Raw genomic sequence first — 72,089 nt, forward strand, 5'->3', positions numbered from 1 at the left:
CCAACATCACGCCACTGCACTCCGGCCTGGTGACAGAGCAAGACCCTGTCTCAAAAAAAAGAAAAAGAAAAAAAAGAAAATCATTGGCCAGGCATGGTGGCTCACGCCTGTAATCCCAACACTTTGGGACACCGAGGTGGGCGGATTACTTGAGGTCAGGAGTTTGAGACCAGCCTGGCCAACATGGTGAAACCTCGTCTCTACCAAAAATATAAAAAATTAGCTGGGTGTGGTGGCATGCACCTGTAATCCCAGCTACTCAGGAGGCTGAGGCAGGAGAATTGCTTGAACCCGGGAGGCAGAGGTTGCAGTGAGCCAAAATCATGCCACTGCACTCCAGCCTGGGTGACAGAGAGAGACTCTGTCTCAAAAAAAAAAAAAAAAAAAAAGAAAGAAAGAAAGAAAGAAAATCATCAGGAAGAGAAAATATATTTACTATTCATTAAGTGGAAGTAAATCATAACGGTCTCCATCTTCGTAATCTTCCCCTTGAGCAATCTGAGGAGGAGTAAAAGGAGGGGTTAGACTTCTTGTCTCAAGGGTGGCAGAGGTGCAAGAAAACCCATGTATAAGTGGACTCATAAATTTCCACCTGTGTTCTTCAAGGGTCAACTGTAGTAAAAATCAAGAGGTAGAGTCAGGCATTGGGCTAAAATATAATTGCGGGTAATTCCTCATCTTTTGTAGCAGGAAGTCAATAGATATCACTTAAAATTGAAACATAGCTGTTTTTAAAAAAGCAAATTTAATCTCCTAATGTTTCGCATTGTCTTTTTTCTAGATCAATCTCTTAAGAATTATTATATCTTGTGATAAAGCAGCAGCCAATTTAGTAATTTTTTTTTTTTTTTGAGATGGAGTTTTGCTCTTCTTGCCCAGGCTGGAGTGCAATGGCGCCATCTCGGCTCACTGCAACCTCCGCCTCCCAGGTTCAAGCAGTTCTCCTGCCTCAGCCCCCCGTAGCTAGGATTACAGGTGCCCGCCACTACACCCAGCTAATTTTTGTATTTTTAGTAGAGATGATGTTTCACCATGTTGGCAAGGCTGGTCTTGAACTCCTGACCTCAGGTGATCCGCCCGCCTCGGCCTCCCAAAGTGCTGAGATTATAGGCGTGAGCCGCAGCACCTGGCCAGTTTAGTAATTTTTAAGTTTTGCTGGCTGGACACAGTGGCTCATGCCTGTAATTCCAGGCAGGAGGATTGCTTGAGCCCTGGAGTTCCAGACCAGCCTGGGCAACATAGCCAGGGCTCATTTCTACAAATAATAAAACAAAATAAAGGCTGGGTGCAGTGGCTCACACCTATAATCCCAGCACTTTGGGAGGCTGAGGCAGGCGGATCACCCGAGGTCAGGAGTTCGAGACCGGCCTGACCAACATGGAGAAACCCTGTCTTCATTAAAAATACAAAATTAGCTGGGCATGGTGGCGCATGCCTGTAATCTCAGCTACTTGGGAGGCTGAGGCAGGAGAACTGCTTCAACCTGGGAGGCAGAGGTTGCAGTGAGCTGAGATCACACTATTGCACTCCAGCCTGGGCAACAAGAACGAAACTCCGTCTCAAAAAAAAAAAAAAAATTAGCCAGGCATGGTGGTGAGCACCTAGAGTCCCAGGTACTCCAGAGGTTGGGAGGTGGAGGCTACAGTGAGCTGTGATCACACCACTATACTCCAGCCTGGGTGCCAGAGCAACCTCATCTCGAAAAAAAAAAAAAAAAAAAAAAAAAGTTTTGCTTCAGTTTTTGTACTGCTAAATTTAAGTTAAATGATATTAAACTTTTTACATCTAAAATAGTATGCAGAGAATGATTTTATTTTTATAAAATCATTTCTGTTGTTCTGTCTACTCACCTACCTATAGATTCCTGAATCATATTTTTTACAAATTTTGGGGGATGATTATCTTGGAGCAATGGGATTTATAGTGTGTGTGTATATTTTTTTTTTAAACTTTCTTCATTATGCTTTTCTATATTACTTAAATTTTTATAATAAATATGTGTTATTTGAACAAAAACAATAAAATCATTGTTTCCTTTTCTATTTTTTTTCCTAAAAGAGTTCTCTGTAGGCATTGAGAGTGCTAGGAGCCTGTTGGGCACAGTGGGTCACACCTGTAATCCCAGCACTTTGGGAGGCCAAGGAGGGCAGATAACTTGATCCCAGGAGTTTGAGATCAGCCTGGACAACATGGTGAGACCCCATCTTTACAAAAAATACAAAAATTAGCAAGACGTGGTATAGTCCCAGCTACTCAGGATGCTGAGGCTGAGGTGGGAGGATTCCTTGAGCCTGGAGGTGGAAGTTGCAGTGAGCCATGATCACGCCACTGCACTCCAGCCTGGGTGACAGAGACCCTGTCTCAAGGGAAAAAAAATGAGAGACAGTGCTAGGAGCCAATAGGTTGCTTCAACATTAGGTGCCAGCAGGAGATCTGTCCAGGAGGCAGAGGGTAGGATCTGAGGGTGTTGTGACGGCCAACACAACACAGAGGCCCTTCCCAAACTGGGGGTTGGGGGTGAGAGGGGACTGTTTCACAGCTGCTGTGATGAAAAACTCCTTCAATCGCAGATGCTACCACAAGTATTAAGAACTTTCCACGGTCAGACCCAAACCTCAAAGAAATCAGATGGCCTCCAAGGTCAGCAAAATGAATTGGACCTGCCTCTATATATAAATATATATATTTTTTCTTTTTTTTGGAGACAGAATTGTATTCTTATTCCCCAGGCTGGAGTGCAGTGGCACGATCTCGGCTCACTGCAACCTCCGCCTCCTTGGTTCAAGCGAGTCTCCTGCCTCAGCCTCCTGAGTAGCTGGTATTACAGGTGCCCATTACCATGCCCAGCTAATTTTCTGTATTTTTAGTAGAGATGGGGTTTCATCATGTTGGCCAGGCCAGTCTCAAACTCCTGACCTCAGGTGATCCACCCGCCTCAGCCTCTCAAGGTGCTGGGATTACAGGCATGAGCCCCTGTGCCCGGCCACCTGCCTTCTAACTTCTGAGAAAGTCCAACGTTTGCTTTATTGTGACATCAAAGAAGCCAATGCTCCTGGGAACCAACCAGAGGTATGGCTGTGTTCTTCTCAATCCCCAGTCAAGAGAGCTGCCTTATATGACTGTCCTGAGGTCAGCCATGTGACCAAGTCTTCCACATTGAAAGTGAGTGAAAAATGGCTTCCCTCTGCCCTTCTAGGCTCCTTGCCTGGACTACAAATTAAACTGACATAAGACAGATTAACAGGAGAAAAGCCATCTTTAGTTACATACATTGGCACAGGAGTCCTTCAAAATATAAGACTCAAAGGAGGGCCAGATGATTGAAGGCTTACACAGATTGAGTATCTCTCATCCAAAATGCTTGGGACCAGAAGTGTTTCAGATTGGGAATCTTCTCCAATTTTGAAATATTTACATATATATAATGAGAGTTCTTAGGGCTAGGACTCAAGTATGAACACAAAATTCATTTATGTTACATATACACCTTATACACACAACCTGAAGGTAATTTTATATAATATTTTTAATGATTTTGAGCATGAAACAAAGTTTTTAATGTGTTTTGACTGTGACACATCACATGAGTTCAGGTGTGGAATTTTCCACTCATGACATGAAGGCTCATGTCAACACTCAAAAAATTTTTGGATTTTAGAGTATTTCGAGTTTTTGGATTAGGGATACGCAACCTGTGTAGCATTTTGAGCTACAGAAAGGAATGGGGACTTGAGGCTTCTGGGAGGTGGTGGCCACACAAGTTATGGGAGGGTGAGGGGAGGAAATGTATGGTGAATAAAGGTCTTCTCGTTAGGCAGATAAAAGTCTCCCAGGTAATAAAAGTTGTCTGGAGCAACCCTCAGGAGAATATCTGCCTGGGCATGGTGTATTAGTCTGTTCTCATGCTGCTAATAAAGACATTCCCAAAACTGAGTAATTTATAAAGGAAAGAGGTTTAACTGACTCACAGTTCCACATGGCTGGGGAAGCCTCACAATCGTGGCAGAAGGCAAATGAGGAGCAAAGGCACATCTTACATGGCAGTAGGCAAGAGAGCTTATGCAGGCGAACTCCCCTTTATGAAACCATCAGATCAGGCCATGTGCAGTGGCTCACGTCTGTAATCCTAGCACTTTGGGAGGCTAAGGTGGGTGGATCATGAGGTCAAGAGATTGAGACCATCCTGGCCAACATGGCGAAACCCCGTCTCTACTAAAAATATAAAAATTAGCTGGGCATGGTGGCATGCGCCTGTAGTCCCAGCTACTCGGGAAGCTGAGAATCGCTTGAATCTGGGAGACAGAGGTTGCAGTGAGCCAAGATCTGAACTCCAGCCTGGCAACAGAGCAAGACTCAGTCTCAAAATAATAATAATAATAATAATAATTAATAAATAAAACTATCAGATCTCACGAGACTTATTCACTATCAAGAGGACAGCACAGGAAAGTCCTGCCCCCATGATTCAATTACCTCCCACCAGGTCCCTCCCATGACACATGGGGATTATGGGAGCTACAATTCAAGATGAGATCTGGTGAGGGATACAGTTAACCATATCACGTGGTCTCCACCTCCGGGCTTTCTCCTATGATCTCAGTTAATCTTCCCTGGTGGATGAGATTCCCGTGAAGGGGATTCAGGACAGTTGAGTTCCATTTGGAGGATTGTCTTTAGGCAGCTAAGGGGAGCTCAGAAAAAGCCTCTGTCTGAATCTCCTGTTCCCAAAGTGCCCTTAGTTCAATGTAATCAGCACACCAAAGTGTCATATTTTGAAATGTCCTTTCCTGAACTCCTTCCGTTCCATGCTCTCCATGCTACAAATGCCCTTTGAGGCCAGCCTGGAGAGGCCTCTCCTCTCTCTCTTCCCCAGCCTGTGAGGTTGCCTGAGAGAGCTGTTGAAAACCCACAACAGGGGATGAGCCAAAAAGCTGGGCTGTAGGGAACCAGCTCCATGGGATGCCGGTCAGCAAACATTTTAATCTAAAATTATAATTAGTCAGAGAATTGGTTTTTCAGTATTTTTTTTTTAAGTATCCTCCATGCTGGATTACAGAAGCCTAATAGATACTTTCCTTCTTCTTGAAGGGTTAATAGAATATCTTTCTCTTCCAGTAAACAGTTGGATAAATATGATAAAGTGTTCCTTCAGGAATTACCATGGCACAGATCATTTCTTCCCTCAGAGAAGTGCCTGGCTTTTGTTTGTTTTTTGTTTTTTTGATGGAGTCTTACTCTGTTGCCCATGCTGGAGTGCAATGGTGCGATCTCAGCTCACTGCAACCTCTGCCTCTCCGGTTCAAGCGATTCTCCTGTCTCAGCCTCCCAAAAGCTGGGATTACAGGCATCCACCACCACACCAGGCTAATTTTTGGATTTTTTAGTAGAGATGGGGTTTCACCACATTGGCTAGGCTGGTCTCAAACTCCTGACCTCGTGATCCGCCTGCCTTGGCCTCCCAAGGGGCTGGGATTATAGGTGTGAGCCACTGCACCCAGTGGCTTTTTGCTTTTTCTTTAAGTCTGTTCCTTTATCTGTGAACTCTTGATTTCATAAATCCTCTTCTTTTCCCTTTTATTTTTTCTGGTATGGTCCTGAAATGTCTTCTGTGGTCTTCCTTCAAATTTCAGCTTCCCTTTCCAATTAAATCTTCATTCATGTTCCTATGCCTGAATCTTAACCTTCAAAATTACACTCAAGGCAAGGACTTCCCCTGTTTCTCAACAAAGAGATGAGTATCAATGGATTTCCAAAGCATCCCTCTGTTCTACACATATGTATCTTTTTTCCCCAACTAAAATGTAGAATTATTGAGAACAGGGTCTGTTTTTAATTTCTTTTTTATCTCCCTGCCCTACAGCACCTGCTCTACAAAGTAATTCTCAATAAATAATCACTTCTGACCACATGTAGAAGATTAACAATTCATAAATGTATAATTCTATTGAATGGAAATGGAAATCCTTAGATTGGGGGTGGGCTCACCATTGTTACTGCTAACATTTTTTAGCAGCTATTAATCCAGCATTTCATGTAATCCTCATACTGAAACCACCTTTGGGAAATTATGACAGTAAGAGAAATCTACATGGCTGACTCCATCTTGCTTCTAGCCTCACAAGTTGGCTCTCTTTGCTTATGCCTTGGTGTGGGTCAAGCTAACTTCGGGAGAAATTTAGTTTATAGTTTAAATGATAATAGCCCTTCCCAAAAATGAAATTGTTCCTGTAAAACTAATAAACGGCCACCTAGTTAGGAGGATGAGAGGGGCTTGAATTCTAAATAATTACCAGCCATTATTCCAGAAGTTATAAGATTTGCAACTTCCCCAGTTACTCTTGCAGATATTATCACTATTGTAGAACCTAAGATTGGCCTTTTGAGATGTCTTTTCCGGATTTTGCCGTTCTGACAACCACATGACACCATCTGGACCTGCCAACCAGTCCTGTTGCCCCAATCCAGGAACTGACTCAGCACAAGAGGACAGCTTTGATTCCCTAAGATTTCATCTCTGACCCAACCAATCAGTATGCTCCCTGCCCACCAAATTATCTTTGAAAAACCCCTAACCTCATGCCTTCAGGGAGATTGATTTGAGTAATAACCCCGTTTGCTATGGGGAGTGACCAGCCTCATGACAATTAAACACTTTTGTTACTACAATGCCACGGTCTTGGTGAGTTGATTTGGTTTGTGCAGCAGGCAGGAAGAACCCACTGGGCTGGCCAGGCACAGTGGCTCACGCCTGTAAACCCAGAACTTTGGGAGGCTGAAGTGGGCAGATCACGAGGTCAGGAGTTCGAGACCAGCCTGGCCAACATGGTGAAACTCTACCTCTACTAAAAATACAAAAATTAGCTGGGCGTAGTAGTGTACGCCTGTAATCCCAGCTACTTGGGAGGCTGAAGTAGGAGAATCACTTGAACCCATAGGTGGAGTTTGCAGCGAGCCAAGATTGTACCATTGTACTCCAGCCAGGGTAACAGAGTGAGACTCTGTCTCAAAAAAAAAAAAGAAAAAAAAAAAAAAAGAGTGGGCTGTAGGCTGGGTGCAGTGACTCACACTTGTAATCCTAGCACTTTGGAAGGCTGAGGCAGGTGGATCACCTGGGCCCAGGAGTTCAAGACCAGCCTGAGCAACATAGCAAAACTCCATCTCTACAAAAAATACAAAAATTATATATCCATGTAGTATGGGAAATAAAATTTAAAATATAAAAATATAAAAATTAGCCAGGCATGTGGCATGTGCCTGTGGTCTCAGCTACTCAGGAGGCTGAGGTAGGAGGATCACTTGAGCCCAGGAGGTTGAGCCTGCAGTGAGCCATGATTGTGCCACTGCACTCTGGCCTAGGTGACAGAGTAAGACCTTGTCTCTTAAAAAAAAAAAAAAAAAAAGTGGACTGTCTTGTTTATAGAATAGCATGTGACAGAACTGACAATGTATGACTTCTGAGACTGAGTTACAAAAGGCATTGTGATTTTCTCCTTGCTCTCTCCCAGTCACTCACTCTGGGGGAAGCCAGGTGCCATGTTGTGAGAACACTCAAGCAGCTCAATGGCGAGGTCCATGTGGTAAGGAACTGAAGCCACCTGCCAATGGCCAACAGGAAACCAGCGCCTTATGTCAACAGCCATGTGAGTGAACCATCTTGAAAACAGATTCTTTAGCCCCATTCTTCAGATGACGGCAACCCTAGCTCACTTTTTACTGCAACATCATAAGACACCCTGAGCAGTCATCCAACTAAACCACTCTTGAATGTCTGACCCGTACAAACTGTGAGATAACAAATAGTTGTGTTACATCGCTAAATTTTGAGGTAATTGGTTACACAGCAATAAATAATTCAACTAGGTTATCCTCTAAATGAGTAGTTCTTACATTTTGCGGGGGACAGGGACTTCTTTGAGAATCTGATAAAAAATTATAGACCCTCATTTGAGAAAAATTCACAGAAACAAAAACATGTAGCTCACAGTTTCTGGAGAATCATATATCCCAGTAAAGCCCATTCATGGATCTCAGGTTAAAAATTCCTTCTCCAAACACTAGAAGAGTCCACAGGTAAATTCTTTCCTTAAAAAAAATCCCTTTCCCATGGAGGACTAATTAAAGCAATTTTTATTCTTTGCTTCAGTTTGTTTTTCCTTGAGATGGAAGAACCAGTTCGATTAAAGAGGCATTTCCCCCACCCCCAATCCCCCCAGGCTGTTTCCACCAGCACATTTCAGAGGGCAAAGGGGTCAAACTAACTTTTCTCATGGTTCTATTTTTATGACTCAATTCTTATGGAAAAGGGAGTCAAGGAAACTGGTGGGATTTCCAGAAAAGTCAGAAACAGTAGTTACTAGAAATACAGGAAGGAAATGTGTTCTTGAAAGATTAAAGCTCCAAGGTTTAGAGCTAAATGTGTTGGCTTCGTTTGTATTCTCTGGACACAGTAGAGCATTTGGGAGAATCCTACTTAGTTCATTCTTCATCCCCTTGAGCCCCCTCCAACTTTGTTTTTACACATATGCATCTCTAGGCTGACATTATGTGCAAAGGAGAAGCACAGTGATTCCTCTCCATTTTCTACCAGCGGAGATAAAGACCTCTAAGGGGACACAAACATAGGAGAGAGAGCCATCAAACTTCCTTTTGAAGTTAATATCTGCCAAATCCTCAAGGCCATATTTTCTGATCCAACCAAGGAAAGTATAATAATTGCAATTCTCAGAGTCAGCTTCCCCTTTGGGAACCCAAGAATGGATCTGTGTTCCTGAGCGCTGTTGCCTGGGCTGCAGAAGACATGTCAGGAAATATAGTCTAGGAAAAGAAGCAGAACTTGGGGGCATAATGGTGTATGCAATTTGGGGGAAATTCAGTTTGGAGAACTTTTAAGAAAATTTAGTTTGGAGAATTTTTAAGACATCCCCTAGGGGTTAGGTATATGGTACATGAATTCAGAAAGAGGTCTGCATTCAGAGGCATTTTGGGAGGTAAAACATGAGGATAAAAGTGCTTGCTCGCTGAGGATGGACCTTTGCAAACTTACAAATAGGGGAGGAAGAGAAGCCCCTTAAGGAGTGAAGGAAAATGATAGGAGAGATTGTGAGATGAGCTGGGAAAGATGTGAGAGAAATCCACGGACAAGGGATTAAAATTTTTTTTTTTTTTTTGAGATGGAGTTTTACTCTTGTCACTCAGGCTGGAGTGCAATAGCATGATCACAGCTCACTGCAACCTCTGCCTCTTGGGTTCAAGCAATTCTCCTGCCTCAGCCTCCTGAGTAGCTGCGATTACAGGCATGAGCCACTACACCCAGCTGATTTTTGTATTTTTAGTAGAGACAGGGTTTCACCATGTTGGCCAGACTAGTCTCAAACTCCTGACCTCAGGTGATCTGCATGCCTCAGCCTCCCAAAGTGCTGGGATTACAGGCATGAGCCACTGTGCCTGGCCAAGATTAAATTTTTAAAATACAAATATAAATATAAATAAAAAGGGAGTGTTAATTTCACATGCAAGTATAAGCAGAAGCATTAAGTAAATGACAGGTGGACCATGTCAATTCTTTTTAGCATGACAGGGCTTCACGGGTAGTTGTGGAAAGAGCATACCAGTGCAGCAGATGGGGCAGAAGCTTGATTAGGACAGGCTGAGGAGAGAGTCAGCAGAAATGGCTCACATAAAAATGGCCACACACAGTCACCCAAGATTCAAGACTGAATAAGGCAGAGGCTCCTCTCAGCCCCTCTGGTGAGCTAAGAGGCAGCTGGAAGAGATTGGTGAAATACATATTCATTTTGCTATTTGTTCATAATCGACTTTCACTGAAGGAATAAAATTCCATTGTTAATAAACAGAAGTAGCTCCCTAGAGATACAAACTTTGGTGTGGAAAAGTTGGCATATATAAGAAAAGCAATAGCCATCTGCCTAAATTAGAACTAGCAGAGAAGAAATGGCCTTGCCAGGCACAGTGAAACACAAGAAGCAGATCACAAATCAAAGAACTGAAAGTGTTATGAGGGTAGGCACGAGTTCCTACCCTCACAACATAATCCACAGGTTAGGGCAGTGGGTGAGAGGATAGTCTCTGCTGCCTTTTCCAAATGGACAGAACCTCTTAGACACCCACCCTCCCTGAATATTTAAATTAGCACCAGCCTTAAGTGTAACTGGAGAGCAAAAATGAGACAGGTGAACAGCAACAGACAATTCCAGGATTTAGATTTCAAATATGCAGAACCTATGGCTTGTAGTAGTATTTTATTTGAAATAATTGATTTCCTGTATATTTTCATGAGTAATTTTCTTTGTGTTTCATATTAATCTTTCTGGTAAAAAATAAATAAATAAATAAACATTTTCCAAGAAGGTCCCCCAGGCTGCTGGCACAGGCTGCGCTGATGGGCTCCTGCTGTGTTTCCCTGTGGCTTCACTGAAGGCCCACCCCCCGCCTCTACCACTATGTTATGATGACAACCTGTTTAGTAGGTCTGTGCCTTGGAGACACTGGTGACCTTGATCCCCATTCAATTGGCAGAGCCCTGTGTGCAAGTCCTACAGGCTACACTCCTGCAGGCCTGCATTTAGGTTTAGATAACTCCCCTAGGGCTCAAACCCCAAAGGAAGGGCTTGCCCAGGCCACAGTCCTGTTCTTGCTTCAGACTTTTCTGCCACTGCCCCATACTTGTATCTGTACCTACGGCAGCTGAGCTGGTATCTCCTCCTGGGACACCTGATGTGTTTCATAGGCTAGAAACATCAAATGCGGGCACTAGCACCAACTTTCAGGAAATAAAGCCAAAAGCCCATGACCCTTTTGTTATGTGCTCAATGCCACAAAACCCAGCTGCCTGTGTGCTGTGTTGTCAGAAAACACCACTGTTTCCAGTTAAAATACAGGAAGAGAAGTAATAAAAAATAAATTTCCTGCCAACCATTGGGGACAACTAGATAGAAGAGGAACAATGAAATATGAATACAATGACAACCAGTATGTAGACACCCAGATGACTTTCCTGTTGAAAAGTCTGGCTTGGAGGATGAAATTGAAGGAGTCCAAGAAATGCCACCCCAAAATATCAAACTTTGGTGCGCTGATTGCTTTGAACCGAGGGCACACGGGGAACAGTGTGGATGCAGACAGAGGCTTTTTCTGAGCTCCCCTTAGCTGCCTAAAGACCTTCCTCCAAATGGAACTCAATTGTCCTGAATCTGCTTCGCAGGAATCTCATCCACCAGGGGAGATTAACTGGGATCACAGGAGAGAGCCTGGAGGTGGACACTAGGCCTAGACAGAAACCACCTATTCTCCTAAGGGCTGCTCCCGACTTTGTTACCTGGGAGACTTTTATCTGCATAACAAGAAGACCTTTATTCACCACACATTTCCTCCCCTCACCCTTCCATAACTTGTGTGGCCACCACCTCCCAGAAGCCCCAAGCCCCCATTCCTTTCTGTATCTCCGGATGCTCTATAAGCTTCAGTCATCTGCCCCTTCTTCAAGTCTCATATTCTGTAAGACTCCCATGCATGCATAGGTAATTAAATATGGCTTTTCTCCTGTTCATTAGTCTTACATTAATTTAATTCATAGTCCAGCCAAGGAGCCTAGAAGGCTATAGGAAAGCCATTTTTTACTCCCCTACAGAAGCAGAGTTAGTCATGTATTCCTGGGGCCTTCAGGAATCAGTTCTCATCTCTGAGGCTGGCTCCTCCATGTTCTATTTTCTTTCTTTCAAAAAACTTTTTATTTTTAATTATTATGGGCACATAATAGTTGTACAGGCTAGGCATGGTGGCTCACACCTGTAATACCAGCACTTTGATAAGCTAAGGCGGGAGGATTACTTGAAGCCAAGAGTTTGAGATCAGCTTGTACAGCATGGTGAAACTCCATCTCTACAAAAAATATATAAAACATTAGCCAGGTGTTGTGGCATGCACCTGTGGTCCCAGCTACTTGGGAGGCTGACGTGGGAAGATCACTTGATGTGGGAGGCTGACATGGGTTGGGGGTCAGGGCTGCAGTGAGCTGTGATCATGCCACTGCACTCCAGCCTGGGTGACACAGTGAGACCCTGTCTCAAAAAAATAGTTGTACATATTATGGTGTTGTATTAATCTGTTCTCACACTGCTATAAGGAAATACCTGAGACTGGGCAATTTATAAAGGAAAGAGGCTTAATTGACTGACAGTTCTGCATGGTGGGGAGGCCTCAGGAAACTTACAATCATGGCGAAGGAGAAGCCGGCACCTTCTTCACAAGGCAGCAGGAGAGAGAGAGAAGTAAGCAAAGTGGGGAAGAGCCCCTTATAAAACTATCACATCTCATGAGAACAAACTCACTATCATGAGAACAGCATGGGGAAAACTGCCCCCATGATCCAATCACCTCCCTCCCTACCTAATCACATGGGGATTACAATTTGATGTGAGATTTGGATGGGGACACAGAGCCAAACCATATCAGGGGTGCATCTGATATTTTGATAGAAGCATGCAATGTGTAATGATCAAACCTGGATAACTGGGATATCCACCTCCACAAACATTTATCATTTGTGTTGGGAACATTCTAAATCTACTCTTCTAGCTATTTTGAAATATACAATAGATTATTAATAGCTATAGTTGCCCTATTGTGCTACCAAACACCAGATCTTATTAATTCTATCTAACTGTATTTTTTTTAAGATGGAGTCTTGCTCTGTTGCCCAGTCTGGAGTGCAATGGCATGATCTTGGCTCACTGCAACCTCCACCTCCTGGGTTCAAGTAATTTTCCTGCCTCAGCCTCCTGAGTAGCTGGGATTACAGGCATGTGCCTCCATGCTCAGCTCATTTTTGTATTTTTAGTAGAGACGGAGTTTTGCCATCTTGGCCAGGCTGGTCTCGAACTCCTGACCTCAGGTGATCCACCTGGCTTGGCCTCCCAAAGTGCTAGGATTACAAGCGTGAGCCACCGTGCCTGGCCTGATCCATTTTTATTTGATTCTTGTATATGGTGAGAAATAGGGGTCTAGTTTCATTCCTCTGCATATGATTATCATTTTCCTAACATCATTTATTATAAAGGTGTCCTTTCCCTAATGTATGTTCTTGGTGCCTTTGTCAAAAATGAGTTGACTGGGCCAGGCGCAGTGGCTCACAAGGTCAAGAGATTGAGACCATCCTGACCAACATGGTGAAACCCCATCTCTACTAAGAATACAAAAATTAGCTGGGTGTAGTGGCACTCGCCTGTAGTCCCAGCTACTCAGGAGGCTGAGGCAGGAGAATCGCTTGAACCTGGGAGGAGGACGTTGCAGTGAGCCGAGATCACACACTGCACTCAAGCCTGGCATCAGAGTTAGACTCTGTCTCAAAAACAAAAGCAAAACAACAACAACAAAATGACTTGACTGTAAATGTGTGCATTTATTTCTGGGTTCTCTATTCTGTTTCCATTGGTCTGTGGGTCTGATTTTATACCAGTCCCACGTTGTTTTGGTTACTACAACTTTGTAGTATAAAGTCAGGTAATGTGATGCCTCCAGCTTTGTTTTGGCTCCTCCATTTTTTCATTTTTGGGAACTAGCCTGTTACTTTCAGTTTATGGCAGTAGCTCAAGATGTTTTGTAGTGGGTAAGATTCAGCCGCTCATTTCCTACCTTGCTATCAACTTGTAATAAAAGCAAGCCCCAGGCCAAATTCTGCCCCACTCAAAGACATTTATTAAACCAATATTCATGGACTATTAGGCACAGAACATTTTATACAACCCACTCTGTAAGTTTCATGAAGTCCCAGCTTATGTCCTTTTAAATGACATTAATGACTACATGACATGAATGGTCCGCAGTAAGAGAACCAACATTTCAGAGACAGGATTTAATTATCTTTGTGGTCAGCATCAGGCAACCAGAAACTCTTCTAAAGCAATATCTGGATACAGGAGTGGTTCAGGGTCCAGGGTCTTGCACCATCTTTATAGGGGCATGCTAAAGGCCTCAATAGACTCTTACATCCTGTTCAGGCAAATGAGCAGAGCCTCTCAAATATGTTAGCATATTCACGTATCTTGATTCTCTTTAGTCTCATCAGTGAGCCCTTTTCGATCATTGTCTCAAGCTAATTACCAAGCCACTGATTTCACCACAAAATAAAACCAATTTCTGATATTTATGTGCTGATTAGCAAAGTATCTGCTATGAATCAAAATATAGATGACTCAAGCAACTTCTAAGGGGCACCTTGAATAGCCTTTCAGATATAACACTAGCTGACACCCCTGGGGTGTAGCTTGCCCTTGGAATTGAAGCTTAATTTAACTAGCAGGTACACAGCATTCTATTGTCAATGCTGCAGTATTTACAAGTGTGAAATGAAAAATATCTTGGGCTCCCAAAAACACTAAGGAAAACTCAAGCTGGAAACTGCTTAAGGCAAACTTGCCTCCCATTCTATTCAAAGTTATCCCTCTGCTCACTGAGATAGATGCATATCTGATTGCCTCCTTTGGAAAGGCTAATCAGAAACTCAAAAGAATGCAACCCTTTGTGTCTCACCTATCTGTGACCTAGAAGCTCCTTCCCCACTTCCTGCCTTTGCTTCAAGTTGTCCTGCCTTTCCAGACAAAACCAATGTACTTCTTACATATATTGATTGATCCCTCATGTTTCCCTAAAATGTATAAAACCAAGCTGTCCCCCGATCACCTTGGGCACATGTCATCAGGACTTCCTGAGGCTATGTCACAGGCTGTCCACAACCTTGGCAAAATGAACTTTCTAAATAAACTGAGACCTGTCTCAGATTTTCTGGGTTCACACAAGTAAATTACAGCCATTAAGACACTTACTTATACCTAAGAGAAAAAAACAATTATTTTCATTAAGTACTGTGGGAAGCAAGTCAATACCAGAACACCGGTCTCAGGCTTTGTGACTATTTCATTCATCTCAACTTCTGTCTGAGAAGGAGACAATTAATATGAGATACAACTGAAATCTGTGAGGTTGTATTGGGGACTACAAATTCCTAAGCATTCAAGTAAGGAAAGATTCTTGTTATTCAACAGAGGTTATTTCAGTACAAGTAAAAGGAAATATTATTTCATGTGGCTCTTAGGAATTGGTTATCCCAAAGGTAGTTCAGGCTGCAAACAAACAATTTATTCTGGGCTAAATCAAAGGTCATAAAGTGGCACCCCAGAAAAATGTATTATTTGGCCTGAACAACTTTGTAAAATTATTGAATTTGAGCCAGTACTTAAAAATCAGTTGCCATCCCCATAAAAATCTGGATTTCTGGTTTCTCTTGAAAAAAATCAGAAGATCTGACAATATTAGGTCTGCATTCCCTGCTGACATAAGGCAGCTGGAATCAAGGAATCACTCTATCCCATAACAGCCATTTTCTTTTCTTTTTTTTAACAGCCATTTTCAATTGTAGAAAGTGAAGTAGAGGTTCCTCTTCAAAGGGACTTTCCTCCCTGTCTAATTACGAATAAATAGTAACTTCTCTTAGAAACAAAATTTATTCAAAGACCTGGGCTAACATTCTTAGATATCTGCTAGCCGTAATAAACGAATCAATGTACTTTGTGTTCTTAGCTCCTGTATTTTAGCCTAGATATTTGCCCTGGCATGCTTATACTGGTCCAAGCAAGCATTAGGTCACAGCCTGTTCCTCTCCCTTATTTGGAGGTGTTTTTACCTTTCTCAGCATTCCACAAGTTGCTTCCACCTTCCTTTGTTCTCCTCTACCTTTGCCTCTTTTGGAAAGTTCTAAGTTACTAGCCAATCGGGACAAGTACAGAATGTGAGGTCCCATTCCATCCAATGGAAACCAGACACAGCAGTAGGGTGGCCACTTCAGGTTATAAATGACCCTGTCTCCTTTGTTCGGGTGTGCTCTCATGGCAAGACTGCTAGCGAGCGGCACCCTTTCTGCAGAAAGTAAACTAGCCTTGCTGAGAGATCCTTTGTCTCAGTGTTGATTTTTGCGACACCAAGCACCTGTTCCCAACACTCTCCAGCTTGCTACAGTCCACACCATGCCCCATTGCTTCCCAACACAGAGGTCCAGTGCCAGTTACACTTCTTAACTATCCTCACCAGTTGAGCCTTGAAACATAATCCTAGGTGGATCATGGAACTGAATTTCTGCCCAGTTCCTGCCTTGGGATAAGAAGATATTCCTGCCTTAATAGACTATTCATCAAAAGACAACGTATGTTCATGAAAAGACAAACCACACCATGGGAGAAGATATTTGCAACACATATAGCTACAAAGGGGTAGTACCCAAAACGATACAAAGAATTTCTACAAAACGACAAGAAAAAGACCATAATCCAACAGAAAAGTGGGCAAAGAGATGAACAGGCAATTCACAGAAGAAACAGGAATGATCTGTAAACATAGGAAAAGATACTCAACTCCATAGTGATCCAGAAAATAAAAGTTTTTATCACAATAAAATATTATTTTGCATTCATTATATTGGCAAAAATCTAACAATACCAGCATCACCAAGAATTCTATGCATCACCAGTTGAATTTTGATTGGCCCAGTCTCTCTAAAGAATGGTTTGAACTCTCTGGAGAAGCTATTTATCCAAGGTACCAGAAGTTCCACTCTTGGGAATTAACTCTAGAGAAACCCTTGCAGAAATTCACAATGAGACAGGTACAAATATGTTCATGGCCATATGGTTTGTAATAGCCCCAAACCGGTAACAACCTAAATGTTTGTCAGCAGAATAAAGTAGGACATATTCATACGATAGGGTAATATATAGTTGCCATATACATCAACAAGAATGATTCTCAAAACACATTTGACATAAAAATCAAGCTGCATAAGAAAACACACTATGATGCCATGTATATAAAGTTGCATGCAAAGCAATACTACATATTGTTTGGGGATACATTTATTAAAAATATGAGAATAATAAATACCAACTTTAGGATATTGATTACCTCTGTAAGGAAGAAAGGGGAATGAAATCAATGGGGGTCTGCAAGATTCTTTGGCTGTATTAGAAATGCTTTATTTCAGCCAGGCATGGTGACTCGTGCCTGGAATCCTAGCAGTTTGGGAGGCCGAGGTGGGAGGATTGCTTGAGCCCAGGAGTTTGAGACCAGCCTGGGCAACACAGCAAGACCCCATCCCTATTCTTAAAAAAAAAAAATAGATAAAATAAGAAACAGAGGCTTTATTTCTTGAGTTGGGTGGGTAATACTACCTAGTGGTGTGTTGTATTAGTCTTTTTTTTTTTTTTCTTTTTAGGCAGAGTCTCCCTCCATCACCCAGGATGGAGTGCAGTAGCCTGATCATAGCTCACTACAGTCTTGAACTCCTGGGCTCAAGTAATCCTTTTGCCTCAGCTTCCCAGGTAGCTGGGACTAGAGGCATGTACTACCACACCTGGCTAATTTTAAAATTTTTTTGTAGAAACAAGGGCTCCCTATGTTGCCCATGCTGGGCTTGAACTTCTGGCCTCAAGCAATCACCTGTCTCAGCCTCCCAAAATTCTGGGCTTACAGATGTGAGCCACTGTGCCCGGCCTGTTGTATTAATCTTTATACCTTTTTGTATTTATTAAATATTAAAAAACAAATTTTAAAATAAATGCATTTATTAACATCTAGTTTGCAGTTTTCCTCTTTTATTTCAGAGTTAATAAAAACTTTTTCCAGGCTGTATTAGTTTCCTGTTGCTGTGTAACAAATTACCAAAAATTTGGTGGCACATAAATTTATCTTGGAATTCTGGTCCCTTCCTCTGTCTTTAGAACCAGCAGCAGCATCTGGAAATCCCTCTCTGTCCTCTGCTTCTGTCATCACCCTGCCTCTGAATCTGATCCTCCTATCTTCCGCTTAGAAGGACCCTTTTGATTACATTGGGCTTACCCAGATAATCCAGGATAATCTTTCCTCTTCTCAAGATCTTTAACTTAATCACTTCTACCAAATCCCTTTGCCATGTAAGGTAACACATTCACAGGTTTGGGGGATTAGGACATGCACATCTTTGCAGGGGCATTTTTCTGCCTGCCATATATAGGCCTTAAACACTTTTGTAGGCCCTAGTGCTGTGCCTATTGTGTGGAGTGGAAAAACCCCTGCCCTGCTTAGCTCTTAGTAAATATCTGCTTTGGTTTCCCTGCACTGGTAGAAACCCAGATGGCCCCAAAGCAGCCAAAAGCTTAGCCCTGGAGGTGTGGGTGCAGGGATGGGGGAGAGAAAATCACAGAGGCTGGAAATTCCCAAGCTGGAGAATGGATCCACAACTACCAAGAGTGGTTCTGAATTAGAACAATTAGGTCTCAAAATTCCTCAGAGCAGCCACAGGGAATACTCTACAACAGAAATCTGATCAGTCACTCTCCTATGGAAAACCCCTTTATGGCTTCCCCTTGGCTTCAGAATAAGGAACAAAGTCCTTCAAGTGGTCCTAGAAGAGGGTTTCTCAACCTCAGCACTACTGACATTTGGGGGCGGAAAATTCTTTGTTGTCAGAGGCTATCCTCTGCATTGCAGGATGTTTAGCAGCATCCCTGGAGCACCCCCCAACATACTTGTGACAACCTTGCCAAATGTCCCTGGAGGACAAAATTGCCTTCCATTGGGAACCACTGCCCTAGGCGGTCCCACAGGATCTGGCCCTGTCCGTCTCCCGAGGCTCATATGCTCCCCAGGGATCCCCAGCCTGTGCCTTCTTCTTTAACCACCTTAAGGGCGACTCTCAACTGGACACCACATCCCTCCTGCCTCAGGATTTCTGCACACAGTCCTCTTCCTGGGCTGCCCCTCCCTACCTGTTTTCACCTGGCAAACTCCTTAAACTCCTTGTGTCTCAGCACAAAGGTTTCCTGCTCAGGCCCCCTGCCCTACCCCACCTCCAGAGCCCTACACTGTGTCCTGTGGCAACCCCACTTCTCTGCCACATGCTGCTTCCTGCCACCTCCAGGAGAACAGGGACAGTGACTATCTGGTCCTCCCACAGTGCTAGCGAGTAGCAGCTACTTAGTCCTTATTATCTCATGATTAGCAGATACTGTCTCCTACCCCACATCTGTCCCACATTACATGCCCAGATCCAGAATCAGATGTGAAGCCAGGTTAAGTCCCCAAAGAAGAAGAGCTGAGATTACTTGTCTGCTTCTTGTTGCATCTGGACTGTGCTGCTGGCCCTATTAAAGGTTAAACAGTAACTTAGGCTGTGATCTGAAAAAGGCTCTTCCTGAGGGCAGTGAGCCTAGGGTTCCCAAGGCTACACATCAGGAATCCTTTGCCCCAGGGCTCCTGTTAAACTATGTCCTCCCTGGGAGGGGCCAGTACAATGGGCCTGGCACCAGCCGCCAAGTGTCTGGGATAGGAGCCACACAGCAGTCACCCTGCAGACAAGGACAGCCCAATGGGGAGAAGCCAGTGCTCTCAACGAAGAGACATTGCTTGAGGCCAGGAGTTCAAGACCAGCCTGGGTAACTCCTATGGTTTGGATTTGTGTCCCTGCCCAAATCTCATGTCAAGGTATAATTCCCAATCCTTCCCAGTCTGTAGGAGGGGCCTGGTGGGAGGTGGTTGGATCATGGGGGTGGATTTCCCCCTTGCTGTTGCCCTTATCATCTGTGAGTCCTCACGAGATCCAGTTGTTTAAAAGTGTAGCGCTTCCCCCTCTCTCTCTTCCTCCTGCTCAGGCCATGTAAGACATGGCTGCTTCCCCTTCACCTTCTGCCATGATTGAAAGTTTCCTGAGGTCTCCTCAGCCATGCTTCCTGTACAGCCTGCGGAACTGTGAGCCAGTTAAACCTCTTTTCTGTTTTCTTGTTTTTTGTTTTTTGTTTTTTGAGATGGAGTCTCACTTTGTCGCCCAGGCTGGAGTGCGGTGGCGCAATCTCAGCTCACTGCAACCTCCCAGGCTGGAGTGCAGTGGCGCGATCTCGGCTCACTGCAACCTCCGCCTCCCGGGTTCAAGAGATTCTCCTGCCTCAGCTCCCCAAGTAGCTGGGATTACAGGTGCCCACCACCATGCCTGGCTAATTTTTTATTTTTAGTAGAGATGGGGTTTCACCATGTTGGCCAGGCTGGTCTCAAACTCCTGACCTCAGGAGATCCACCAGCCTCGGCCTCCCAAAGTGCTGGGATTACGGGAGTGAGCCAGCGCGCCCGGCCTAAACCTCTTTTCTTTATAAATTACCCAGTCTCATACTGCTATGTCTTTATAGCAGTATGAGGATGGACTAATACGGCAACATAGCAAGACCCCTGACGAAGTTTCCTCTTGTCCACCCCATCCTGGCAAGGTAAATAACACACCACCAAAACTCAGCCTTGACCTCACCAAATGATCAATATGTCCCTGATTAAAAAGTTGTAACTGAGACTCTGAAATGGCATCCTGTGAACAACACTGAAAGGACAGAGCCCAGCTGCTGTTTGGCGGCAGCCACAATGTCCCAGGACACGAAGCACTTCCTAGATCCTTCTGTGCTTGCTTTCAGTTGTCCCCTCCTCTCCCACACAGCCTCCCAAAGCAAGCCCCACATTCTCCCTAAGTTGCTATTTCGTGAGTTGGGTTTCCCAACTTTAGTCAACATGTTGACAAATATATTCCTTGTATTATTATTCACTTAATATGTTCTTTTAAGTGCATATACCTCTTTCCATAATAAAAATACTTTTTTTCTGCTGGGTGTGGTGGCTGACACCTGTAATCCCAGCACTTTTGAAGGCTGAGGCAGGCGGATCACTTGAGGTCAGGAGTTCGAGACCAGCCTGGCCAACATGGCAAAACCCCATCTTTACTAAAAATACAAAGATTAGCCGGTGTGGTGATGCACACCTGTAATCCCAGCTACTCAGGAGGCTAAGGCACAAGAATTACTTGAACTCGGGAGGCGGAGGTTGCAGTGAGCCAAGATCACATCACTGCACTCCAGCCTGAATGAAAGAGTGAGACTGTCTCAAAAAACAAATAATAATAATAATAAATAAATATAGTTCTTTTCTGATTGTGTAACTCAGTGTATACTCATTATAAAAAATGCAAACAACACAAAAAAAATAAGGAAGCCAAAAACCACCTGAAATCTCATCACCCCGGGAAAATCACCATCAACATTTTGATGTCCTCCTTTCCTACATGTCTTTATCCAAATACACACATAAATGTGATTTTACACACATAAGACATATTTTTTTGCTCAAATAAATGTGTTCAAAAGGAAATGCTCTACTGGCATCATTAATAGCAAACTGCCATCACTTTCAAGAATAGAAGGTAACTCCTCCCAAATAAATACAACAAAAACAAAACAATGTGGCCAGGCTCAGTGGCTCACGCCTGCAATCCCAGTACTTTCGGAGGCTGAGGCGGGCAGATCACCTGAGGTCAGGAGTTCAAGACCAGCCTGGCCAACATGGCAAAACCCCGTCTCTACTAAAAAATACAAAAATAAGCCAGGCGTGGTGTCAGGCACCTGTAATCCCAGCTACTCGGGAGGCTGAGGCAAGAGAATTGCTTGAACCTGGCAAGCACAGGTTGCAGTGAGCCGAGATTGCGCCCCTGCACTCCAGCCTGGGCAACACAGTGAGACTCCGTCTCAATAAACAAAACAAAACGATTGACTAGATATCTGGTCAGATACCATAACTCACCAAGGCTCCCAAGCCTGAGGCCCAGTCTCTAGGGGATAACAGGGGAAGATTAGCAAGTGTTGTCAGGGAGGGGGCTTTATAGGTTAGCTTTTCTCCCAGGTGCAATTAGAAGGATTAAAAGAGAATGAAAAGGCCGGGAGCAGTGGCTCACACCTGTAGTCCCAGCACTTCGAGAGGCTGAGATGGGTGGATCACGAGGTCAAGAGTTTGTAGACCAGCCTGGCCAACATAGTGAAACTCTGTCTCTACTAAAAATACAAAAATTAGCCGGACGTGGTGGCACGCACCTGTAGTCCCAACTACTCAGGAGGCTGAGGCAGGAGAATCGCTTGAACCCAGGAGGCGGAGGTTGCAGTGAGCTGAGATCATGCCACTGCATACCAGCCCAGGCGACAGTGTGAGACTCCATCTCAAAAAAAAAAAAAAAAAAAAAGAGAAGAGGAAAATTTTTCTCTACTTCTACCGCTATCTGAGTCCACGTCTGTGCAGTAGGTTAAACTTTCTAGGGTGCTCTGTAAGCATCTTCCACATTCTGTGGAGAAGGCCGGGGGCAGAACCACAAGTACCAGGCATTCCAGGGTTCGTTCCTGACAGCGCAGAGGGGAGAGGCCATGTAAGCACCAGCATCCTGCCCCCAGAAGCCTCAGACAGCACCTCTGGGGCACAAGGTCCCTGACCCTCACCCTGAAAGGTCTCACCATAGCTGCCCTAGTCCCAGGCACCCCTCCTAACACCTCCAGAGCTGATAGGAAATTCCAGAGTTCCTTTTCCTCCTTCTTCACAAAGCCCCTTCTGTATCAGGAACCAACATTCCTAAGAAGGAGACGCAAATTCTTGTGTGTGTCGGGGACTGTCAATGACAAGAGAAGCCCTCTCACCTTGGGCTGGATTCCCAGGTGCAGAGAGCAACAGCCAGGCCAGGCATGCAGGGGGAGGCAAGTGAGGTGCCCAGGGTGCAAAACTTAAGGAGGTGTTCACTCTCTGCTGCCGGTCATGAGCTTGCACAACCCTGAGAACCAGTGCTTTGCTTGTCTCACCCTGGGCAGCAGAGTCGACCTGTGAACCATTCAATACATGGTGCCAGGACAACTGGGTATCCATGTGGAAAAAGATAAAATTGCATCCTTACCTATGCTATACACAAAATAAATTCAACGTGGGTCAAAGACTTAAAGGTAAAAGAAAATTATTAAAACTTTTAGAGGCCGGGCGCAGTGGCTCATGCCTGTAATCCCAGCACTTTGGGAGGCCGAGGCGGGTGGATCACCTGAGGCTGGAGTTCGAGACCAGCCTGGCTAACATGGTGAAACCCTGTTTGTACTAGAAATACAAAATTAGCCTGGCGTGGTGGTGTGTGCCTGTAATCCCAGCTACTTGGGAGGCTGAGGCAGGAGAATTGCTTGAACCCGAGAGGTGGAGGTTGCAGTGAGCCAAATCACGCTGTTGCACTCCAGCTTGGGTAACAAGAGCGAAACTCGGTCTTAAAAAAAAAAAAAAAAAAAAACTTTTAGAAAATATAGAATAGGTTTATGATTTAAGTGTAGAGAATTTCTAAAAAGACACCAAAGAACAAACCATAAGTAAAAATGTTGATGGCTGGGTGTGGTGGCTCACACCTGTAATACCAGTACTTTGAGAGGCTGAGGCAGGAGGATTGCTTGAGTCCAGGAGTTCAAGACCAGCCTGGACAACATAGCAAGACCTAGTCTCTACAAATAATAATAATAATAAATTAGCTAGGCATAGTGGCATATACCTGAGGGCCCCACTACTCCAGAGGCTGAGGTGGGAGGATTGCTTGAGCCTGGGAGGTAGAGGCTACAGTGAACCATGATTGTGCCACTGCACTCCAGCCTGTGTGACAGAGAGAGACCCCATCTCAAAAACATAAATTAATAAAAATTAAACTGTTAGTTATCTATGACTAGTTTTTTAAAGCCACCATAATAACCCAAGTGTAAAGACAAACTAGGAAAGTACATTTGCATTGCAAATAACTGACAAAAGGTGAGTATCAGAATATGTAGGGGAATAAAAAAGATTTAAAAATACATAAAGAAGGCCAGGCGCAGTGGCTCACGCCTATATCACAGCACTTTGGGAGGCTGAGGGTGGCGGATCACCTGAGGTTGGGAGTTTGAGACCAGACTGGCCAACATGGAGAAACCCCGTCTCTACTAAAAATACAAAATTAGCCAGGTGTAGTGGTGCATGCCTATAATCCCAGCTACTTGGGAAGCTGACGCAGGAGAATCACTTGAACCTGGGAGGCAGAGGTTGCGATGAACCGAGATCACACCATTGCACTCCAGCCTGGGCAACAAGAGTGAAACTCCATCTCAAAAAAAAAAAATACATAAAGAAAAATGGGCTGGGTGCAGGGGCTCACTCTTGTAATCCCACCACTTTGGGAGGCCAAGGCAGGAGGATCACCTGAGGTCAGGAGTTCGAGACCAGCCTGGGCAATATAGTGAAATCAACTGCACTACTAACCAAGGAAATGCAATTTCAAATTAGTACGATGACATGCCAATTCCTAACCATCTCATTGGCAAAAATGTAGATGTCTGACAATGCCAAGTGATAGAGAGATTATGAGGAAATAAGGACTCTCTTAGCTTGCTGTTGGGACTGTGAATTAGGGAGGCAGCCTGGTGCTGTCCAGGAAGTGCAAAAGGTGTGTGCACACGTGGTCACTACTTAGCTGGCTTCTTTTCCATCCTCAATTCTTCTGAAACATCGCTTCCCACTTCCTCTTCCTAATGCTCAGCTCTGAACATATTCCTTTCCCTCTTTAGATGCCTTCAATGACTCCCTGTTGCCTATGAAGAAGTGCCAAACTCTTTAAGTGGACACTTTAGCCTTCCATGATGTAACCCCAACCCTTGTTTTGGTGTATATCCCCTCTGCCCTATGTTCTTACAGCAATACCTGTAAAACTAACAGTATAGACTGAAAACTCTCTCTTAAATCCTTACCCGCATGGAATGTTAATGAGAGAGAAGAAGAGGTGGGGGTAATCTACTTTAACACCTTATTATGTTACAGAAGAGAATGCTGAGGCCCAAAGAGACTGAATGTTCTACCCAAAGCCACACAGCAAGATAGGGAACCAGAGACCCCAACTTTTCTGATCCCGGGTAAGGGCTCTTACCATTGCATATCTCTTCCTGGGCTGAAGTATCTCAGGCCCAGCTGTGGAGGTGCAAGCAGATTGTGCCTAATTGACACAGCCCAAGAGTGACAGCCACCGTTTGTCACAAAGCAAAAATATCTCAAGATGCTGGAGCAGGAAAGTACTTCCCGTGCCGGCAGCCCACTGGTCCTGAAGCACCACATCCCCGAAAGAGGATACCCTTGTGTTCACCTTGTCGACAGGGAGCAGCCAGGTCTCTCTTTTGCTGTAATTGGGTTAGTCTTGTGGGTTGGCCCCCCTCTCAGTTGTCAAAAGAGATTATACAGAAATGTACTGCTGCACTGACCATAGCTCAGGCGCAGGCTGAGGCTGAAGCAGGAGGGAATTTTCAAATGCATTCGTTAATCACCCTAAGTACCTGCGTGCTGCCAGCTGCAATCAGTTTTGCTCCAAAAAGAGCTCAGAGGTTTTCCTGTAAACTGCAGCTTCCTCAGGAGGGTCCGGAAGCTGGTAAGGGTCTGTACTCGCCTTGCCTGTATCCCCATGCCTGAAGGGTGCATGACATTAAATCACAAATTAAAAACCACTGTGACATGGGAGACCACAGAAGAAAGGAAAAAAGCTTTCTTCCTGTTTTTTGAATAAGGGGCCCTGCAGTTTCATTTTGCACTGGACCCCACAAATTACAAAAGTGGCCCTGACCCCAGCCCAGCAGTTTCTAACCTCTAATGAGTGAGAAGGGGAACATTCATTTTCTTAGAACCCCAGGGGAGTTGCTCTGGTTGAGTCCTGCACTGACCTAGGGTGGGGACCCAGGAAGCCCAACCGTGAGGCCCCTGCATTGGCACCTGAAGGCATCTGTGGACTCAAGTCTGTGAAGACCTCTGACAGTCCACTGTCAGAACCCAGAGGTTCTCCACTTCAGCAAGCAAAAAAAGTACCTGGAGAGCATGTTAGAAATGCAAACTCTGCCAGGTGTGGTGGCTCACACCTATAATCCCAGCACTTTGGGAGACTGAGATGGGCAGATCACTTAAGGTCAGGAGTTCAAGACCAGCCTGGCCAACATGGCGAAACCCTGTCTCTATTAAGAATACAAAAATTGGCCAGGCACAGTGGCTCATGCCTGTAATCCCAGCACTTTAGGAGACCGAGGCGGGCAGATAACAAGGTCAGGAGATCGAGACCATCCTGGCTAACACGGTGAAACACTGTCTCTACTAAAAATATAAAAAATTAGCCGGGCATGGTGGTGGCACCTGTAGTCCCAGCTACTCAGGAGACTGAGGCAGGAGAATGGCGTGAACCTGGGAGATGGAGCTTGCAGTGAGCCCAGATTATGCCACTGCACTCCAGCCTGGGTGACAGAGCGAGACTCCATCTAGAAAAATAAAAAATAAAAAAATAATAATACAATTAACTAGGCATGATGGCGGGTGCCTGTAGTGCCAACCACTCAGGAGGCTGAGGCAGGAGAATCACTTGAACCTGGGAGGTGGAGGTTGCAGTAAGCTGGGATCACACCACTGCACTCCAGCCTGGACAACAGACTCTGTCTCAAAAAAACAACAAAAAAAAGAGACCAGCCTGGCCAATATGGAGAAACCCTGTCTCTACTAATAATACAAAAATTAGCCAGGCATGGTGCTGCATGCCTGTAGTCCCAGCTACTTGGGAGACTGACGCAGAAGAATCGCTTGAACCCAGGAGGCGGAGGTTGCAGTGAGCTGAGATCACGCCACTGCACTCCAGCCTGGGCAACAGAGCAAGACTCCATCTCACAAAAAAAAAAAAAAAAAAAAGAAAGAAAAGAGAAATGGAAGCTCTCAGATCCTTGTTCCAGAGATTCTGACTTAGTAAGTCTGTGTGAGGGGAGTTGGAGGGGGATGACTGAGATTTGCATTTCTAACTTCCTTCAGGTGCACCAAAAGATGAGGCTATAGTCTGTGGTCTACGCTTAGCGTCACACTGGTAACCCCTTCGTTTCACAGATGAGGCAACAGGGACAAGGGATTGAGGTGCTCACCCAGTGAACTCAGTCCTCCTGGACAGGCATTGTGAAGGCCCACTCTGCACTCAGGCAGCACCTCCCACTGTGTCATGCCAGCTCTTGGGGAGTCTGAGGAAGGATGGCATGAGTTAGAGTCATGGTCTGAAAGTTTCCATAAATGCTTGTAGAGACAATGTGTATCCTAGAACTGAATGCTCCCCTCCTTATGTCACCTTCTGACATATTAGGTAAGGCAAGCAGCACTGGGGAACAGAAAGATCACCCTTCATCTGCTTTGAGCCTCAGTTTCCTTAATAACAGCCAATATTCGTTACACTTATCAGGCATTTCACATGCACTAATCCTCTCCACAAACCTATGGGATAGGTTCTATTATTATCCTCATTTTACAGAGAAGGAAACTGAGACTCAGAGTTTAGGTAATTTGAGTAGAGTCATGTACCAGTGTGCAGAGGCGGGGCTTGAACAGATGCACTATGACTCAATAGCCCCAGCTCCTCTCCACCCTAAAGAAACTATGTTGTTGGAAGCCAGTGACTAGGGTTGTCCTGCTGGAGGCCCTCCCATTGCTGGTGCTTTAGCCCTCCCACATTCCTGGCCCAGCTGCACCCGCAGCTCCCGGTAAAGATTCCTCTCAGGTGTGCTGCAGCGCTGCCCTCTGGCCTTCGCCAGGCAGCCCTCTGGGTCTGGTCCCATCACCTGGCCCTCAGCCAGTGCTCCTTGAGTGCAGCGCTGGCCTCCAGTGCTGAGGGTGAGGGGTTCCTGGCCTCGGCCCTGTGCTCTAGAGGGCCTTGCTCCACCCTTTCCAGTGGGGTGGAGAGTCTGTGGAGGGCCAAGGACCTGAAGCCCCTCCTCTAGAATGCTATGGGTACCTGCGACCCTAGAATTCCCTGCACAAATGTCCCTGGGCTATTCCCAGGGCTTGCTGGGGTTTGTCCCCTGGCCCACCTTCCCAAGAGCAACACTGGGCTCATAGGTAGCACTTACCAAATGCACGCACCCTCTAGGCCTATGTCCAGGAGTGTGGAGTGGGGGGTGGGCAAAACAGACATGAGAGCTGGGGTGTCCACAGAGATGGACATGAGGCCTTTCCAGGTTCAGGATGAAGAGCAGGTAGGAAGAGAAGATGGCTGGGCCACTAACTGGGGGCCACTTTTCCAGCAGTGCCATTATATTAGTTACCTATTGTTGCGTAAAAAATGACCACCAACTTACAGCTTAAAATGGCACATATGTATTATCTCACAGTTTCTGTGAGTTAGGAATCTGTGCAGGGCTTAGCCAGGCTCTCTGTTTCAGAGTCTCCCAGGAGGTGTTGTCTGGGGCTGCAGTCTCATCTCAAGGCTTGATTGGGGAAGGATCTGCTTCCACATCCATGTGGCTGTTAGCAGCATTTCAGTTCCTTGAGGGTTGCTGCACTGAGGGCCTCAGTTCCCTGCTGGCTATTGGCTGGAGGCTGCCCTCATTCACTAGTAATATGGATCCCTGGAACAAGGCAACTTGCTTCATCAAAGCCAGGAAGAGTGGGCATCTGCTAGCAAGAGAGAAGCCACTGTTTTATATAACCTAATCATGGATGGAACATCCCATTACCTTTGCCGTATTCTGTAGGTTAGAAGCAGCTCATGGGTCTTGCCTACACTCAAGAGGAGGGGATTACATAAGGATGTAAATGTCAAAGGTGGGAATCACTGCATGTCATCTTAGAAGCTGCCTGCCACAGCCATATCCAAGCATAGAATGCCAAGAAATCAGAAAGAGTTCTACATTCAAACCTGGCTTTCTTAATTCATTATGAAGTTATATATATAAAGGGGAGAGAATAGATAATATTTCAGTCAACAGTTTTTTTTATTTTAAGTCAACAGTTTCTTAGCTTGAGTTACACCTTTTAAATATTTAAAAGTGTATACACTTAAATATTTAAAAATATTAAGGCCAGGTGCGGTGGCTCACACCCGTAATCCCAGCACTTTGGGAGGCAGAGGCAGGTGAATTGCTTGAGCCCAGGAGTTTGAGAACTGCCTGGGCAACATGATGAAACCCCATCTCTACAAAATATAGAAAAAAAAAATAGTCAGGCATGGTGGCACACACCTATAGTCCCAGCTATTTGAGAGACTAAATTAGGAGGATTGCTTGAGCCCAGGGAGGTTAAGCCTGCAGTGAGCCGAGATTTCGCCACTGCACTCCTGCCTGCGTGACAGAGTGAGACTTTGTCTCAAAAAAATGTAAATGAGGCAGAAAAAGAGGGAAGGTTAAAAAAAAAATTTTAATTAAAAATAAATATTTAAATATGTAATAGCAAGCTTACACTGATACTCCCATGCTGGCTCCATAAATGTTAGGGACAGGCCTGCTTCTGTGCACGTGTCTCGGCCACCACCTCAGACAGGGAAGACCTGTGGGCAGAGTCCTATCTGCTGACTTTTCGCCAACCACCCAAAGCCTAGCACAGTGTTATTGGGGCTCAGAAAATCATACCCCAGCTGGGCGCAGTGGCTCACCCCTGTAATCCCAGCACTTTGGGAGGCTGAGGTGAGCGGATCACGAAGTCATGAGATCGAGACCATCCTGACTAACACGGTGAAACCCTGTCTCTACTAAAAATACAAAAATTAGCCAGGCGTGGTGGCGGGCGCCTGTAGTCCCAGCTACTTGGGAGGCTGAGGCAGGAGAATGGCGTGGATCCAGGAGGCAGAGCTTGCAGTGAGCCAAGATCACACCACTGCACTCCAGCCTGGGCGACAGAGTGAGACTCTGTCTCTTAAAAAAAAAGAAAGAAAATCATAACCCAGCCAGGAGCAGTGGCTCACGCCTGTAATCCCAGCACTTTGGGAGTCTGAGGCAGGCAGATCACCTGACGTCAGGAGTTCGAGACCAGTCTGGCCAACATGTTGAAACCCCATCTCCGCTACAAATACAAAGTTAGCTAGGTGTGGTGGCATGCACCTGTAATCCCAGCTACTTGGGAGGCTGAGGCAGGAGAATCGCTTGAACCTAGGAGGCGGAGGTTGCAGTGAGCCAAGATTGTGCCACTGCACTACAGCCTGGGCAACAAGAGTGAAACTCTGAAAACAAAAAACAAAAAAAAACCCAGAAAAACGAAAAACAGAAAATCATACCCCAAAGTATGGTGCTTTGGCATGCTGAGTGCTTTGAACTAAAGAGGAAGCAAGGCCTCTCTGACCTTCTTCTGCTCTCCTGCCTCTCACCCCTCTTTCTTCCCCGAAGTACAGACAGGGACTTTCTCTGAAGTTCCCTCATCTGTCTAAAGGTATATCCTCCAAAAAGAAATTAAATTGTCATTAGTCACCTCCTGGGGATCTCATCAACCAGGGAAGATTAACAACATCACAGAAGAGACAAGGTTGACACCATGCCCAGACAGACTTTGTCACAGGCTGTCATCCATTCTTCTTCCCCCCAAATCAAAATCATTTACTCTCCAAGTTGCCCACATTACCCCTCACTCTCCCATATGAAGAGAGTATATAAGCTTCCAACCCAGGTGTGATGGTTCACGCCTGTAATCCCAGCATTTTGGGAGGCTGAGGAGGGAGGATCACTTGAGCCCAGGGGTTCAAGACCAGCCTAGGCAACATAGTGAGACCCCCATCACTACAAAAAATTTTAAAAATTATCCAAGTGTGGTGGTGTGTGCCTGTGGTCCCAGCTACTCAGGAGGCTAAGGCGGGAGGATCACTTGAGCCCAGGAGTTCAAGACCAGCCTAGGCAACATAGTGAGACCTCCATCACTACAAAAAATGTTAAAAATTATCCAAGTGTGGTGGCATGTGCCTGTGGTCCCAGCTACACAGGAGTCTGAGGAGGGAGGATTGCTTGAGCCTGGGAGGTCAAGGCTTCAGTAAGCCGTGATTGCACCACTGCACTCCAGCCAGGGCTACAGAGTGAGACCCTGTCCCAAAAATAATAAAATAAATAAATAAATAAGAGATTGAGTCCCTGCAAAAAAAAAAAAAAAAAAAAAAAAAAGAGAGAGAGAGAGAGAGCAAGTAAATAAGCTTCTAGATCTCACTGGGTTTGGGAGGTATTCACTTTTCTTTCATGTGATAACCTGTTCACATGATAAATTTGTATATCTTTTTTCCTGTTAATCTGTCCACTGTCAGCTTACTTCATAGACTCAATTATGGAACATTCAGGGGATAGATGAAAAGTTTTATTCTCCCCTACAGTGTCCCTCGTGTGAGAGACAATCAGTAGAGTTTGCCTGGGCATCCACTGGCAGCTGCCCAGCTCCAATGGTAGCAGCCCCCAAACCCTCTCCCATGAAGCAGCGGGGCTGATGTTGAAGGCTCAGTGGTCGGGCTTCCTTCTGAGCAAGAAGAGAGGATACCAAGTGGCCCAGGAAGGGAGAGGCACAAAGGCCACCACACTAGCAGCACAAAGCCAACTCACTCCAGTAGAGGAAAAGTTTGTCTCTACATAAAAACAGGATTGGCCAGGTGCGGTGGCTCACGCCTGTAATCCCAGCACTTTGGGAGGCCGAGGTGAGCGGATCACGAGGTCAGGAGATCGAGACCATCCTGGCTAACATGGTGAAACTCCGTCTCTACTAAAAATACAAAAAAAATTAGCCGGGCGTGGTGGTGGGTGCCTGTAGTCCCAGCTACACGGGAGGCTGAGGCAGGAGAACGGCGTGAACCCGGGAGGCGAAGCTTGCAGTGAGCCCAGATCACACCACTGCACTCCAGGCTGGGCAACAGAGCGAGACTACATCTCAAGAAAAAAAAAAAAAACAGTATTGTTAGGTTTCTTTTTTTTATTTTATTATGAAAATATTGAATTATAAAATATTTAAAAATTATAAAAATAATGAATATGGTTATATTTTTCAAAAGAAAATAAGCAATAAAAGAGACATAGTTTTACCACCTAAAGTCCCTTTGTTGTGCGTGTGTGTGCATGTTGTATGTTTTAATTTCCTTACCTAAAAAATGTTTTCTATGCAAAGCTCTTTTTTCTTTTTAAAATTTCTGTGGTTTGGTGGGTTTAAAAAAATAGAAGATATTGCCAGGCGCGGTGGCTCATGCCTGTAATCCCAGCACTTTGGGAGGCCGAGGCAGGCAGTTCACCTGAGGTCAGAAGTTCGAGAGTAGCCTGGCCAATGTGGCAAAACTCCGTCTCTACTAAAAATACAAAAATTAGCTGGGCGTGGTGGCACGCACCTATAATCCCAGCTACTCAGGAGGCTGAGGCAGGAGAATGGCATGAACCCAGGAGGCAGAGCTTGCAGTGAGCCGAGATAGCACCACTGCACTCCAACCTGGGTGACAGAGAGAAACTGTCTCAAAAAAAAAAAAAATTACATAAAAAAATTTAAAAAATAAAAAAAGAAGAGCTCATATTGTCTAGTTATGTACCTACTTTTTCAGAAAACTAAATTTTTTTTGAGATTAAAGAGGTAGAATTTTAAAATAACTTTTTTTTTTTTTTTTTTTTTTTGGAGACAGGGTCTCACTCTGTAGCCCAGACTGGAGTACAATAGTGTGATCTCAGCTCACTGCAGCCTCAGCCTCCCAGGTTCAAGTGATTCTCCTGCCTCAGCTTCCCTAGTAGCTGGGACTACAGGTGCTCGCCACAGCACCCAGCTAATTTTTGTATTTTTAGTAGAGACGGGGTTTCGCCATTTTGGCCAGGCTGGTCTCGAACTCCTGACCTCAAGTGATCCACCTGCCTCGGCCTCCCAAAGTGCTGGGATTACAGGAGTGAGCCACCCCGCCCAGCTTAAAATAACTTTAAAACATTAATAATAGATTCACAAGGTCCAAAAAGTACACAGTGAAAAATCTCCCTCCTACTCCCTAAGTTCACATACCTGGCAGCAACCAATGTTAACAGTTCCCTCTACGTCCTTGCAGAGATGGTTTATGTACGTATACGGAAATATATAAATATTTTCTTTTTCTTCTCCATTTTCTACATAGTGGTGACATGCTATACAGATACTTCTCGACTTACAATTAAGCTATGTCCTGATAAACTAATTGTAAGTTTAAAATGTCGTAAATCAAAAATTCATTTAATACACTGAGCCTAGCAAACATCATAGCTTAGCCCAACCTACCTTAAATGTGCTCAAAACACTTAGTGCACAGTTGGGTAAAATCATCTAACACAGTGCTTATTTTATAACAAAGTGTTGCATATCTTATGTAATTTATTGAATGCGGTACTGAAAGTGAAAAACTGAATGGTTGTATGGATACCATTATAAAGTCAAAAATCATAATAAGTCAAGCCACTGTAAGTCAGAGGCCATCTGTATACACTACTCTGCATTCAATACATCTTGGAGATGGCTCCATATCTTTACATATTGGCAATTCACAACCTTGCCTGAACATTAGAGTTACCTGAGTAGACTTTTAAAATCCTAGATGGCCAAGCCATATCCTAGACCAATTAAATTAGAATTTCTGGGGTTGGGTCCCAAGCATCCGAATTTTTAAAAACTTATTCAGGTATAGTCAAGGTTTTGTACTACTATTATCTAAAAAAAAAGCTTCTGATGCTGAGAGAGGATCACTTAAGGCCAGGAGTTCTGGATCAGCCTAGGCAACACAGTGAGACACCTTCTGTAAAAAAAAATTTTTTTAATTAGCTGGGCATGGCCAGACACAGTGACTCACTCCTATAACCCCAGCATATTGGGAGGCTGAGGTGGGAGGACCACTTGAGCCCTGGAGTTCAAGACCAGCCTGGGTAACATAGGGAGATCTCATCTCTACAAAAAATAAAAAATTTATCTGAGCATGGTGGTATGCACCTGTAGTCCCAGCTACTTGGGAGGCTGAGGCAGGAGATCACTTGAGCCCAGGAGGTCAAGACTGCAGTGAGTCATGATCGCACCACTCCGCTCCATCCTGGGTGACAGAGCAATACCCTATCTTTAAAATAAATAAATAATAAAAACTTCCTCAGGAAAAAAGTGGAGCCAGGCATGATGGCGCACGCCTGTAATCCCAGCACTTTGGGAGGCCAAGGCGGGTGGATCACTTGAGGTCAAGAGATCGAGACCAGCCTGACCAACATGGTGAAACCCCGTCTCTACTAAAAATACAAAAATTTGCTGGGCATGGTGGTGGGTGCCTGTAATCCAAGCTACTCGGGAGGCTGAGGCAGGAGAATAGCTTGAAACCAGGAGGCAGAGGTTGCAGTGAGCCGAGATCGTACCATTACACTCCAGCCTGGGCAACGGAGAGAGACTCCATCTCAAAAAAAAAAAAAAAAATGGAACAAAGAAGAACTACAATCATTCTATCATTTCTTATAGTAGAAAATTTCAGTGACCAATGGTCCTGGTTTTCCATCGATTGAGGGGTTTCCCACGATGAGAGACTTTCAGTGTGGAAACCAGGAAATTCCCAAGGAAACTGGAATTAGCTGCTCATTCTATAAACAAAATTGATAGATACGTCTAAAGAAACAGAAGATTAAGAGTATTACTGAAACTGTAGTTGCAAAATTATAACTGAGAAAATTATTACAGTAAAAGAGATCTGACTTAACCAACTCCATCTTGCTTTTAACCTCCAAACTGTCATTGTTCATTCCTTGGTATAAGCCAAACTAACTTTGGGAGTAACTTAGTTTATAGTTTAACTTTGAAACAAGGATGATGTCCCTTCCCAAACAAGGACAATGACCTTCCCCTTCTGACCTGGGGACTAGACTGCCTTTGTAGGACTAACAAATTAACCACAAGATTAGAAATTATGGTTTAGGAGTCACGCAGATGGAGGCTACAAGATTCTGGCCCTCCTGGGGATGATATCACTATTGTAAAACCTAAGATCAGTGCTTGAGATATTTTGCAGATCCTGCACTTGATGGATCAGCTGGCATCACCCAGTTCAAAAAACTGGCTCATCTGGTCTTGCGGCCCCCGCCCAGGAACTGACTCAGCACAAGAGGACAGCTTTGACTCCTTATGATTTCATCTCTGACCCAACCAATCAGTACTCCTGATTCACTGGCCCCTGCCTATCATATTATCCTAAAATCTGCCATCCTCGAAGTTCAGGGAGACTGATTTGAATAATAATAAAATTCCAGTCTCTCATACAGCTGGCTCTGCATGAATTAAACTCTTTCTCTTTTGCAGTGCCCCTGTCTTGATAAATCAGCTCCGTCTAGGCAGCAGGCAAGGTGAACCTGTTGGGCGGTTACATTATCACTAATTAATAATTATCTAATTAATATTAAGACTATAAAAAGCAATTTTGTACTTCAGTGAAAAACTGCATTTTCTGGTCCTGTTCATTGTCTTGGAGCTATTTTGCATCTCTTTGTAAATCATAGGTGACTGATAGATATGCAAACTGTATTACCTAGAAGAGATTCCTTTGATTTCTTTCCCTTGTGGAAAAACCAGTTTGCCTCCATTTGTAATTCAATCTCTTTGTCCATTTAAATTTGTGTTCCTTTGACTTTTTCCTTTGAAACAGTTATAATACCTGACTGGTTCCCTTGCTAATTAAGGAGAAAAATAAAATCTTCAACACATGTTCATTCTTGTATCTACATGAGAGTTATGTCTTTATCATTTTCTAAAAATTATTTCTTAAAAAAGTGATAAAGGTAGCTACTAGAACAAAAATAATACACACCTTTCAAATTATCACTAAAAACACAAACAATAATAAAGCAAAGATAATAGACCAACACATAATTGTCATATCAACATAATTGTCATATCAACATGACTTACTTGTTGATATGACAATCAGCTGCTAAAAGACATTCTCATATTTAATCACAAAGTAAAACCTAATGATAAAACAAAACGATTAAGAGAGGTTGTGGCCAGGTGCAGTGGCTCACACCTGTAATCCCAGCACTTTGGGAGGCCGAGGCAGGTGGATCATCTGAGGCCAGGAGTTCAAGACCACTCTGGCCAACAAGGGAAAACCCATCTCTACTAAAAATACAAAAATTAGCCAGGGGTAGCGGCGCATGCTTGTAATCCCAGCTACTCAAGAGGCTGAGGCAGGAGAATAGCTTGAACCTGGGAGGTGGAGGTTGCAGTGAGCCAAGCTGGCACCACTATACTCCAGCCTGGGTGACAGAGTGAGACCCTGTCTCAAAAAAAAAAAAAAAAAAAGAAAGAAAGAAAGAAAGAAAGTTTGAATACAAAAGGCTGAGAAAAATGTGTTTTCACCAAGCAAGTGTAAAAGTTTAGCAGCGATTAGGTGGAGCACAGTGGCTCACGCCTGTAATCCCAGCACTTTGGGAGGCCGAGGCAGGCTGATCACGAGGTCAGGAGATCGAGATCATTCTGGCTAACACAGTGAAACCCCATCTCTACTAAAAATACAAAAAAAAACTTAGCCTGGCATGGTGGCATGCACCTGTAATCCCAGCTACTTGGGAGGCTGAGGAAGGAGAATCGCTTGAACCTGGGGGTTGCAGTGAGCCAAGATCGCGCCACTGCACTCCAGCCTGGGTGACAGAGTGAGACTCCATCTCAAAAAAAGAAAAAGTTTAGCAGAGATTGTGATCTTAATACTAGACTTGGGTGAATTCTGTTAAAAAAGAAAAATCATTAAATGAGACAATAGTTCTTTAATAATAACGTTGGGAAATTCACACAATTGATATTTTTATTAATTCTTATTAATATCTAAGTAACAAATAATACTTGGCAGCAGGCAAGGTGAACCTGTTTTGTGGTTACATTACCACTAATTAATAATTATCTAATTAATATTAAAACTATAAAGAACAATTTTGTACTGCTTTTTATAGAAACATACCAGTTAGGGAGTTTAATTTACCTCTCTTTTAGGCCATGGTCATAAGGTAGACCCAAATAACATATTTTTTCAATAGAGCTCCTTTTTATATATCAAATTTATAATCTAAAGACTAAAAATTTATTTTATTATGAGGTATCCATGGAACGTTTTCAAAATTAATTGACTGCACAGTAATTATGTCACAAAAACTTCAATAAATCCCAAAAGTAATTACATTGCAAAAGGAATAAAGACACCTCTCTCTCCCTCTCTCCACTGTCTGTCTCTCTCTTTTTCTCTAGGGTCTTACTCTTTCACCCAGGCTGGAGTGCATTGGTGATGATAGCTCACTACAACCTCAAAGTCCCAGGCTGAAGTGATCCTCTCACCTCAGCCTCTTGAGTAGCTGAGACTACAGGTGTGTGCTGGCGTATGCACCTCGATAATTTTTTTATTTTTAGTAAAGGTGAGGTCTAACTGTGTTGCCTAGGCTGGTCTCAAACTCCTGAGCTTGAGTGATCCTCCTGCCTTGGCCTCCCAAAGTACTGGGATTACAGGCATGAGCCATCATGCCTGGCCTGAGACACCATTCTCTAATCATGATGTAATAAAACTAAAAATTATTATAGAACCAGAAAACAAACAAACTTTACCACTTGGACTTTTTGTTTTTTCCTTTTTGAGACAGAGTCTCGCTCTGTCACCCGGGCTGGAGTGCAATGGCGGGACCTCGGCTCACTGCAACCTCCACCTCCCAGGTTCAAGTGGTTCTCTTATCTCAAGCCTCCTAAGTAGCTGGGATTACAGGCACCTGCCACCACACCTGGCTAATTTTTTGTATTTTTAGTAGAGATGGGATTCACCATGTTAGCCAGGATGGTCTCAATCTCCTGTCCTCGTGATCCGCCCGCCTCAGTCTCCCAAAGTGCTAGGATTACAGGTGTAAGCCACAGTGTCCAGCCTACCACTTGGACTTTTATAACTCTCCCTGACTTAACACTAGGTCCAAAAAGGAAAAAGAAGGAGGAAGAGAAAAAGAAGAAAGTATAAAATATCTCAGTGAAGGAGATCAGAATATGGTACTTCAAAATACATAACTTTGGTATAAGGATTATTTTGAGCTGAAGCAGCAGACACAGGAAGAGCTCTCTGCCCTCCTCCTATCTGACTACAAGCAGGACATACATTTCCTTTCTGCAAAGAAAATTCCCATTTGTAAAGTTCCCCCCACCCATACCAGGAAGAGGAGAATGGAAAATTAATGTTATCTCTAGAGATAGCACTAAACAACCCTTATCTGCCATTAGTTTCTCCCAGACTTTTTCTCATCACCTTCCTACAATTTAACCCCTTAGAAGCCCAAGGCTTCTTTTTCTTTTCTAGTCATTTCTCCATAGTTTATCACTTTATGTTAAAATGGTATATATGCCTTCAAATCCAATCATCTCTTTGGATTTTTCACTTGTTGTCTGTGAAGCCTGGTGCATGTACAAATATTAACATGATAAAGTTGTATGCCTTGGCTGGGCGCGGTGGCTCACGCCTGTAATCCCAGCACTTTGGGAGGCCGAGGCTGGTGGATCACAAGGTCAGGAGATCAAGACCATCCTGGCTGACACGGTGAAACCCTGTCCCTACTAAAAATACAAAAAAATTAGCCGGGCGTAGTGGCAGGCACCTGTAGTCCCAGCTACTTGGGAGGCTGAGACAGGAGAATGGTGTGAACCCGGGAGGTGGAGCTTGCAGTGAGCCGAGATCGTGCCACTGCACTCCAGCCTGGGTGACTGAGCAAGACTCCGTCTCAAAAAAAAAAAAAGGCTGTATGCTTTTTCTCCTGTGAATGTGGCTCTTGACAGGTCGCCAGGTACTAAAACTGAGAGGGTAGAGGAAAAGCTTTTTTCTCCCCTAAGTAGACAATAATGTTAGTGAAAACCGTATATATCAGAACCCATAGACTATAGCTAAAACAGTTTGTAGAGGAGAAAAACTATGTTAAAAATACTTTTTTTTTTTGAGACGGAGTCTCACTCTGTCGCCCAGGCTGGAGTGCAGTGGCATGATCTTGGCTCACTGCAACCTCTGCCTCCTGGGTTTAAGTGGTTCTCCTTCCTCAGCCTCCCAAGTAGCTGGGACTACAGGCACGTGCCACCACACCCTGCTAATTTTTTTGTATTTTTAGTAGAGATGGGGTTTCACCGTGTTAGCCAGGATGGTCTCGATCTCCTGACCTCATGATTCGCCTGCCTCAGCCTCCCAAAGTGCTGGGATTACAGGCATGAGCCACCACACCCGGCTGTTAAAAATAATTTTAATCAAAATAATAAAATTCATTTAACAAAAAAACTCAAGAAAGTTATAGGGGGAGGGGAAGAAAATCGTTCCTAAGGAAAGCAAGAGGAAGAAATTAATAAAGGATAAACAAATGAATTACAAAACATAAAAATTAGCACTAATAAATAAATCTATGAGTTAGTTCTTCGAAAAGGCCAAGAAAGGAAGAAAGAAAACAAGAAAAAGAAACAACATCCCAAAAGAAAACTAAACAAAAGATATAAACAATTCATAGAAAATAACATACAGAGGGCTCTTAAACATATAGAAGGATGCATAACCTTATTCATCAAAAGAGATGATGAAATTTAAAAAATAATAAACAAGCATATGAAAAGCCGCTGAACATCCCTAGCCATCAGGGAAATGCCAGTCACAACCATTGAGGGCCCTTGCCAGCCAACGAGAGCAAATCCAGCATTTCACCTCTCACCTCTGCGGCGCTAACTCTTCCCTTCAGGCCCAGCCATACCTGGCTTCAGATGGCAGCAGTGATGATAGGTGGGAGGACTTGGACTCTTGGGACATGGACTCATTCTCTGTGGAGTGTGGAGGGCACTGGCACTACAAGGTAGGGGACCACTGGGAAGGAGAAGATGAAGACATCAAGGATAACTGGGATGATGATGATATGTCAGGGGCAGGGAAGGAAGGAAGCAGAAGCAAAACCAGAAGTAAAAATTTCAGGCCGGGCCTGGTAGCTCACGCCTGTAATCCCAGCACGTTGGGAGGCCAAGGCGGGAGGATTGCTTGAGCCCAGGAGTTCAAGACCATCCTAGACAACATGGCAAAATCCTGTCTCTACAAAAATACAAATATTAGCTGGGTGTGGAGGTGCACACCTATGGTCCCAGCTACTCAGGAGGCTGAGATGGAAGGATTGATCACTTGAGCCCAGGAGGATCACTTGAGTCTAGGAGGTCAAGGCTGCAGTGAGCCGAGATGGTGCCACTGCACTTCGGCCTGGGCGACAGAGTAAGACCCTGTCTCAAAAAAAAAAGAAGTAAAATTTTCAGAAAAGAAAAAAATAACAGAGAAGATACTCTAACCTTAATAAAGTCATCGCCCAGTGCGCATGGCAAGTCAGTATGCCGAGACACCAGGTTGCGGCAGAGGAAGAGGTTTAATCATAGGACAGCCAAATGGGATCTCAAATCTCCCTGAGGAGTTTGGGGCTAGGGTTTTTAAGGATTTTGGAGTGGGCCCAAGTGTGGAGATTGTTTGGCTGAATGCAGGGTGAAGTGATGAGACACGGAGGTAAGGAGAGTGTATTATTGTGCTGATTCAGTTCCTCCGTGGGGGTCTTTAAATTGGTTGGCATTACTGTTTTGCTGGAATTCAGAATCTGCTTAAGCAATTTTTAAACAAAAGTCTTAACACCGGAAAAGGAACATTGGGGATGTAAATGGTAAGCGTCTAGTGCTACATAAGTGACTTAAGGTTACAAAGAAGTGAGTCAAAGCGCAGCCTGATTAATGCTTAATTTTTTTTTTTTTTTTTTTTTTTTTTTTGAGACGGAGTTTCAGTCTTGTTGCCCAGGCTAGAGTGCAATGGTACAGTCTTGGCTCACTACAACTTCTGCCTCCCAGGTTCAAACAATTCTCCTGTCTCATCCTCCCAAGCAGCTGGGATTACAGGTGCCCGCCACCGCACCCGGCTAATTTTTGTATTTTTTTGGTGCAGACAGGGTTTCACTATGTTGGCCAGGCTGGTCTCGAACTCCTGACCTCGGGTGATCCACTTGCCTTAGCTTCACCAAAGTGCTGGGATTACAGACATGAACCACCACACCCGGCAATGCTTAATTATAACTATATTTCTGGCCAAAATTCTTGTTAACCCTGTAAGGATGGCTTCAATAAAAGACAAAGAATGGCAACAGAAGAAAAGATAATAAGAAATCAAGAAAAGGTTAGAAGAACGTGAAAAACCTAAAGTGCTAACACCAGAAAAAATAGCAGATAAATTGCAACTAAAGAAATCACAGAAAAAGTCAGATCTCGAATTAGCAAAATAAACCTTTGGTGTTAATAATACAGTTTATGAAATAGATAGCTACGAGCCTCTTTAAGAGATAACTTCAGAGTTTGGAAAGTTACTAAAGACAAAAATTACACAGCATGAAAAGTGACTATATTATACCAGTTTTTTAAAGCCTCAGTTTGAGATGAGTGTATTTCATCAGAAATTGATGACTTGCAGTGAAAAACAGAAGCAAGAAAAACAAAGTAAAGCCAAAAAGAAGAAAGGTGTGTTTCCCAGAGGGAGATTAAAGGCTACCATGAGAGACAATCTGTGTGGTGGTTATGGTGGAGGATAGACAGTACAAGACTTCATGTGACATTTTACCTTAAATAACAAAACCCAGAAAAACCACAATGAGATCTCATTTCGTGCCCACTAGAGTAGCTATTACTGGGGCTCAGAACACAATATCTCCAATTATGGTGCTTTAGCATTGTAGGGGCCAAGGGGAACCCACTGGCCCTTTGAAGATTTCCCTTGGTCCTCTGAAGATTCACCAAAAAATCACTGATATGAGGCAGATTAATAGAAGAAAAGGCATGCACATTTATTTAACATGTCTACATGGGAGCTGTTAGCATGAAGACCCAAAGATACAAGGACAATTATCATTTTTATGCTTAGATTTTAAAAAGTATGGACAGCTGTATAGAAATATGATTGGACAAGAGGGTATGATCTAAATAAGTGGGAAAACCCATCAAGGCCTGTCTGTCTAGATTTTTCTTGGCCTCTGACCACTTATTCCTTCCTTCTGAGTATGAGACAGAGCCCTGTCTGGAATGGGACTCTTATGACCTACAGTCAAACAAGGTAGGTCAGGGTAATTTCTTATTTTATTTTAATTTTTAAAATAGAGATGGGGTCTTGTTATGTTGCCCAGGCTGGTCTCGAACTCCTGGCCTCAAGGAATCCTCCTACCTCAGCCTCCCAAACTGCTTGGATTACAGGTGTTAGCCACCACGCCTGGCCCAGATAATTTATGTCCAGTTTTTACATGGAAAGGTGGAGGAAATTAGAGTAATATTTAGATAATTTACATATTATCTAATTATTTTGGTGATAATTGGAGTAAATTAGAGTAATATTTTTAGGTTTTATGACTAGCTCTGGGGGAAAAGGGTTCTGGTTTCAATGACCTGCCTTAGGGAAGAGGGATTCTAGTTGCTATGGCTGGCCTCTGGGGAGAATGGGACTGAGAGACAGGAGAGCATGACAAGGTCAGAGGAAACTTTTTGTTTCTGAGGCTGCTGCTGATATAGGAGTTAAGAAGAAATTACTTAGGCAGATAGTGAGGGTGCAGGAGACCACAGTAAGGTTTTCCTTTTAATGAAAAGCAGCCCCCAAATCGTTCTCTTTTCTAACGAAGAGCAACCTGTAAAATCGAGCTGCAGACATAGACGAGCTGGAAGCTTGTACAGGTGAATGCTAGCAGTCGTGCTAATAGGAAAAGGCTACCTGGGACTAGCCATGTTCAAAATGGTGGCTTCTCTTTGCCAAACCATGTGTACAGTAAGGAAAAGACAATATGGCACCAGCCAGGGAAAGACTCCATTTGCATAATAAAATAAGGGTGGGGTGACCAGCCTTCCCCTTGAGCTATGCAAACATCACACCTGGTCCAACCAATCTGTGGGCCCTACGTAAATCAGACACCACCTCCTCAAGCCTGCCTATAAAATCTGGCTCAGTCCCCCATGGGCTGACTTTTCCCTTTCGGATATCCCCTCTTCCTCACCAGAGAAAGAGCTGCTCTCCCTTCTCTTTCTTTTGCCTATTGAACCTCTGCTCCTAAACTCACACTTCGTGTGTATCTGTGTCCTTTATCTTCTTGACACCAGACAACAGACCCCAGGTATTTACCCCAGACAACAATGCCCCTTCACTGCTAAGGTCTTCTTCTTGGGGTATTGTTTTCTGAGTCCCAACAGCATGGCAAGTACTTTGAACTAAAAGAGCTTGGAAGGATCTCAGAAGCAAGATCTCTCTGACCTTCTCCCGTCCTCCTGTCTCCCACCCTTCTTTCTCCTCATAGAAACAAGAATTCTTCTAAGGTGAGTCATAGAAACCAGAGACCCTCTCTCCAAAAGCAAGCCATAAAACCTAGAAAGGTCACTCTCTCCCTTCTCCCTTGAAGGCCCTTATTTCAGGGGTGTCTTGCCCCACACCTGGGAAGGGTAGAGTGATGCTCCACAGAGAGGCCAAGATGAATCTAGACAAGCCTTGCTGGGTTTTCCCCCTCAGTCTATTCCTATTCGCTTGTACCTCTTTGTCCAATCACATTTCTATAAGACAGTCCCTTCTTAACCAAACCTAAGCAAAAAATAAATGGTTTTCCCTAAGTTGTTGGGCCTTCATTTCTGAAGGCTCCTGTGTCACATAAAACTTTGATTAAATAAATTCGTTATGCTTTTCTCTTGTTAACCTGTCTTTTGTTATCAGAGTATTGGCCATGTGCCTTATGATGGGTGAGGAAAAGTATCACACCTTTCTGCCCCTACAATATAATAAAAAATGTTTAAAAACCCAAGTGTTGGCAAAAATATGGAGAAATTGCAACCCTCATATTGCTGGTGGAAAGGTAAAATGGTGCAGCTGCTTTGGAAAACAGTTCGGCAGTTCCTCAAAAGATTAAACATAGAGTTACTATTGGATCCATCAATTCCACTCCTAGGTCCGTGGCTAAAAGAATTGAAAACATATGTTCACACAAAAATTTGTACCTGAATGTTTATTAGTAATATTATTCATTATAACGAAAAAGTAGAAACAACCCAAATGTCCACCAACTGATGAATGGATAAACAAAATATGGTATACAATGGAGTATAATTCAGCAATAAAAAGAAATGAAGTATTGATGCATGCTAGAATGGATAGACCTTGACAACATTAGGCAAAGTGAAAGAAGTCAGTCACAAAAGATGATCACATAATGAATAATTCAATTTATATGAAATGTCCAGAATAGGCAAATCTATAGAGGCAAGAACAGATTAGCAAGCTTAGGAATAGGCAATGGGAAAATGGAAAATGACAGTTAATTGGTATGAGATTTCTTTTGAGGGTAATGAAAATGTTCTACAATTGGCTGGGCACAGTGGCTCACATCTGTAATCCCAGCACTTTGGGAGGCCAAGGCAGGCAGATCATGAGGTCAGCAGTTTCAGACCAGCCTGGCCAACATGGTGAAACCCTATCTCTACTAAAAATACAAAAATCAGCCAGGCGTGGTGGCGGGCACCTGTAATCCCAGCTACTCCGGAGACTGAGGCAGGAGAATGGCATGAACTCGGGAGGTGCAGGTTGCAGACTCTGTCTCAAAAAAAAAAAAAAAAAGAAAGAAAGACAAAAAAGAAAAAGTTCTACAATTAATCCTAGTGATGGTCACATAAATTTACCAAGAATATACCAAAAACCATTGAATTGTACACTCTAAATGAGTTAATTGTATAATATGTGAATCATATGTCAAGCTGTCATTTAAAAAAAAAAACCCAAAGCCCAAAGCTATATAGCACCTTTTTTTTTTTTTTTTTTTTTTTTTTGAGGCAGAGTCTTGCTCTGTTGCCAGGCTGGAGTGCAGTAGTGCAATCTAGGCTCACTGCAACCTCCCCTTCCCAGGTTCAAGCGATTCTCCTGCCTCAGCCTCCCGAGTAGCTGGGACTACAGGAGCATACCACCACATCCGACTAATTTTTTTGTGTGTTTTTAGTAGAGACAAGGTTTCACCATGTTGGCCAGGCTGGTCTCGAACTCCTGACCTCGTGATCTGCCTGCCTAGGCCTCCCAAAGTGCTGGGATTACAGGCATGAGCCACCATGCTTGGCCGAGATAGAACCTTTTTAATGGTTAGGAAATCCCACCACCCTTATGTTCAGAGAAAACGCTAACTACAAAGGACCACCTCACCTGACATGTCCAAGATGAGACTTGCTTCCACTCTTCCTCAATGACTCCCTTGTTTTATCAAAATGCAAGTTTGGGCTGGGCACAGTGGTTCATGCCTGTAATCCCACCATTTTGGGAAGTCTGGGTGGGTGGATCACCTGAGGTCAGGAGTTTGAGACCAGCCTGGCCAACATGGTGAAACCCTCTCCCTACTTAAAATACAAAAATCAGCTGGGCATGCTGGTGGGCGCCTGTAGTCCCAGCTACTCGGGAGGCTGAGGCAAGAGAATCACTTGAACCCAGGAGGCAGAGGTTGCAGTGAGCCAAGATGGCACCACTGCACTCCAGCCTGGGTGAAAAAGCGAGATTCCATCTCAAAAAAAAAAAAAAAAAAAAAAAATGCAAGTTTGTTTCCTCTTTTTTGAGACCTTTCTCATTAATGAGTGTTCTTCCTATTGCACTACCCAAAGTCAAATGGTCTTCACTAATGGGTATATTTTGTCCCAGATGTTATTTAGAGGGTGCTCTTTGCAAGGATTGGTAAGATTTTGAAAACTAGATAATTAATGGAATTGTCAGTGGTCTTACCTTGGGATCATGGGTCTGAACAAATTGGTGTTGAGTATTGAGTTTTGATAGTGTATGAAGCACATCATAGCTTCTGGCATGACTGGTCTGGCACAGTCAATCTGTTCTGTGAGTCAGGATATGCTTGGCAAGTTGTGGTTTCTGTTCCAATACTCAATGGTCAGCATTTAGACTAGTACCTGGTTCATGGTAGGTGCTCAATACATATTTACTTAAAGAATAATAAATCGGCCAGGTGCGGTGGCTCATGTTTGTAATCCCAGCACTTTGGGAGACTGAGACGGGCAGATCACTTGAGGCCAGGAGTTCGAGACCAGCCTGGCCAACATGGTGAAACCCCATCTCTACTAAAAATACAAAAAATTAGCCGCGCGTGGTGGCGGGGGCCTGTAATCTCACCTACTCGAGAGGCTGAGGCAGGAGAATCACTTGAACCCGGAAGGCGGAGGTTGCAGTGAGCCAAGTTTGCGCCATTGCACTCCAGCCTGGGCAACAAGAGCAAAACTCTGTCTCAAAAAAAAAAAAAAAAAAAAAAAAAATCAATATATAGTTGGCAGCAGACCAAAAATAGTTCACCTTCTTTTTAGTTACAGTTTGGCAAAATCTATATGAAAATACAGGCACACATACCTTTGACCTAGCAGTTCCACTTCTGGGAATTAATTCCACAGAAATTTGCATATTGCAAAGAACCACCTGATAAGGTTACTCACTGCAATATTGTTTGCAATCACAAAAGAACAGATGTCTCAGAAATCTCCATTAGTAACAGACTGCTTAATTCAACCATAGTGCACACATACAATGGAATAAGATGCAGGTGTAAAAAGAATGAGCAAGTTCTCATGATACAGAAGGTCTCCAAGATATATTCACTCAGTTTCAACCATAACTGCTTTGTTCCTCATAGCAAGTTCCTTCCGCTCCACGTGGAGGGTTTGAAGGCTTTGAAGGTTCAAATCCAGATATCTGGATTCAAAGCAGAGGAAACCTGGCTCACTCTCTCACTTTCTTCAGGCCTTGGCAAATCTTTCACTGACCACTATAGGAGAATAAAAACAATTTTTTCTTCAACCCTCATAGGTTTTTGATTGGAAAAGACCCTTGTAGCAAAAGACGAGATAAAAACAAACTGAAGTTTAACATGTATATTTAATGTATACATGGAACACACCCAGAGAATGAGTAGTTCTCAAAGAGGTGGCTTTGAATTCTAGCTTATGTGGCATTGTCAACAAAGAACAATGAATATTTAGAGAAGTGACAAGGCAAAGGAAAAGGATTTTGAGTCTCTAGGGGCAGCAACTTGTGAGAAAGCCAATAAATGGCAGATACAGCCTGGCTAGTAAGGCCTGTTCATGTGGCTTCCTCTGGTGCCATCTCCAGGCTGATAAGGGTCCAAAGTTAGACCTTCAGGGCTAATCTTTGTTTTTCCTGGAAGAAGGGTAGCAGGGTAGGATACCTTTTGCCTTTGTAAATCTATGTCCTGCTTTTAGGCAAATGGAAGGAGGGCAGAGAGCTTTCCTGCATCTGCTTCTTCTTAATTGTCTTTAGCTCAAAAATCCTTCTATTTTGGGGTAGCATATTCTGGTCTCCCACACCACCCTATCATAAAATACCCACATCCCATTCATCACCACCCTCGCCACACACACATGCATGCATGCACACACATCTAACCCCTTACCCTGTTTTGCTCCACAGCACTTACCACTTATCACTATATATCACTTGTTTATTTATATCCCACAAAATTGTAAGCGTGGCCAGCGCAGTGGCTCACACTTGTAATGCTAGCACTTTGGGAGGGCAAGGAGGGAGGATTGCTTGAGCCCAGGAGTTTGAGACCAGCCTAGGCAACATGGTGAGACCCCATCTCTACAGAAAATTTAAAAACTGGCTGGGGGTAGTGGTGGGTGCCTGTAGTCCCACCTACTTGGAAGGCTGAGGCAGAAGGATCACTTGCGCCCAGGAGGTCGAGGCTGAGACAAGCGGTGTTCACATCACTGCACTCCAGCCTGGGTGACAGAGCAACACTTTGTCTTGGAAAAAAAAAAAAAAAAAAATTTAAAAAATGTAAGCCCCAGGAGGGCAAGAAATGTATTTGTTTTGTTCACTACCAAATTCCAAATGCCTAAAAGAGTGCTTGACACATAGTAGGTGTTCAGTAAGTGTTTCCTGAACAAATGAAAACAGTAAATGAAAAAATCCAGAGGCATTTGAGCCCAGCCTCAAAACACTGGGCTGACTATCCTTATAAATGCTTCTATGTGCATGAAATGTCTTTAAAAGGTTACAGAAGCAATAGGTCATGCTGGTTGCCTGTAGGAAGGTGAACTTGGTGGCTGGGGGACAGAATAGAAGGGAGGCTTTTCATTATACAGTATTCTATTTGTAGATTATTATGCAAAAAATAGAACTTAAAAGTAAAAAGGAAAGCTTCTGTATCATTCCTTTTTTATATCTCCATAGTATGCTGTCCTGTGGATGTACTAGGAGTCATTTCATCAATCCTATTTTAATGGGCAAGTTAGTTATTTCCAAACTTTTGCTATTGCAGATAAGGTAGTCTGGATATTTACTTTTCACGTCATAATAAATAGGACACTGAGGTCTTTTTATAACCCCTTAACTTTGGTTATAAATCTTTGCAGTTGAAAATGTAACCAACATCCCCAAGTAAACAAAAATTTACTGCAGTTAAGTCCATTTGCATTTGGTGGCTGGGAGTGGGGCAGCCTCAGGAAGCAGAGGCTCCTGGGAAAGGGATAATTTAATTAGCATTCTTGCAATCTCATTGGTAAACTCACCCAATCCCTAAGCCTGTATTCTGATAATTTATCAGGATAGGGCTGTCTTACAAAGGAGGGCAAAAAAACAAAACAACAAACTTCTAACCAAGATGTGACTCACGCCTGTAATCCCAGCACTTTGGGAGACCAAGGCAGGTGGATTGCTTGAGCCCGGGAGTTCAAGACCAGGCTGAGCAACATGGCAAAACCACATCTCTACTAAAATACAAAAAATGAGCCAGGCATGGTGGCACACACCTGTAGTCCCAGCTACCCAGGAGGCTGAGACGGGAAAATCACCTAAGCCCAGAAAGTTGAGGCTGCAGTGAGCTGTGATTTCACCACTGCAATCTAGCCTGGGCAAGGGGAGTGAGACCCTGTCTCAAAAACAAACAAACAAACAAAAAGTGAAGACAGTTCAGTATTCCTAATTCATACAATGGAAAAGATCTGAACTGAAAATTGAGAATCCTGGTTCTGCTACCGAGAAGCAGGGTGACCTTGAGGAAATCACTTCTCTTCTCTGGGCCTCCAACACCAGGTCTGTGGAATGCAGCCTTTGTCTCCCTCCCTCTCACTGGAGACTCAAACATTATGTTGGGTGACTTGAGGCAGCTGCTGAATGGTAGCAGATCTGCCACGGCTGTCACTTTGTGATGGTTCTGTAGGTAAATAGGGCACTGTGTTGGAAGAGAAAAACAGAGAAGCAGCTGCCTTCTTTTCCAGAAATGACACCAATAGCCTGCAACTACTCAGGCTGATGGGCATGCAGCAGCCCCAATGACTCCAGAGATGCGGGGGCAGGGAGCAGAGCATCTGAAACAGGGACATCAGGACCCAGTGACTGCTCTGGTATGACTCAGGGAGGCTGTCAGGGTTGAGCTCTCTGCCAGGGACCCAGAGTGTCCCAGGAGGCCGTCCCTTCTGAAGAATCTGACAAAGGCCCAGGCTTCTGGGAATGACTCTGCCCTGTTCTCCTGCCTAACCTGAAAACAGACTCTGGGGAGAAGGAAGCTGATTGACACAATTTCATCACCCCCAACACTTGCAAGTGCAAACAGAGGCCACATACATTCTTATTCTTTGGATCTGTAATCAGATCCTCATTTGGTAAAAAAATATGAAGTTGCGGCCAGGCCTAACACTTTTGGAGGCCGAGGTGGGTGGATCACCTGAGGTCAGGAGTTCGAGACCAGCCTGGCCAACATGGAGAAACCCTGTCTCTACTAAAAATACAAAAATTAGCTGGGCATGGTGGCAGGTGCCTGTAATCCCAGCTACTTGGGAGGCTGAGGCAGGAGAATTGCTTGAACCCGGGAGGGGAGGTTGCAGTGAGCTGAGATTGCACCACTGCACTCCAGCGAGACTCCGTCTCAAAAAAAAAAAAAAAAAAAAAAAAGAAGTTGCAGGAATTGCATTCAACCTCTTCAAGTTATGAATTTAATGAAAATAATTTTTACAGTTTCATCAGCATTAAAATCTCATTAAAAAAGCATCTGTGGCTGGGCATTGTGACTCACACCTGTAATCCCAACACTTTAGGAGGCTGTGATGACAGCTCACTGCACTCCAGCCTGGGAAGCAGCAGAATCACTTGAGGCCCGGAGCTGAAGAGCAGACTGGGCAACATAGCTGGACCTCATCTCTACAAAAGATAAAAAATTAGCCGTGTGAGGTGTATGTACTTGTAGTCTTAGCTTGGGAGGCTGAGGCAGGAGATTTGCTTGAGCCCAAGAGTTCCAGGCTGCAGTGAGCTATGATAATGCCACTGTACTCTAGCCTGGGCAATAGAGCAAGACCCTGGCTCAAAAATGGAAGGAAGGAAGGAAGGAAGGGAGGGAGGGAGGGAGGGAGGGAAGGAGGGAAGGGAAAAGAAAAAGAATTTGTGAAGTTCTCTTGCTTACAAATTTCATGAGAGACCTCGACAGAAAACTGTTCATTTTCAGTGTTGCCAGTTTTAAAAAATTTAAGCTGATGCCCTTCTGAATACTTTTCCTTTTTTGGCTTTTTTTTTTGAGCTCCACTGTCATATTTTCTAAATTGATCCCAACTCAACTTGTATTCATTCCTAGTGATCTAAGAGTTTACAAAATAAAGTTGTTTTTCTTCTAAAACATTCAACTTTTTTTTGTTTTGAGACAGTGTATTTCTCTGTTGCCCAGGCTGGAGTGTAGTGGTATGATCACAGTTCACTGCACTCCATCCTGGGCAACAGTAGCCTCGACCTCCCAAACTTAAGCAATCTTCCCACCTAAGCCTTCCAAGTAGCTGGGACTACAGGTGCTCACTACCACACCCAGCTAATTTTTTGAGCTCTCTCTGTGGCTCTTTCCCCAGCTCCACCAGGGGTCTCACTATGTTGCCCAGACTGGTCTCAAACTCCTGGGCTCAAGTGATCCTCTCACCTTAGCCTCCCAAGGTGCTGGGATTACAGGCATGAGCCACCATGCCTGACCAAATTATTAATATTACAAAGCAAAATACAAAAATTTAATTAGTAAATTTAAAAAATAAAGTTATTTAAGGCTAAATTTTTTTATACTTGATAATTAAATCTTATTCAATATTATTATAAAAGTAAAACTTCAGCCAGGCGCAGTGGCTCACGCCTGTAATCCCAAAACTTTGGGAGGCCAAGGCGGGTGGATCATGAGGTCAAGAGATTGGGACCATCCTGGCCAACATGGTGAAACCTCATCTGCACTAAAAATACAAAAATTAGCTGGGCGTGGTGGTGCGTGCCTGTAGTTCCAGCTACTCGGGAGGCTGAGGCAGGAGAACCACTTGAACCAGGGAAGCAGAGGTTTCAGTGAGCCAAGATCGTGCCACTGCACTCCAGCCTGGCAACAGAGCGAGACTCCATCTCAAAATAAATAAATAAAACTTCACAATTCTGGGTTTTAATGTCTGTTTAATAAGCAAAACAAAGAATCTGTATCATGCTTCAAATATCTTACAACTACATGTATATAAATGTAAGACAAATATGAATTCTTTTTTTTTTCTTTTTTTTAAGACAGGGTCTCACTCTCTCACTCAGGCTGGAGTACAGTGGTGTGATCATGGCTCTCCACCTCCCAGGCTCAAGCGATTCTCCCACCTCAGGTTCCCGAGTAGCTGGGACCACAGGTGCGCACCATTACACCTGGCTAATTTTTTGTATTTTTGGTAGAGACAGGGTTTCACCATGTTGCCCAGGCTGGTCTTGAACTCCTGAGCTCAAGCGATTCACCCGCCTTGGCCTCCCAAAGTACTAGAATTACACATGGGAGCCACTGTGCCTTGCCAAAAAATTTCAATTCTTCAGCCGGGCAAAATGTTCCCCAGGCACTGTGGCATATTGTTACATAATGGTCCCCAACACGTCTTGCCTCCCTGCATCCAGCCCCTTTGCAATATAATTTTTGCCGTGTTTCTCATGGAGACATAGAGCTTATATCCTTCCAATCCCTGGATCTGGGCATACCTTAAGGCTTCATTTGCTCCATAGACTGAGACAGAAGTAACATGGTGCAACTCCCACAGCTAGGCCTTAATTACATTACACATTTCTGCCATTATGTGAAAATGCCCAGTCCTTTCCTAAAGGAGGAAAGGCTATTTGAAGGAGAACTAGGGCGCCCCAGCCAATAGCCAGCATAAATATCAAGCACATAAACAAAGCCATCTGGGAACATCCAGTGCCAGCTGAGCTGCTGGCTGACTGCAGCTGTATAAGTGACCCCAAAGGAGATCAGCAGAAAAATTGCCCAGCTGAGCCCAACCTAGAATTATGAGCAAATAAATTTTTGTCGTTTTAAGCCACCCAGTTTCGGTGTGGTTTGTTATGCAGGAATAGATAACTGACACAGCCACCACGTGCGACTCCTGTAAACACTAAGCTAATTTGTGAATGCCTCCAGAATCATGAATTAGGACAAATTAAGAAAAAAATAGGCCCTTGGCACTATTGAGAAATAATATTTTGTTATGCCAGGACCTCTTGAATTCATGCTCTCTGAGAGAAGGGACACACATATGAGGCAATTACATTCCTTCTCCCTCCAAAGCAGTGTCTGTCTCCAGTGTCAGCAGGGGCACAACCTGTAGACCTTCACAGTGTTTGGGCTCAGCAGCCTTTTGTTTTGAGAACATAGGAGGGAAATGTGGAGACTGAGGGTGTTCATCTCATGCATCGGTGCTCACAATTACGGGTCACACTGTGCCAGTGATATGGCCAGGATCCCAGGTGACAAAAGCTCCCATGTGGTCTTCAATAAATTTAATTTTTGTGTTTGTGACATGCAAGGCCCTCCAAAGGGTAGAGGGCCTCTTGCCTGGTCTAAGGACAATATTGCACTGGCCCCAGGTTCCCGGAAATGATTGAGGCCTTGCTTGGGGATTTGTCTATGAACAGTGACTAAGAAAAAGCACTAATGGCTATTCAAACTTGACGTCTATCTCTCTCATTTTTTTTTTTTTTTTTTTTGAGATGGAGTCTCACTCTGTCACGACCAAGCTGGAGTCCAGTGGCGCGATCTCGGCTCACCACAACCTCTGCCTCCTGGGTTCAAGAGATTCTCCTGCCTCACCCTCCTTAGTAGCTGGGATTACAGGCACACAGCACCATGCCCGGCTAATTTTTCTATTTTTAGTAGAGACGGGGTTTCGCCATGTTAGTCAGGCTGGTCTCGAACTCCTGACTTCATGATCTGCCCACCTCGGCCTCCCAAAGTGCTGGGATTACAGGTGTGAGACACCACACCCAGCCGATGCCTATCTCTTGACACATCAATCCAGCTTTAGAGAAAATATCCTATAGAAACAAAAGGACTAATAGAGAAGGGTACGTAAAAGCGTCTGTCACAAACATCGCTTAATGTAGGAAAAAGTGAAAAACAACATATACATCATTAACGGGGGATGGTTTCGTGAATTGTGATCTATTCATATTAGCACATGTTATAAAACCATTAAAAAGGTTGTTATATTTATGTTTAGTGACTTGGAGAGATTTCTTTATTGAATATTTACTGAGCATCATCTATGAACCTAGTACTGTTCTAAGTGCTAGGGATATAGCAGGGAATAAGACAAGGTTTTTTTGCTCATGCATTTCACATCTTAGTGGAGGAAGACAGGCCATAAACAAATAAATAAGTATATAGTATCAGCTGATGAGAAATGCTATGAAGAATAATGGCGGTGGGTTGGGGGATGGAGCCCGGAAGGAAGTGAGGGAAGGAACACTGTGGCCGTCAGGAGGACGGGCATTCCCCACTGAGTGCCAAGGCCCTGATTTTGGAATGTGCTTAGTGTGATCTAGTAGCGTCAAAGAGGCCAGGGGAGCAGGAGATGGGGATGGGAAGGAAGGTCAGAGAGGCGAGCAGGGGTGTGGGGGGGCGGGGGATGTATATGCATGGTGTAGACCATGTAGGGCCTGGCAGCTCCTGGTGAAGACTTTGGTTTTGGTTTTTTTGGTTTTTTATTGATGGGGTGTCACTATGTTGCTCAGGCTGCATTTGAACTCCTGGACTCAAGCAGTCCTCCTGCCTCAGCCTCCCGAGTAACTGAGACAATGAGTGCACTCCCCCCACGTGGCTGAGACTGGTTTTTACTCTGAGTAGAATGGAAAGCAGTTAAGATTTCTAAGCTGAGGAGCAACGTGATCTGACAGGTTTCAAAGGGTTCCTCTGGCTGCTGTGAGGGGAATGGACTGAAGGAACAAGGGTGGAAGCAGAGAGGGGTGTAGAGGCTGCTGTAGCTAAGTGAGAGAGACAGAGGATCGGGCTTGCTCCAAGTGGAAGCCACGAGGTGGGGGGACGCAGTCTGATTCCGGATGGATTTTGAAGGTGGAGCCTGCAGGATGTCCTAATGGAACTGGATGTGGGGTGTCAGCAAGAAGCCAGATGGCCACTTAATAGTGTTAATGACTAAGGCTAGTTTCAGAGGAAAGAGAGTATAGCCCAATCCCATTTTTGCTCAAATAAACATCAAATAAAACACACTCTCCCTGTGCACGGATCTTTGTGTATACTAATACAAGTCTATTAGTTGGCTAGGGCTGCCATCACAAAATACCACAGACTGGGTGGCTTCAACAACAGAGATTTATTTTCTCAGTTCTGGAGGCCAGAACTCCAAGATCAAAATGCTGTCAGGGCTGCTTTCTGGTGAGGCCTTTCTTCCTGTCCTGTAGACAGCTGCCTTCTCCTATGTCCTCATATGGCCCCTTCTTTGTGCTTGCTTAGGAGAGAAGTGGGGGCTCTCTCATGTCTCTTTCTCTTCTTATAAGGACATCGGTCCTTTTGGCTTTAGGCTGCACCCTTGTGACCTCACTTAATCTTAATTAGCTCCTTGTAGGCCCTGCCTCCAAATACAGTGGCATTAGGGGTTAGGGCTTCCCTGTATGAATCTGGAGGGACACAATTCAGTCCATAACAATGAATACAGAGAAAGCTGCAGAAGGAGATGCACAAGCCGTTGCACTCCAGCCTGGGTGACAGAGCAAGACTCTGTTTCAAAAAAAAAAAAAAAAAAAGAAACCAACTTTCTAGCAAAAGGATCCAGAACATACCACGGTGAAGAGATTTTTTTTTCCTAAACTCCCCTTTCTGCCTAAAAGCAGAGCCTCCCAAAAGAATGCAACCATTGTAGATCCCCTTCCCAGAGGTTTCCCAACCAGGGAAGAGTGACTCCCTTCACCAGAGAGGAGAAGCCACAAGGCTATAAAAACTCTCCTAAATAGACATGGTCACAAAACTATCATATCTCCCTCATATCTATTCGCCTTAGGGCTCATTTATCTTTTCTAGAAGTCATTGGTTTTCCAGTCCCCTTTCTCTCCATCCCCTTCTCCTATTAAGAGTGTATATTGTGTCATCAAATGTCAGAGCTACCACCAAAAGACAAAGGTCTTTCACCTGAGAGCCTGTGAAAAAGATATATAAGCCCCCAATTCTAATCACCTCTTTGAGCCCCATTTTTCTGTGAATTCTCATGTATGTATGTGAGCAAAATTCTGTTTTTGTTTTGCCAATCTGTCTTTTGTCAGTTTAATTCGCAGGCCTCCAACACTGAACCTAAGAGAGTGGGGAGAAAGTGTTTCCTTTCTCACAGCTGTCACCTCCTCAGAGGGGTTTTTCCCTGGCTATTGTATCTCAACTGGGCCTCTTTCTCCTTTTTGTTTCCCACAGCATTTATCATACCTTATTCTGACTTTATTTGTCTGTTTACTAGGTTTTGGTCTGCCTTTCAGTAGAATGTAAGCTGCATGGAAACATATAATACAAATTCATTAACTACTTAGTGAATGAATGGATGAGGAAACCCGTCATCCTTGGCTCAGGTATTTATCGGTGAGTCTGCAAGCAGCAGCTCAGTTCAGCACTCACTCATTGAGAACTTATTAGGTGTCATGATGGTGCTCAGCATTAGGAACACACAGAGACCCACTGCCTGTCCTCGAGGAGCTTACAGGAAAACAAGCAGCTACGCTGGGCTCTGGGAGAGGCAGGTATGAGCAGGAGAACCTTACTCTTCCCTCAAGAAGTTTACTGGTCTAGGAGGCAGGGAAGAGAAAAAGGAAAACACGTGATAAGGAGCTTGGAAGCAAACACGACTCCAAGTACAGTTATTTAGTACACAAATAAAACAGAGACGGTTAAACTATTCTGTTGGCCTTTGTTTAGGGAATAATTCACATCATTCTGCTAATTACAGGGTTGTGAGAATAACAACAGTGTTCGATGGAGCTCATGGTATTTCTGCTTCATTTAGACAAATCTGCCTAAGGAAAGCCCATCCCCTACACACACAGACCTGCTGACAGGCATCGCTGGTTTCTCTTGGAAGGTTTCCAAGCGGCAAGCCTGGCGCCTAGGACAGTCTTGGAGCCTCTAAAAAGCCTTTCAGGGCTGCCTCCCTACCTCAGTCAGGGCCCCATTAGCTATAAAGGCCAAAGATATACTGAAATTACCCCACCCCTCAAAGAGCACATAAATAAAAGGGAGAATTTATTGAAATTATTTCAATGCACAGGAACCCAAGAGAAACTGAATAACTAGCCCAGGCCTAGTGTTCTCAGAAAATGTTCTCATTTCTTCAGATTCCCGAGTTTAAATTTCCATATTCCCCTATCCTACCCCAGGTCAGGTGTCCGTGCTGGGTACAATTATCCCACCCCTGCAAAAAACAAGGCCCCCCAGGCCAGAGGAGATAACTCCAAAAGACAACCAGATGGGTGGAGTGATCAACCTTTGTGGTTTGTCACAAAGTCCCTCTGGGACTGAGGGATTTCATAGAGAACATGGCTTTTAGAGCTAAAACCAGGAAAGTTCCAGACAAACCTGGAAAAGTTAGTAATCAGTTCAGCCAATGTCACACCTATTTCATGCCCATACATCATTACTATTATTATTTTTTTTTGAGATGGAGTCTCGCTCTGTTGCCAGGCTGGAGTGCAGCGGTGCAATCTTGGCTCACTGCAGCCTCTGCCTCCCGAATTCAAGCGATTCTCCTGCCTCAGCCTCCCAAGTAGCTGGGACTACAGGCACGCACCACCATGCCCAGCTAATTTTTGTATTTTTAGTAGAGATGGGGTTTCACCATGTTGGCCAGGATAGTCTCAATCTCTTGACCTCATGATCCACCCACCTCAGCCTCCCAAAGTGCTGGGATTACAGGCATGAGTCACCGTGCCTGGCCCCCTTCATCATTAATTTTAAGCAACACATTTCTTCATATTTAACATCACTGAAACCAGGATGTGTTTTAAAATCAGTGGCATCCTGCAGTGCGAAGCTGAGTTCTCCCTGAAATGACGCACAGCTGCCAGTCACTTCCAAGTCACCACCAACCTGAGACCACCTTAAATTAATTTTCAGCTTCACTTTTTCAGACCACACTGACAGCATGAATTCAGACCTCAAATCTGCATGAGCACAGGCTTGTGGTTCAAATTCTCAGGAGAGAATTGTTGTTCCTCCCTCCACAATGTCAGGATTGAGACGTGCGCATTTCTCCAGCCTGCCACTCCCGTGGGAAGACTTATTTTCTTACAGCATCCCAGCTTTTAAGTGGTGTCTCCATATTTGGCTTTTTTTTTCTTGCATAATGGTACAGAAAATAACAGTGCAGCTTACAGTAGATGGTGTCTCCGGTTGGATGAAATACGGGTAATCCTCAACCCCCACCAGCCGCTAGCGCTGGAGGGAGGCTCAGTTCTGTGGAACCCTGGCTTCTCTGGGTGGGAAGAGAATGCTGTCCCGGGTACCTAGGGCTGGATCCTGAGGATATAGAAAGAGTTCTCTCTCGGCCCTGATGAGCTTTTCTCTGAGCTCTCTGGCTTGCAGAGCCTGGCAGCCCATTTGAAAAAGTTCTTCACCAGTCTCTCTAGACATATCAGCGTTTAGATAGCCTTCCTTCCCTACAAAGACAAAGCTCATTTGTTTGAAATGTTGCAAAACTCCTCCTAACCACTGCCTCATGTAGAAAACCCATGGAAGCAGAATTGTAGGAGAATAAGAAGGAGAGGCAGTGTTTCAACTTGAAAACTGGTAGACATGCCTTTTTTTTTTTTTTTTTTTCTGAGACGGAGTCTTGCTCTGTCACCCAGGCTGGAGTGCAGTGGCACGATCTCAGCTCACTGCAACCCTCTGCCTCTCGAGTTCAAGAGGTTCTCCTGCCTCAGCCACCTAAGTAGCTAGGATTACAGGTGCACACCAACACCCCCGGCTAACTTTTTTGTATTTTTAGTGGAGATGGGGTTTCACCATGTTGGCCAGGCTGGTCTCGAACACCTGGCCTCAGGTGATCCACCCGCCTCGGCCTCCCAAAGTGCTTGAGCTACCACGCCCGGCCTGGTAGACATGCTTTCTAACCCCCAGGTTTTCTTTCCTTCCCCCAGGGTGCTCAGCATTTCATGGATATGTGATACCCCATCCCTATCCTCAGCTCATTCAGTTGACCTTTCACCAGCCCCTCACCCAAAGCCACTCATCCTTAGGCTGGCTCATCTGTCCTCAGACCCCATGGTTTGTCTTTCTGTGTTGGGGCTCAGGACACACCACCCCAAAATATTACTGTAGGTGACGTGAATATGCCACTCCAAACTATACTTCATTGGTATATTTTGAGCTGGTTATTCTGAGAAACTGCAGACAGAGGGGTAGCTCTGAAAAGCTTTCTTTTTATTTAAAAAAAAAAAAAATTACATCTATAAAGGAAGTTTACCTTAGTAAACGTATCTGTATTAGGAAGAAGGCTGCTTAGACAAGCTTTATTACCTGAGAGACTTTTCATCTGTGTAAGGTAACCCCCAGAAGCCCCAAGCCCCTGTTCCTTTCTGTAGCTCAGGATGCTATATAACCTCCAATCATTTGGCCCTTCTGTGACTCTCCTGTTTTTGTGGGTCTCCCATGTGTATGCATGGAATTAAACATGTTTTTCCCCCTGTTAATCTGCCTAATGTCAATGTAATTAGTAGCCTAGCCAATGAAGCAGAAGGGTAGAGGAAAGCCATTTTTCCCTCTCCAATACCTGGTATCATTTCCCGGCTTCCTGAGTGCCAAGGTCTGAATGTCTGTGTTCCCCCAAAATTCCTCCTCTCTGGTTAAAATCCTAACCCCCAAAGTAATGGTGTTAGGAGGTGGGTCGGGGGGGCCTTTGGGGGGTGATTAAGTTGTGAGGGCTGTGCCCTCGTGAATGGGATTAGAGCCTTTGTAGAAGAAGCCCAGGGAGCTGCCTTGCTCCTGTAAACCAAAAATAAAATTCTAAGCCCCGCACCATCTGCATAGACCCCTCCTCTTGGCAAGGGCATTCCAAAGCTAACCTGAAAAACTAGTTCAGGCCATGATGGGAAGGAGGGGTCAGACTGCCTCCCTATACCCTCCTCCTTTTTGGAATTACTGATAGAACACTCTTTAAGTCTGATAAGAAACATTTACAATCTATTCTTTCTGAAGCCCACTACCTAGAGGCTTTACCTGCATGATAAAACCTTGGCCTCTACAACCCCTTATCTTATCCCAGGCATTCCTAAGTCTTTAGACAATAACTTAACTCTTTCAACCAATTGCCAATCAGAAAAATTTTTGAATCTACCTATGACCTGGAAGTCCCCTACCAATTTCCTGTTGTCCTACCTTTCTGGACCAAACCAATGTACATCTTACATGCATTTGATTGATGTCTCATTGATATGGTTAGGCTCTGTGTCCCCACCTAAATCTCATCTTGAAGTGTAATCCCCATAATCCCCACATGTCAAGGGAGAAACCAGGTGGAGGTAATTGAATCACGGGGATAGTTCCCTCCATGCTGTTCTTGTGATAGTGAGTCAGTTCTCATGAGATCTGATGGTTTTATAAGAGACTCTTCCCCCTTCACTCGACACTTCTCCTTCCTGCTGCCTTGTGAAGAAGGTGCCTTGCTTCACCTTCCGCCATGATTATAAGTTTCCTGAGGCCTCCCCAGCCGTGCTGAACTGTGAGTCAATTAAACCTCTTTCCTTTATAAATTACCTGGTCTCAAGCAGTTGTTTATAGCAGTATGAAAAAGGACTAATACACTAATGTTTTCCTAAAATGTATAAAACCAAACTGTGCCCTGACCACCTTGGGCGCATGTTCTCAGGCCCTCCTGAGGGCTGTGTCATGGGCCATGCATGGGTCACTCATATTTAGCTCGGAATAAATCTCTTCAAATATTTTACAGAGTTGACTCTTTTCATCGACACTCCTTCTACCAAGTGAGGACACACTGAGACGGCACCATCTATGAACCAGGAAGCAGACCTTCAACAGACACTGAATCTGCCAGAACTTTCATCTTAGGATTTCCCAGCCTCTACAACTATGAGAAATACATTTCTGTTGTGTATAAGCTGCCCAGTGTATGGTACTTTGTTACAGCAACGTGAATGAACTACTTCCAACCCAGGGCAGGGACTGTGTCCCCCTGCTGTGTTCAAAGGCAGGGCTCAAACCCAAGGCCAGCCACAGTGAAGCCCCAGGTGGGTGTAGAGGCCTTTTGCCCTGGGGGGAAAGTGGCACACCTTATACTCTGCAAAGACCTTCCCAGCTCTGCCAGACCACCTGGGCTAAGGGAAGGGAAGGCAGGACAGGTATGCAAACTCCAGGCTCACAAAGAATTCTGAGGTTTTGTGAGCACTAAGAATCCAGTTTACGCAAAAAGAGCTTACTTCGTCTAGTTTAACCTAAACCATAAGAGTTGAAGGTATTGATAAAGTGGGACTAGGAGTCTGGTTTTGGTGAAAGAGCTCTGGATTTAGATTCAGAGATTAGTATCCAAACTCTGCATTTCTGGGTGCATGACTTTGGCAAGCTGCTCCAGCATTTTAGACCTCATTTCCCCCCATTTATAAAAGGAAAGTTATTATTCCCATTTTGGGGTTGTGCAAGGATTAAATGGGATAATGTATGCTTTAAAACATGCTTTGTAGACACTAAAGCATTACACAAATACTTAGCCCTGGGAGGGGAGATAAAAGGGTATTCTGCTTAGTGCAATGCTTTTAAATGTGCAGGTTATGAGCTATCAGCAGGTCATGAAAAATATTTAGTGAGTGTAAGGGAAGAACAAAATATTTCCTTCTATTCTTCTATGTTCTCAGCTCAAGCTCCTGTTACAAAAGATATATTAGCAAGAGAACGGCAAACAGAAGTTTATTAATATGCAGATCTTATATACAAATGGGAGAAACTCAGGGAAGAGTAGTGGCTAAAACTTGAGCTGAAATACACTCTTTAGCTAACAAAGGCGGAAGGGTGTGGGCAAGGCAAGTTATGGGAAGGTGACCAGGAAAAGTACAGTTAACAAGAGTAAGGTTTGCTGTGCAGATTTAAGTCAGTGCTTTCTCCATTGATAAAAGTCTTGTGATTTAGAGTCTTCCTTTTCTTCCTGGTGCAGAGAGGGAGACATCCTTACAAATGGGGAGTTACTTTAGAAATGTAAATTTCCCTAACAAAAGGGCAACTTATACTGGTTTTGGAGCCTCTCCTGTGTCTGCTGTTCCTCAAAATAATCAGCTTAGGGCTAGGCATGGTGGCTGAAACCTGTAATTCCAGCACTTTGGGAGGCCAAGGCAAGAAGATCGCTTGAGTCCAAGAGTGTGAGATCAACCTGGGCGACATAACAAGGACTCATCTCTACAGAAAAATAGAAGAAATATGCAGAAGCATACACTTGTAGTCCCAGCTACTCAGAAGGCTGAGGCAGGAGGATCACTTGAGCCCAGGAATTTGACGCTGCAGTGAACTATGATTGCATCACTGCACTCCAGCCTGGGTGACAGAGCAAGACCCTTTCAAGAAAAAAAAAAAAAAAAGCTCAAGCTCAAATAATCCTTATGCCAAAATGGCATATTTGGGGGGGGGAGGTGAGGGAGTTCAGGGAGTGCCACCCCCAGAATATGATGCCTTGGTGTGCTGATTACATTGAACTGAGGGTACATGGGGAATAGAGGAACAGGAAAACAGGCAGAGGCTTTCTCTGAGTTCCCCTTACCTAAAGACCATCCTCCAAAGGGAACTCAACGGTCCTGAATCCCAGGAATTCCCTTCCCAGGAATCTCATCCACCAGGGAAGATTAACTGGGATCACACAAGAGAGCCTGGGTGTCACATCCAGACAGAAACCACTCATTCTCCTGAGGGCTGCTCCAGCCAACTTTTTTTACCCGGGAGACTTTTTTTTTTTTGCACCCAGCCTGGAGTGCAGTGGTATGATCTCAGCTCACTGCAACCTCTGCCTCCTGGGTTCAGGAGATTCTCCTGCCTCAGCCTCCCAAGTAGCTGGGACTACAGGCACATGCCACCACACCTGGCTAATTTTTTTATTTTTGGTAGAGACAGGGTTTCACCATGTTGGCCAGGCTTGTCTTAAACTCCCGACCTCAGGTGATCTGCCCACCTTGGCATCCCAAAGTGCTGGGATTACAGGAGTGAGCCACCAACTGGCCAACCTGGGAGACTTTTACCTGCATAACAAGAAGACCTTTATTCACCATACATTTCCTTCCCTCATTCTCTCATAACTTGTGTGGCCACCACACCCGCAGAAGCTGCAAGCCACCGTTCCTTTCTGTAGCTCAGGATGCCATATAAACTCCAATCATCAGTCTTTCTTTGAGTCATATTTTGTGGGTCTCTGTGCATATGACCATAATTAAATATGATTTTTCTCCTGTTAATCTGTCTTATGCCAATTTAATTCATAGCCCAGCCAAGGGACCTAGAAGGGTGGAAGGAAATCATTTTCACTCCCCTACAGTGGCATAATCTGGTTTCATACGGTCATATTTTAGGGTGGCATATTTTGTTCTCCTCTGTAAATCATGTTTAGCATTTTAAAATTTGAACAGAATGGAAAATATCAAGGTGTGTATCCCAAATAGTAGGAATAGGTATTTTTTCTTTTATTTAAGTCACATGTGTGCATGGATGATATGGTTTGGCTGTGTCCCCAACCAAATCTCATCTTGAATTTCCACATGTCATGGGAGGGACCCCATGGGAGGTAATTGAATCATGGAGGCAGGTCTTTCCCATGCTATTTTTGTGATGGTGAATAAGTCTCATGAGATCTGTTGGCTTAATAAAGAGGAATTTCCCTGCACAAGCTCTCTCTCTTGGTCTGCTGCCATCCATGGAAGATGTGACTTGCTTCACCTTGCCTTCCGCCATGATTGTGAGGCCTCCCCAGCCAAGTGGAACTGTGTGCATCTATCAAACCTCTTTATGTTGTAAATTGCCCAGTCTCAGGTATGCCTCTATTAGCAGCGTGAAAATGGACTAATACAATTGGTATGTGTGTTGTGATATAAAATCTAAGTCTTTTGCACCACACCACACATACTAACACTACTTGTTTCTGTGGTAAATAATGGAAGTAGAAATAAATGGAGCTGTTTTTGCTTTGCTGTACTTTTCAACTGCAGCATTTGTGCATTCCAAGAGTGGGAGAAGAATTCATCTTGGGAAAGAATGTATCTTTTGTTTGGGAAAAACGTCTTAATGGGCCCTGTGGTTATGCAAAGGTAAGGCCCTGAGATCAGGCTGAAGTAAGCTCTTGGAGACCAAAGGAGCTATAATGCTCTGCATAATAAAATCAATATTTAAGGGTTTCTGTTTCCTTTGGTGGTCCTAGAAGGAGCAATTTGAGGCCTGGGGCTTCAGGGAAGAGAATTTAAGCTTGGCTCAAGCAGGGAGACTTTAAGTAAAGGCCTCCCTTGACACTGGTGTAACCAAAGGACTCAGGAACTTCTCTGTACTAAGTACTGAATGAAGTTCTCTCCTCCTGTACTTTAAAGTCCTTACAAGGATCTTCAGGCCTTTGGTGGAGTTAATAAAACCTTCTAACCTTGATCTCTCCAGGTAGCCCTGTCTCCAGAATGACGGGAAGGTCCCTGTTTGGGAGAAAAATCCTCAGAGGAAGTGGAAGGTATGCAGAGCCTGTGATAGAGGAGCCAGAGGGATCGAGGAGAAGCTGGGAGCAGCAGAGTGGGAGGAGACCAGTGACTGTGAGGGTGGATGTGCTTCCAGGAACTCTTGGCAATTTGGAAAGGGGCTAGAATTCCTCTGGCTGCAGAGCATGTTCTTTTCGTTGATTATTTAAGTAAACGGTAATTCTGGAAGGTTGGAAAATGTAGGACACCCACTATGTAAAAATCAGGAAGGTACTGACCTATAGCTTCAAGCAAGACTCATCAGGACTATGAGCCTCACCACCACTACCATCACAGTCATTACCACCATCTCCTACCACAGGGCAAAGCTGAGTGACCCTGGTAGGCAGAATAATGGCCCCCCAAAGATGCCCAAGTCCTAATCCTAAAACCTGAAAATATGTTACTGTACATAGCAAAGGGGAATTAAGGTTGCCAATCCCTTGACCTTAAAATAGAAAGGGCACCCTAGATTATGCAGGTGGGCCCAATGTAATCATACAGATCTATAGAAAGTAAAAAGTTTCCTCTTCAAAGTTTCCCTTCTTGTTAAAAAATAAATCATAAGTGTTAGAAATAATAGCTTCTTTTAAAGACTTTCTTCAAACCTCCTTGATTTGTGCTAATAACTCTTTGTTAAGCCCTATCCCATATAGTTGTTGGACATGCTCACAGGCACATTCCAGCTCACAGCCTATGCCCCTTCCTTATTTGGAAATGCTATTGCTTCTCTAAATCTTTTGTAAGCAACTTCCTCCTTTCCTTTGTTCTCCCTTGGCTTCACCTATTTAAGAAAGTTTTAGGTTGTTAGCAAATCGGGGATCAGTTTAGACTATGAGGTTTGGCTCCAGCTAGTGGATGCAGGACACAGCAGTAAGAACGACCCAAATGTGTAAGAGATAAATATGTCTGCTTTTCCTTTGTTCAGTATACTCTCGTGGCAAGATGGCTGGCGAGTGTACCCTTTCTGCAGAAAGTAAAAATTGCCTTGCTGAGAGAATTAAATTTATGTTCAAGTGCTATTTCTGTATGGCACCAGGGAACAAGCATTTTGCATTCCTAACAGATCCTTAAATGTGGAAGAGGGAGGCAAAAGAGTGTTAAAATATACCCCCAACAAACAAAGTGGACTCCTTGTGGCTAAAATGAGATACACCAAAAACAGAATCTCATGGCCAGCAGGATGGGGGATTAGTCACAAATTCCAGTGTTGTTAACGGCCATAAGGTTTATTTCCTGTAATTAAGCAGAAACCAGTTTCTGAAAAGCATTGCCCAAACAACTATAGCTGGAAAATTTCCCAAATGACCCCAAGATTCTAGCCAACCCAACCCCCCCACCTGCCTCCTGCACACCCAGTCCCCAATCTCCCCTCCCTCCCCACCACAACTCTGACTGGACAGATGACTGGTCTTATAAACTTTCTTTATTGATAAATGGCTGCAGACCTCAAGCTAGTTGCAGCCATTTAGCTTACAGAGACTGTGCACAAAGTGTCTTTGTGCCCCACAGTTTACCTTTTGAGATCAAGAGCCAAATTCTACCTCATTTTAATGCCTAAAACCCCATCCCAAAGTGAACGGAATGTATGTTATAGACGTTTACCCACTGTGCACGTGCCAGCCATCCCTCATGAATATTCATAGAATGTCCCCAACCCTGCTCAATATGCATGTAAGGCTTGCCCTGTAAGACACATATACCAGCTCCCCATTCCTTCTGCAGGGCGTGTACTTTTGGTTGTCCCTGGAAGCTATGTTCCTCAATCCACGATTGCTTCTCCCTCTGAAAAGAAAGTCTTCTCCTTTCCTTTCTCTGTGGACCTCATGGTCTTTTGTTAACAAGAGTGGGTGTCAGAGTGATGTGATATGAGGAAGGCTTAGCCAGCCGTGGCTGGCTTTAAAGAAGGAAGGGGCTATGAGCCAGGGAATGTGGCAGCCTCCAGGAGCTGCAAAAGGTAAATGGATTTCCCTGAGTGTGCAGAAGGACACAGACCTTAAGACACTCCCTGCGCAGCAAGCTTATCTATGTGCTGACTTAGAAGCTCCAGAGCGGGAGCTCTCTTCCATCAAGAGATCACCTGAGAGACAACAGTCAATTTACAACCTAAAGAATGCCTGCGAGGGAATTGTCTCCCACCCGGAGGGGATCTTGAGGCAATGGCCACTTTACGACTTGCAATGGCACCAGCTTGACCACCTGGTAGATAAGGCACCAAAGTCAGTCACTTAGATCTTGCACCTGCTCATTCCCTCCCATGCATGCCATTCATGCCAAATCCCCTTTAAAATTCCCTGCTTTCTGCCCCAAAAGTGAAGCAATACCCTTAAAGGCAGGAGCCTGTACTTCCATTAAGCTAAACATTGGAATAAAGTCATTTTCTTTAGACCAGACCTCACTCTTGTGAATTGGACCCTGCAGGTGGTGAGTGACTGGCACGCATTTTAGTTACACTGCTGCTCCAACATCATCCGACAAAGAAAATCACCGGCCAGGACTGGCTATGTGGCTCTACCCTATCACAAGGACACCAAGAAATACAATCCTGACACATGCCCAGAAGGGGATAAAACTAAAATGGATATTTGGCAAAAGCATTGATGATTACCACATATAAATGACTGTATAGGGCCAGGCATGGTGGCTCATGCTTGTAATCCCAGCACTTTGGGAGACCAAGGCAGGAGGATCACTGGAGCCCAGGAGTTTGAGACCAGCCTGGGAATCAGACCCATCTCTACGTAAAACAAACAACAAGCAACAACAACAACAAAAAAAACCCACACACAAGAAAATGACCTTATAGGTTTTCTTACAATCCCATGATGCAAGGAGTTAGAGAGTAATCTTTTTTTTTTCCAGAAGTGTGGAAGGGGCACCAATGGCTTGTTTCAACCAACCTCCTAGTGAGTACAACTCTAAGCTGGACAAAATGTTCTTGAAATAGGTGTGAATGTACTAGAGAACTACCAAAGGCAGTAAGGACTTGATGGGCCAAGATGCCAGGGAGAAGGGAAGCCCAGGGAGGTGAGCCTCATATTGGGGGCTGCTTTTTCTCTTAGGTATTTACCATTCAAAAGTGGCAGATGATACCACATCATACCCACTAGGATGGCAAGGATGCATAGAAGTTGGAATCCTTGAGCATTGTTGGTGGGAATGTCAAATGGTCCAGCTACCGTGGAAAACAGCATGGTGGTCCTCAAAAAATTAAACAGAATTACTATTAGGATCCAGCAATTCTACTTTTAGGTACATATCCGAAAGAATTAAAAGCAGGGACTTGAACAGATATATGTACATTCATGTTCACAGCAGAATTATTTGCAATAGCCAAGAGATGGAAACAAAACGTTGACCTGAAGAATCTGAGGCAAAATGAATGTAGACAGTTTATTTGGGCCAAGGTTGAGGGCAACTGGCTTCCAAGTTGGTTTGGGGAGTGGTCCATTCTGGATTGGTTACAAGCAGGTTTTTAAAGGCAAAAGAGAACAAGAAATGGGCTGATACAAAATTGTTTGACAGGAATTCTCACTGGTTTGCAGAAACAACATTGATTAGCAATTGCCTATGCGTACTTGAAATGTAGAGTATGAGTTATGGTGTTTAGCATGGGGCATTTTATGGCTACTTGGCATTAGTCTAGAGCCTGCATAGTAAGTGGCTTCAAGAGGTAATTATTTGGCTTACCGGGGGGAGTGAGAATGATTGCTGTCACACACTGTCACATTTCAGTGCTCTCTGGGCCTGGTAGTTAAAAGGGGCTCACATTCCCCATATAAAAATGTTTTCCTTTTTTTTTTTTTTGAGACAGAGCCTCGCTCTGTTGCCCAGGCTAGAGTGCAGTGGCGTGATCTCGGCTCACGGCAACTTCTGCCTCCCAGGTTCAAGCAATTCTCCCGCCTCGGCCTCCCGAGCAGCTGAGATTACAGGCATGCACCACCACACCTGGCTAATTTTTGTATTTTTACTAGAGACGGGGTTTCACCATGTTGGCCAGGCTGGTCTCGGACACCTGACCTCAGGTGGTCTGCCTGCCTCAGCCTCCCAAAGTGCTGGGATTACAGGTGTGAGCCACCACGCCCGGCAAAAATGTTGTTTTCTTTCTCAAACCCAAATATCTATCAATAGATGAATGGATAAACAAAACATGGTACATATAGATACAATGGATAACCAGAACATCATCTGAGAAATGGGAATAATAATACCAAGCTTACATGTTTGTGTGAGGATAGAGAAAAATGTGTATAAGATATCTGACACAATGCTTTTGTACTTTAAAAATGGTATGTCTGTGTAAACGCACCCAAGTGGAGCAATTGTTATAATGGAAAAATACTGACATCCACAGTGAGATTATTCTTGTAATACATATACAAATGTGCTAGGGGAGGAGGCTAGAAACAGATACAGCTGGGTAAAAACCGAGGCTCTCAAAGGTCACGGCAGAGCAGAGAAGAAGCAGTGGGAAGAGATGCTTGTGGAGGTTTTGACACCTGAGTGAACCCTGAGGCTTCTGGATTTTGATGTTCCTCGCATTTTAATAATAGCAAGAGGAAACTAACATAAGAAAGAAATCCAGTGCAATATTTATTTTATGGTATTCTCTATAAAATATGGTCACTTAAGCTTCTATGGATTAATGAGGAAAAGCCCTCACAGTCTAATTGAATCTTCTGCTGCTGTGTAATTGAAAAACAGGAATGAAAAATAACCCTACGGTGGGTTCTGAAATGGCTCAAGTTCAACAAGGTCTGTCAGCCTCCAAAGGGCTGCTCCAGATAAGGTTTGAGCTTTCAAATGTCAAGGAGACTGCTCACTCAGGAGCTCCAAATTGAAATTCAGATTTTTTTTTTTCAGGGCTAAAAGTCACACTTAATTATGCTCTGAGCTTGAGAAATTCCTTAAGTAGCAGCTGCTTCTCTCGGGAATTAGGTTGAAGGAACAAGAAATGCTTTGTCCCATCCCCCATTAACTTAACAATTGAAATGTAGGCACGGAGAGATGATAGGGAAGAACAGGAAGAGATGGGAGCAGAGAGAGAAGGGCCGGGAGTATGTATCCCAGCCCGGGAGGCAGGCAAGGTGGGCTTAAGGTGGGTCAGAACTACCCTTTTTAATAGCTTTAGGGTCTTTTCCCCACTGTCTCACTCCCTTAGGTACCCTTCCCTTGAATTTATACTCTCCCCATTTATCCCTTATTAAATCTCTTCTCAGGATAGAATTTAACAAGCAGATTTCTGTTGAAGGGAAGGTGATGGCCATAGTTTAAAATAAAGACTTCTCTGGGAGATCTCTGAACAGAGAACAAAACCTCAAACCAAAGGAGTCATTTCTCATCTCGATTTAAAGGTCAGTGAGCAGAAGAATGTTCCCTGAGAGGAGCATTTTTTGTCCCTGGGATGGTGGGGTCTCTATGCAGGAGAGCAGCCTTATTCTCACTCTCTCTATTCATAGGGTGTTGTGCCAGACCCCAATTGACTCCAGTAGGAATAGCACTGTGTCTGAAGGGACAAAAAGAGATCCAGAGAGAGCGAACGAGACAAAGGGTTTACTGGGGGCACTTACAAATAGGGACAGTCCGGTGGCAGGGGGCTGAACAGGAAGACTGCTACCCTTTGTGAAAAGCATGCACCTAGCAGCCTCCATTTAACCCAAAACAAAATGCCTAGATCCCCTATGTGTCCTGCATTCCACAGGATGGGCCAGAAGCTCAGATGTCCTTCAAACCACAGGGAGTGAATCTCCAGCTTGGCCACTCCCGGATTCTTTAGGTTGTAACTCCAAAAACAGTTTCTTCTTAGACTGTAGTCATTCTCAGGGTATGTGTAAGTTAAGGCTGCCAGGTGCCTCTGCCACACATAGAGTACATTTCCTATCATTATAACCTTTATTATCATTGTAAACATTAACATTTACATTTACTATAATTGAGTTAACACTATAATTGGGCCTGTTAATGAAATATTTCATTTCTTTATGATTTCACTATTTTTTGGCCTGTTTAGATTTGATTAAAAGGAGTGTTTTTAAATCTCCCACCACAATCATAAAACCAAATTTTTTTTTTTTTATGAAGTATTTATTGATCATTCTTGGGTGTTTCTCGGAGAGGGGGATGTGGCAGGGTCATAGGATGATAGTGGAGAGAAGGTCAGCAGATAAACACATGAACAAAGGTCTCTGGTTTTCCTAGGCAGAGGTCCCTGCGGCCTTCTGCAGTGTTTGTGTCCCTGGGTACTTGAGATTAGGGAGTGGTGATGACTCTTAAAGAGCATGCTGCCTTCAAGCATCTGATAAAACCAAATTTATAGAATAATTTCCTAGTTACTCTATCAGTATTCATTTAAATTTAGATAAATAGATATGTATTAGGCTTATGTCTCACTGTTATTGTTTCCTCTTTTTATCATATTCCACTACGCTGAGATTTTTGTTTTGATTCATTTGGTTAATTTATTTATTTATTTATTTATTTATTTTTATTTTTGAGACAGAGTCTTGCTCTGTCACCCAGGCTGGAGTGCAATGGCGTGATCTTGGCTCACTGCAACCTCCACCTCCCAGGTTCAAGTGATTCTTCTGCCTCAACCTCCCAAGTAGCTGGGATTACAGGCACACACCGCCACACCCAGCTCATTTTTTTGTAGTTTAGTACAGTTCATTGTGTTGCTCAGGCTGGTCTCAAACTCCTGAACTCAGGCAATCCACCTGCCTCAGCCTCCCAAAGTGATAGGATTACAGATGTGAGCCACTGCCTTTATTTATTATTTTTTAAGCACATACTACCTTTGGGATTGATTCACGTGTTGCTTGGACGGAGGCTCTTCTTGAATAAATTCCCCAAGTAGAGTGTGTGGGTGCAGTACTCTCTGACTCATATCATATCCACAGAAAACATTCTTTCACCGTGATAAGTGAGGCCTGTCAGCCTGGGTGTCAGATCCTTAGGCCAAGGTCTTTTTTTTTTTTTTTTTTTTTTTGAGACGGAGTCTTGCTCTGTCACCAGGCTGGAGTGCAGTGGCGTGATCTCACTGCAACCTCCACCTGCTGGGTTCAGGCGATCCTCCTGCCTCAGCCTCCCGAGTACCTGGGACTACAGGCGCCAGCCATCATGCCTGGCTAATTTCTCAAGGTCTTTTTACTCTCATTGTCATTAGATTTTATTCTGTAATCTTCTAGCTTCCATTGTTGTAGATGAAAAGCCTGAGGAAGGTCTGATACTCCTTTATAAGTCATTTGTTCTTTTTGCCTGGAAACTTACAGAAATTTCTCTTTATCCTGGAAGTTGAGGGCTTTTTACAGGATATTTCTAGATGTGTGCCTTTTTTCTCAATCCAGGCTGGAATTCAATGAGCCCTTGTAAATAACAAGTCTTTTTTAATCACAGAAGCATTTTCTCTTTCTCTTTCTCTCTCTCTCTCTTTCTTTGTTTTGACAGAGTCTCACTCTGTTGCCCAAGCTGGAGTGCAGTGGCATGATCACAGCTCACTGCAGCCTTGACCTCCGATTCAAGTGTTCCTCCCACCTCAACTTCATCATTTATTTAATCCCTGTACTTCCTCCAACAATTCCTTTTCTCCTTCTTGAATTTCTGTTTCTTAAATTAGGTCTCCTGGATCAATCCCCCAAGTCTTTTATCATGGCAAAATTGCATGGGCATTAAGAAGCAAAAAAATGTGATTAACAACAGCACAGCAAACCACCACGGCACATGTTTACCTATGTAACAAACCTACACATCCTTCACATGTATCCTGGAACTTAAAATAAAATTAAGTTAAATTTAAAACAACAACAACAGCAAACCAGCACTTAACAGCACAGTCACAGAAGCGCAACTACCTGGGTCTGAATACCAGCTGTGCAACCCTGGGATTGCTCCTTACCCCTCTGAGCCTCAGTTTCTTCAGCTGTGACATGGGTTGGTGAGTAATAATAGCTAACTCATAGATGTCAGTATAAATTAAGTATATTAGTGTATGTAAGTTTTGATAATAATATAGTGATTATATTTCCTCATCTTTTTGAAGTTCTGTGCTATGATTTGAGATTTTCTTCCATTTGATCTTCCAGGCTACTAATTAATATTTCTACTGTTAAAGCAAACTAAATATGGCCTGAGAAGGACTCTGTACTCCTATATTTGAGTCCTTGTGGGTGAATTGTAACCTAGCTTAATAGACAAAATTGAAAACCTAACTTAATAGTATGTACCTGTGACAATAACTGAGTGTTGGACAATCCCAGTGGTCATACTTCAACCAGTCACAGACTGCTGAATGTTCAAACTATGTACAAATAAGACAAACGCAGAGCTGTAACCAATCTCACTGTTTCTGTACCTCACTTCTGATTCCTGTACGTCACTTTACCTTTTTTTTTTTTTTTGAAACGGAGTCTTACTCTGTCGCCCAGGCTGGAGTGCAGTGGCACAATCTCGGCTCACTGCA

General features: G+C 44.0%; 1 long non-coding RNA gene and 1 pseudogene across 1 annotated transcript; both read left to right on the forward strand.

Moving 5' to 3' along the window:
* The first annotated feature begins 3,045 nt into the window (after positions 1-3,045).
* On the forward strand, positions 3,046-60,177 carry LOC134759641 (uncharacterized). Its single transcript, XR_010136179.1, has 3 exons — positions 3,046-3,162; positions 7,506-7,640; positions 59,884-60,177. It is a non-coding gene; the product is annotated as an uncharacterized LOC134759641 (long non-coding RNA).
* On the forward strand, positions 27,849-41,213 carry LOC100462422 (eukaryotic translation initiation factor 3 subunit J-like; annotated as a pseudogene).
* Positions 60,178-72,089: the final 11,912 nt, after the last annotated feature.

The sequence above is a fragment of the Pongo abelii genome, chromosome 12 (genome assembly GCF_028885655.2).
Source record: "Pongo abelii isolate AG06213 chromosome 12, NHGRI_mPonAbe1-v2.0_pri, whole genome shotgun sequence".
Lineage (NCBI taxonomy): Eukaryota > Metazoa > Chordata > Mammalia > Primates > Hominidae > Pongo > Pongo abelii.